The sequence below is a fragment of the Corythoichthys intestinalis genome, chromosome 1, assembly GCF_030265065.1.
Source record: "Corythoichthys intestinalis isolate RoL2023-P3 chromosome 1, ASM3026506v1, whole genome shotgun sequence".
In the NCBI taxonomy this organism is placed as follows: Eukaryota; Metazoa; Chordata; class Actinopteri; order Syngnathiformes; family Syngnathidae; genus Corythoichthys; species Corythoichthys intestinalis.
Window position 1 is genome coordinate 62461920 of NC_080395.1, and position 72089 is coordinate 62534008.

Below are 72089 nucleotides of genomic sequence, written 5' to 3' on the forward strand. Positions count from 1 at the left end.
TGGAATTAGTGACACAAATTTGCCGGATGATACTTAATGACATGAATACTTATACACAAGGATTTGAAAAGACGGGTGTCAGATAAATTTAAAAATGCAACACTTTATTTTTATAAATCTCTGAGAGGAACCCCAGATGTCCTATCCCTGGTAACCAAGTTTGACATGAGATGAGAAGCCATGCGAACCTTGGGGGCCTCCTGGTGCAGGTACTATTTAGGTAACACAGGTCTACGGAGTGGTTTTGCTGTGTTGTTTTCTTTACCTATTTTCAGGTCCGATAGTCACCCTGTGTGAACAATCTCTGATTGTTGATAAATTCAGAAAAAGGTTGTCCTTTCATCACACATTTGCTGTGTCAAATTGGATACTTGAGAAGGATGGACGGAAGATCCAGCACCAAGCTGCAGTTATTATTAAGTTATTACTATTATTATTATTAAGTACGATCTGCCGTGTTTGCGTCCCAGTAATAAGGCGGACACATTTCAGTACGTAACTTAAGTAGGCAGAGCAAACATTTAAACTCACACATAACAGTTGTCAAGAGATTTCTTTTCTGTTTAAATGTGCGGTAGTCCTATTTTTTTTACCGTTACGAGAATTAAATTGGGCAAAATGGAGTCTATCCAAACCTCTTTACTAAACCTGCAGCTAATAACCTATTAAAATGCTATGTGGTGTTTAGTCAATGCATTATTTTCCACCACTGCAGTTAAAAGTCATGCACTTTAGGGATGGGATTCAAAATTGCGATGTATAATTGTATAAACTTATAGAGAACTTGTAAACACTCAGAATTCATCTTGTTGGTCAGCAAAATAAAATGCCTCTTTACTGCCAATCTTGCTTTCATTACCACAGTGACAAAACATTAACAGGACAGGGAAAGTGTTCTTGTCAAGCTGGAACTTAATAATGCAGGCTAGGGCTTAGCCTTTTTTCATTTTTGTTTTTAAGAAGCTGGAGGATGAAAAAAATGGGAGAACGTTATGATGTCCCCCCAAATGACACTGGAAAGGAAAAGAATGTCGATAAGGCCTGTTATGTTTAAAAGAAAGACTGAAATCTTTGCAAATTCGGTGGGTAAGGCAAACAAACAAAAAAAAGATTTAGGTGAAATACAAAATGTGTTGCAAGGCTCCTCTGAATCCTTCCATTGTATCCTAACCACTAATTGTAACCCTAGAAAAGACACTTGCCCAAAATATGCATTGGAATGTTTTGAAAGACAAGTTATATTGGGTTTCTCAGCATTTATGAAATGTATTATTACAGTATATACTATGAGATGTAATACATGAATTAGAGTTTAAAATTACCCCCATAATCTAGTCTCGCAGTGAAGGTTCAATTTTAGTATAATATGAGTCTATTTTTCTGACGGAGGGCTGTGACTGACTTGTGGATCCTTCCTGACTCTTCATCGAAAAGTTAATCACAGGCTTCAGCAAGAAGCCTGCCAAGTGTCAGGGTCACACAAATACTAACATGTCTCCACAATTTGTGTGTGTTTTTTTACCGCTTACAATTGCTTACAAGGCGTTTTCTTTTCCTTGCGCTTTCGTTTCTTTTTCTTTGTTCAATGTAAATAATTGTATTGTTGAAAGACTCAAACAGGATGCCGTAAACACAGAACTCTCTCCCACTAGAGTCAATTTGGACCCAAGTGCGGTTTGTTGAGCAATCACTCAGTTATGCGTTTTATTGTTTTACCACTGGCACTCTGGCGCCTTTTTCTGCTTTCCATTGCTGCTGCTTCCATTTGATGCCACGAACATAGCTTGACTTGGCTTGTGGTTCATACAGTTGCATGCAATTAAGATTTACAAAAGCTAGAATTTGAAATTGGGTCCCTGCAGTTAATATAGTGCCTTTTTAATACAATTTGCATAGGGACAGTAGGGACATAACACTCCAGGTAGTCCCCGCGTTACGAACAAGTTCCGTTCGTACGCTGGCGATGTAACCCGAATTTCTGTGTAAATTGAAATTAACCCTTTAAGTAATCTGAAATACCCCCTAAACCTCAAAATAACTATCCAAAAACATTTAATATACGTGATATTACCCTCATTTTCGGACTATAAGGCGCACCTGAATATAAACCGCCACCCACCAAATTTGACAGAAAAGTGGCATTTGTTTATAGATAAGCCGCGCTCGACTATAAGTCGCAGCTGTCCTCACTGTTGTATGGGATATTTACACCAAAAGATATTAACTGATAAAACTTTGACAGCAGCATCATAAGACTGTCATAACAACAAATGAACCACCATGAAGCTTTGAACCAATTGGCTGCAAACCTTGGAGACAGTCAACCTCTGCTGCCACCTGCTGTCAACACTGTTGTCGTCCAACAGGCCTCCTAGCATGCATTGCAGCGATTTGGATGTAAATATGAATAAAAATGCATATTCTGTGGTAAATATTTATTCAGTTACCATTCCAGTTGTTTCATTAATTGCTAGTTATGGTATTTGGTAACACTTTATTCGGTAATGGCACCATAAGACTGTCATAAGACCATCATAATTATGACATGACACTGCCATGAGCATTAAATATGGCTTATAACAGATGTCATTTTCTGTCTGGCCGGCAAATTATCTCACTCTTGAATGGATGTAAAAGATCCAAGCCAGACATAGTTAGTTAGAGTTAATGACATAATTTCCCAATGGCAGTTAACGACATCTGTCATAAGCCTTCATTAATGCCCATCATAGTGTCATGTCATAATTATGACGGTCTTATAGCAGTCTTACGATGCCGCTGTCAAAAAAAGTGTTACTTATTAACCCAAATAAATCAACAAATATGCCGCACAGGACTACAAGCTGCAGGATTCAAAATGAGGGGAATAGCGGTTTATAATCCGAAAATTACGGTAATAAAAATAAATAAATAAATAAGATATTGTACTTACCAGCAATGCTGGTGGCTGGTGAAAAAGGTACACTGAGTATGCCAAGTGGAGAAACGAGAGTTCTTGTTTCACTGATGGTTACTGTAGTTTTACTTTTAAACAACCGACAAATTGTAGAACACTTTGGCCTGCTAGTGAACAAACAGGTGTGATTTATGAAGCGTATTTAGAGCTTGATTTCAGCAACGTAGATGACATCAAGCTTCATATGCTATACCATTGCTTGGTGCATCGTACAGTACTTCCATTTGTTCCCCCTCAAACGCGACTTGACTACTCAACTACTTGACTTGACTTGATCCCCCCACACACACACACATACACACACACATGTACTCACAGTCCCTACAGAAATGTAATCTCTCTTCTGCCCCCTTCGAAGATTAGGGATATTAGAAGTTTTTGGGGGCAGCAGCAGCAGCCACTGTAAGTAATGTAAAAATATGTCAAGGCTGTGGAGGTGGGGAGCACAACACTAATTTTACTAAAGAAAGTCCAACCTGCATGGGAGTTAACATAACATTATGCAGTGATTTTGCTAACCTGCAAAACTCGAGTAGGAAGCTACTTAGAGAGAAGTGTCCTCCTGTATGTGTTTTCTACGGTTAACATTAATTAAACTGTAAGAAATGTAGTGAACCGAGGTTTTCCTATTTCTCCCCAATTTTAATTTTAATTTTAGTTATGTGGTCTTAAAGCAGCCCAAAAGAGCTTTAATTTTTGTTGCGTTTGGCTGTGCTTGTGGACAAAAGCAGAAGTGTTTTACTAGAAGGAAGGCGCCATATTTTTTTTTCTAAATAAATTTTTGTTATTCACTGACTAAGAAGGTTTTTCAGTTATATTTTATTTATTTAGACAAACAATGTTGAGTGGTCTTAAGACAAATATTTTTTAAAAATTCCTGGATAGTTAAGAGATTATTAACAAGTTTGTATTTATTGTGTATGTTAATATAATGTAAATTATGTTAAAATTATGCCATTCAAACTTGCTAAGAAAATCCAGACATTTATTCTAGAAGTTTTCAAAATGTTTCTATAATAGTTTTTGAAAACAAAGGTTTGAATCGAACGGTGTATCTCCTGAACCAATACATATGAAAGTTGGTTTAAATCAGTACGGATTTAATTTGCATTGATTATTTAGCCTATCAATTAATTAGGTTCATATTCGTGAGAAATGTAGCCATGACCCCCGTTCACCCAATCTATTTGGTCTTACTAATGTCCCATTCCCGTAAAAAGTGTACATGTAGGGTATGCAGTTACAGTATATGGTCCCTACCAATGTTGAGACCAAACTTACGCCCTTGATCGATCCAATTTACCAGTGGGACATAAAAACAAAAAGTTACATTGATAAAACACTCAAGAGAGGAAAGGTGGCTCACCGAAAAACATACCAGTACTTGGTTAAATTTACAGTGGGCCTAGTTTACTGAAATCCCAAATAGCAAGTATCAAATTGCGTGTTCGCTTTAACAAATTACACTCGCTGTTGGTGGGCGTTCTGCGTGTGATCGACCACGATTGCAATCTTTTCAGATCCCAAATAGTGGGCTCTAATTGCGTGTTCTCACACACTAACAGATGGTGCACACCGCTGGCAACAAGTGTAATAGTGATAGTGATCACCATATCCAAAAGAGGGTTTCGGGCTTTTAGTAGCTTCAATGGTTTTGAGAAATGGAATGTGTGAGAGAGCAGTCCAAGTGTGAACTGAAGTCTAAAGTGATGGAATTGGAAGTGATACAGAAAGAGGCTATCAAATGCTTGGGGTACAGCAAGCAAAATTGCCAGCACCAGTTGTCACAGTCAGCTGAAATGATACAGAATACAGAATTGAAGTTTTGTCATTCCTCGATAATGGGTTCTCAGTTCTCATGCATTGAGTGTTTCGCTCATGGATTTCATGCCATATGGGAGGAAATTGGGAGTACCCAGAGAAAATCCACGCAGGCACGGGCTGCACATGTAGACTCTACACAGGAAGACCAGAGCCTGGGAGTGAACCCTTGATCTCAGAACTTCTGTATAAGGCACCGTGCGTCCTTGTCATTTGCCAATGGCCATGCTGTAATGTGCTAATATTTTCTCACTGTATTACTTTGACTTACTGTATCTCTTGTTCGAGCTCCGATTTTATACTCCACTGTCTCCACTTTGATGTCCATTTTCAAGCTGCTCTCAGATTTAGTACTTACCACAACACAACTCTTTGATTGTCGCTGCTTATAGCATATAGCACAAAATGCACATTGTTCTTCTTCTGGTTAAGGAACCACAAGCACTAATGATCATTTGAGATGACTAAAACAACAAAATAATTATTTTAGGACAGTCGTCCTCAAAACTTTTTTCGCCATGAATCGGGTTTCATGTGAAGACGTATTTTGACAGGCCTTGTTAACAAGATACTGTTTCTGGTCTCATCTTATGTTCCATAGCATGTTGAATGACGCTTATCTTGGTAGAGCAACCTCAGCATTACGGAACAATAATTTTACAGGATTCAGGCCCTGACTGTAAACAGAAGTAAACCATGTGCAATGTGCGCATTTCCTGGTTCTCTGACATCCGAAAAACATCAAATGTAAATGCATACATTTGTTGTGGTTTCTCTACTACTTTTTTTTTTTTTTTTTTTACTTGTCTTGCATTACCTGATCCTGTCATTAGCCGTCACATTATTTGATTTTTGATTTTTTTTGCCTAAACTTCCTACGCTCGTCACTGTGGCCGACTGACAGGCATCGTTTTCTAATATTTAGGCTCTATATAGGTATCGTTTCCCATATTTGCATGTTCGTGTGCCACTGGAGAACATGCTCTATGTTAATGTGCTATCTGTTGGTGGTAACTCTTCTGAAATGATCAATGAAAGCAAGGTCATAGACTTCATTACCTATTGATGTGACACTTTGTCATTCTTTGCGTCACGTCTTATCAGAGGGGGCCGAGCTTCATTTTGTATAGTCAGGCAAAGACAGCACACGCTCATGTCTAAGCTGGATTCAAGCTTGCGTCAAGTTTACGTCAGGCAGCCCCTAGACTCGTTCACTAACAGAGTAGCATTGTACTTCGACATATACGTAAAATAAACGCTAACTGCATGGTTTCTTTGCTTTTAACCAAAAGCGAGACTGTTTTATGTTCATATCTATGAAGAATTTTGGGATTTAAGCATTTATTCACTAGAATTTTTGCCAGAAAAGCTCTGTTTGCATCAGGTGGCCGCTAGCCTCACTCGCTAACAGTGTATCGTGTAAAATGATAATAAAGGGCTATTCTATTCTATAATAAGTTGTGATTGTATGTAGAATTTATTAATAATCTATTTACATTCACAATAGTTATAATTGATTCTGCATGTTTTCCTCCAGTACTAAGTTTCTGATGTTAAATTGAGGGATTTATCAGCTGATGAAAACTTGCTTAAATATTGCTATTGATCCTGAAGATAAAGGTGATTATCTCTGCATTTGGTGGTTTTTGTGAATCTAGTGTAAAATCTGAGACTTTTATAGCCATTTTAAGTTGTGTTATACTTATATAAAAAGGAATTCATCGGGATTTTATAAGGGAACGACTTTAAAAAATTTTATGCCACTGCTCATGGAGACTCGTATATGGCTAACGTAGGTGTCTGTTTTGGTTTTAGGTCGGTAGCAGCTTTAGTTTTGAAAATAATTGAATGTAAAGTTTTTGAAAATAGGCCCCCATTGAATCGGCCCTGTTTCCTGTGTCATGTCAATAGGTTACGAAGTCTATGGCGAGGCCTTCATAAAAGGGATGCATACCCACTCGAGAAGAAATTTCAAAATTCAATATTTTTAACCGATTCAATGAGCCACATATTAATGAGAATCTGACTGTCAGCAGAGGCAAGCAAAAACAGCCAACTACAATAGCTTAAAATGATATTCTGAGCATTTTCAATGCAAATTGTCCTGCAAACCTGATAAGGTGTTATAAAAAGTTACCGAAAAAAAAAAAAACGTCAAAAGTAAAACAAGGTCACCTTTAGTAATGTGGCTTACGATATTACCATGCGCCAATCCTTCTCGAAGAATATTTTCTTAAATCTTTTTTGCTTAACGATCCAGACTTCCATTTTGTCTGAGAAATGGTAGGCTGTTGTGGTATTTTTGCGTAGAAGCGCACTTTTTTCCCTGTAAAATCCAAGAGTATAAAATCTGCCAAAGGAGCTCAGCAGTGCCACCTGTCAAATGCTCCAGTACTTCCAGGACTCAAGCGTGCACTTCACCACAAGAAGTAAAGAAACATCAGTGGGGGTGCACTATCTGTTGAACCAGTGGTGCAGGCGCTTTTCCCTGCGTGTCCGTGTAGGAAGCAGGAAACATGCTAATTCAAGTTTTACAACCAAGAAATCAAGGAATTTATTCCAAAAAGAAAAATAATATTATGCTTAGAGCTCACAACTAAAAATTTTGCATTATTTTTATTTTTAGCCCTCACGCCCCGGATTTCATATGAGGTCGATGACAGGCATAAAACTGTCAGTGTAGAAAATGGATGGCTGAATCAGAATGGACAAGTGAGCCTTTCATGAATGCGACTGATTAATCACTCACTTAAGGAAGAGAAAACAATAATTTAACTTAATTTAATACAAATGCTTTATTGACACGTGTGTAAGGCAAAATTTGAAATGGTGAAATTATGAAAACTGAAACTACTGTATAACCACTGAGAAACTCTGTAATGCATGTATAAAGAATGAAAAGTGCATATCCTTGTTCCTTTTTCCTTAGTCCATATAAACATTACACTATACATAAATAGTAGCATTGTAAAATGACAAAGTATTTACAAGTGTAATATATTTTATAAAACATATAAACCTTATATTAAATCTTAGTAGATTACAATTGGGATCCAGGCTGTGTGCTATCTATGGGTGTTAAGAAGCACCTCCAGCCAGCACGGACAGGAAGTGATGAACTGTCTAGAATAGCAAGGGCCCCACCCTTTTGCAAAACTAATACGAACACTGTGGGGGTCCCAAGGCCCCTCCTGGCTTTCAGGCTTCACGCCATGCTCAGCCATCCAGTTGGAGCTCTTATAGTCAAACATTTTGAGAGAGAAGCCTGGCATCACCCTCTTCACGCTCAGCCCTCGAGCGCTAAGAAGGTCCAGAGTGGGTGAGTGGACAAACACTGGGTGCTGGCTGCGATTGTACACCCACACGCCGTCCGGCTCACGGCTCAAAACAATACCGTGGCCGATTTTACTGCGAATCAGTTGGACGCTGCCGTTGTTCCCCCCGCGGCTGCTGGGGTAGTCCGGAAGCAGGGATGCGCAGTGGCCGTCCGGGTTCTCACGGTGACGGTGGTTGGCGTTGGCATGGAGCTGGCTAAGGCAGAGGCCCGTGCCCTGAGGTAGGTCATAGAAGATGTTGAGTGAGGGTTCGTAGGCTGGGTAGAGGCGGCCGACGCGTGTGCGCTGTTCCCAATAGGCAACACTGCACCAGTGGGAGCGATGTCCGCCGGACGTTGAGGAGCCGATGGAACTACCGGTCTCTGGAGGTAAGAAAAGAAAAAGAAATATTTTTTTAAATTTAAAGTCCAAGATCAAAATTCTGAACAAGTGCATCCCAGTGCCAAGAAAGTTTAACAAAAAAAAAAAAAAAAGTGTAAAAAGTCGGTAAAATAGCCGTTGTCAGACAGTTTTAAAGGCCTGTAGGACTTTAGTAGTAGTACGCCAATCAAATGCGAATATTTCAAATTGTCATTTTATGTGTTTAAACAATATTTTCTCCATGATCACAGTTGTAAGAAATGTGTGATTGGAAAATCTAGGTTATTTAAAAAAACATCTTTCATCAAGATAAACGAGGCCCAGATTTCAACTGACTCCATTGGACATACGGGGAAAGGTTTTAGTCAGGTCTTTCTGCTAAGATCTGTCACTATTTTCAATATCCTTTTAATTTGTGATACAGGAAGTCTTTGGGTTACAATGTCCTCAACCTACGGCGTATGGACTTTACGATGCCCGTGCCTCGTAAAAGGGCTGTTTTCGTTTTGATTTGTTGGCATGCCAGTTGAAAATCTGAAAACCCTAACCCGCCATTCCATCTCACAGCAGTAATGGTAAGTACAGCATCTTATATTTTTATTTTAATGTTTTTTATTTTTTTATACATAGTATTTTGAGGTAAATTTAAACTTTAACGGTGAAATCCAACTTAGGCGGAAATTTGGGTTAAGTCGCTAGCGCGGAACGGAACTCTGTCGTAACTCGAAGACTCCCTGTATTATTGATGACTGGATATAGCTTCCCTTGTTTACATGAGAGGAAACATGCCTGACGCCTGTTTTGAGACACTTTGCTTTATGGCCTCCTCTATGCTTTTCTTTAAAGCTTTATCAGGAATGTAGTATGTATTATCTTGGTCTATGCACAGACATGATCTGCTATTACCGTCAAAGAATATATGTTTCAGAATTTGGAAAAAAACGAAAAGGGTAAAAATGATAGGAGGTTAGGCGCTGGAATCCGATGATCTATTTTGTCTTCCACTTTGGGTATTTTTGCATAAAATTTTGTAAAACTGTCACGTGACAGGGTGGGATTAGGTCACTTGAGTCTTCACTGAAGGCCCAGGATCCAAATGCAGATTACTTAAAACGAACTTGTTTTTTGTTCATTTAAAGTTTAGTCCTTGTCACACATTACAAACATCGTGCATAGTTGTATTTTTATGGCCTGAGAATGTTTTTCATACAAATATTTTTTTGTACTTATGACTGTCATGCTGCAATTGTACATGTTGACATGTTCCAAAGTATTTTAAATCACGTCGTTGCACAAGAAATGTACGTAACTCCACTGTAACAGTGATTCACTTATACTTCTATTGACATGACTTCTCCTAGTCAATTAGAAGGCTTAACTATGTATTATTTGTTATTTCAAACGATACCTTTTATTTGCTACTTTTGTGCGTATTGAAAGCCTAGCGTCAACAGTCCACTTCCTCCAGGGACATCCCGAACACCCCCCTTCTCACCAATTCTACACATCCTGCATTGGAGTGAAGGTGCAGGGCAGCAAAGACGAGAGGGGTTGGTCGCATTCAGCTCTGTGTCAACCTTGTGCAAGCCTGTGAACCTTTGACTCCCAAACCCCTCCGCCCTCCCCCCGAGCCCTCATGCTATCAGCTCACATTAACTCCCTCACAGAGTGATGCCATTATTTTTCTCCAGAGACTCTACTGACACAGAGGATTTAAAGACCCATGTGCCCACGGCCCCATTCCTGTCATATTCCACCGGTGCACCCCCTCTTCTAAAGGCTACTCTTTTTAAATTAACAAGCTGCGTTTGGGATCAAGCTAGGTGTGTTACATTTCTGCAGCGGCCATTTCAATTTGGACTGAGCAGGATGAGATCTCTGTAGGCTACAAGCACAAACTAAGTGATGAGATAGCCCCTCATGTATGTGCTCAAACAGGGGCTTAGTGCTTCCAAACGTAACTATTATCACGCACGCATACACACTCTCACGTACACACAAACACTTGTGCAGAAAATTGTACTTCTCATTTTGAGGCCCACGTGTATCATTAGTGAATTCCAGGCTGGCAACTCCTGCGGTCTGGAGTTTTTACAGCTCTCTAATCACATACACACAAACGCGCGCACGCACAAACACTCACCTGTAATAAGGTAATACAAACATGTCTGCGGAAACACAGCTAGACTTTATGAGCTCACCATTTTCTTCATTAAGTAGACATAAAACAAACTTACACCACAAGGAAGGCTGCAGCTTGTTCACAGTGCAAGTGTCTTAACAAATACTAGAAAGGAAGAGGGTAAGGAAGAAGTTTCCAAAACCAGAAGCTAAAATTCCTCATTAAAAGCAGATGTGGCTCTAGCCGTTAGCTCCTAAGACATTGCTTTGTTTAGAATGCCATAAGTTAGGTCGGGTCAAGTCCAGTTCTCTGACAAAGTACATTCTCTAAAAGTACATCATTGTGTACCTAAGGGTTACAATGGCTTGTCACTGTGCTGGTAGGCTCTATGATGCCTTCCATTGATTGAATGACACACGTACAGTGGTATGAAAAAGTATGTGAACCTTTTGGAATTTCTCACATTTCTGCATAAAATCACCATCAAATGTAATCTGATCCTTGTCAAAATCACACAGATGTAAAAACAGTGTCTGCTTTAACTAAAACCACCCAAACATTTATAGGTTTTCATGTTTTAATGAAGATAGCATGCAAAAGATGACAGAAGAGGGAAAAATAAGTAAGTGAACCCTCTGCCTATGGAGACTTAAAGAGCAATTGAAACCATTTTTTACCAAACAATTTAAGTCAGGTGTGTGCCCAATCACTGATCAGTGGTTTAAAGCTGCCTTGCCTACTATAAAACACAATTGGTAAGAAATGTCTTGATGAGAAGCATTGTCTGATGTGCATCATGGCTCGGTCAAAATAGCTGTCTGAAGACCTGCGATCAAGGATTGTTGATTTGTATAAAGCTGGGAAAGAATACAAAACCATCTCTAAAAGTCTGGATGTTTATTAATCGACAGTCAGGGAAGTTGTCTACAAATGGAGAGAGTTTGGCACTGTTGCTGCTCTCCCAAGAAGTGGCCATCCACCAAAGATCATGCCAAGAGTTTAGCACATAATACTCAAAGAGATAAAAAAGAACCCTAGAGTGTCTGCTAAAGGCTTACAGAAATCACTGGCACAGTCCAATATCTCTGTGCACACGTCAACTATAAGTAAAACTATGGCCAAGAGTGGTCTTCAAGGGAGGACTCGACGGAGGAAGCCACTGCTGTCTAAAAAAACATTGTTGCTCGTTTGCTCGTTTGCAAAAAGGCACTTGGACACTCCCCGGAAGTTTTGGCAAAATATTTTGTGGACTGATGAAACCAAAGTTGAATTGTTTGGGAGTAACACACAACGTCATGTGTGGAGTAAAAATGGAATAGCTCTCCAACATCAACACCTCATCCCCACCGTGAAGCATGGTGGAGGGAGCATCATTATTTGGGGCTGTTTTGCTGCCTCAGGGCCTGGACAAGTTGCAATCATTAATTGAAGAATGAATTCAAAAGTTTATCAGGGTGTTTTGCAGGAAAACCTGAGACTGTCAGACAGTTGAAGCTATAAAGAGAATGGATGCTGCAACAAGACAATGATCCAAATCACAGAAGTAAATCAACTTCAGAATGGTTTCAGAAGAACAAAATACACGTTCTGCAGTGGCCAAGTCAAAGTTCAGACTTGAACCCCATTGAGATGCTGTGGCATGACCTAAAGACAGTGATTCATACCAGACATCCAAGAAATCTCACTACAGCAGTTTTGTAGAGAAGAATGGGCCAAGATCAGTCCTGATGTCGATGTCGATGACTGATCTGGGGCTACAGGAAGGGGGAGGCCACAAAATATTAAATGTAATGGTTCACTTACTTATTTTTCCCCTACTGTCATTGTTTGCATACTATGCTTATTAAAATATGAAAACCTACAAATGTTTTGGTGGTTTTAGTTAAAGCAGACACTGCTTTTTCATCTGTGTCAATTTGACAAATATTAGACATTTGATGGTGATTTAATGCAGAAATATGAGTAATTCCAAAAGGTTCAGATACTTTTTCATGCCACTGAACCTGTACCGAGATGACATCAAGGTGCATCATTTTCATGTAAAATTAAAATTAAATACCTAAAAATTGTTATTTGAGAAAGTCAAGGACATGTGGATTCATGTGGGAGTTTGTCCCAGCAAAAACAAAAAAGAGAAGGAAGGAAAAAAGAGAGGATTAGCTCACTGTGGCGTCCAGCTAAGATGCATTACTCAAATTTTTAACACACATAGCCTATATGCAGACAGAAGAAATTTTGAAAAAGTGTTGGATAAGAGCCCGGAAGACTAATAGTCGGTGTAGTTTCCCAACTACTGGCCTGGCATGCGTGCTACATTTTTTTTTTTTCCCCAAGTTGATGTTTTCTCTAAAACAGTGGTTCTCAAAGTGTGGTACGAGTACCACCCGTGGTACCTGGGCTTTATTAACGGTTTTTAAACACCCTTTTTTAAATCCACAAGAGTGTATTATTCAGTTCAAATTTAATGCTTAGGAACTTTTTCTTCTCAAATATTGAGTAACAACTTCTAGCTGCGATACTATTTACCTTATTCCTTAAGGACATTAATTTTTTCTAAAATCAAGTGCATTGTTGATAGTCAAGCTGTGGCATATAAAAAAAAAACCTAAAACCTCTCCCTTGTTTTCTGAACATTTTTATCTCATTGACGGCCATGGACAAGGACAGATGTCCAATATACAGTGTTTCAAATTGGGAGGACTGAGGGGGCTGACAGCAATTTACTCTGCCAGACTCTCCCGCAATCTCTGAATTGGACGCCAAGCACCTTCAATGGCACCCAAAGAGTTAACGTTGGACCTGATGGTGGTAATTGCTGACTACCGTAATTTCCCGAATATAAGGCGCACCCGTGTATAATGCGCACCCCAAATTTACTTGTAAAATCTAGGGAAAATTATTGTACCCGTTTATAACGCGCACCCTAATTTTAGCAACAATAAATAGAAGACTACAAGAAAACAGAGCTCGTGTACAGATACAGAAATGTCATTTTACTGAATGGTGAAACACAGCACAACATCCGAGCGCGCTCATCGCTGTCGACACGACAGTGACAATAGGAACTATTGTTATTTGGGTTTGAGTTTCCCGAGGGACAGATATAGTTGACGGACACACACAGAAAGTCTGTGTTGTTACGTTTGTTATGGTCCGAGTTGCGGAGCTGCAATAAACGTTGACTCAAATGAGTTCAAGAAACTAAATTCTGTGCTTTATTAAGAGTGAAAAAAGCAGAATTTAACACAGACGAAATCATTCGGCTGATCAGACTGATTACTGAAAGAAAATGGTGACGTCACGTACCATAATGGTCGGCAACGGATCGCCGCATACGTTTCTTCAACACAACGTGGCCGTGTCGATAAAAAAAAAAAAATCGGTTTATATATATATATATATATATATATATATATATCTGTCTCCATCCATGTACCTGTTTATAATGCGCACCATGATTTTACAAGTTGATTTTGGGGGAAAAAAGTGCGCGTTACATTCGGAAATTACGGTATTTATTTTGGGAGGAAGGAGGGACTTTTTTCTTTGAAATCTCTAAGAGCAGTGTTGTTAATAACGGCGTTAGAATAAAATGGTGTTACTAACGGCGTTATTTTCTTCAGTAGTGAGTAATCTAATTAATTACTTTTCTCATCTTGGCAACGCCGTTACCGTTACTGAGGCGGGAAAGGCGTGCGTTACTATGCGTTGCGATGTTGGTTGACTGACGCGCTAAATGTCTGAAAAAGACGGAGACGAGAGAGCAGAGCAGGAGTGGGGAGGAGGCAAGGGAGTGTGACGCTGTTGCAAATGCGATGCTACTATGCTAGGTGGCTCCAATAATACCTGACTGTAGCAGATAGCCTACAAACTACGCCCACATGATGCTTCGGTAGATATCACATATATACAGAACTAGATGCAAATGACAGACAAGGCGGCATTAGCAACAATTATAATAAAGAACTAGATGCGTTAGTAAACAGCCGCCATCTAAAAGCAGTACAATTCTCAAGAAAGCTCTGTTGTAGAGAACCTTATTGGCACAACTTAAATCTATCTTTAAATGATGAAATAGTTTTAAAACTTACACATGTCGAATAGACGGAAGGGAACTAATGCAATAATGGGAGCAATTTTAACAACTTTAACGGTTGATTCACAACATTAAATGACTTCCACACATAGCAAAGGTTACTATCTAGTTATCGCAATATCCGCAGTACCCCTGTGTCTAGTTAAGTTTAGGGTAAAGAATTGGCCTAGGGCCAATTGTCCCAAAAACCCTTTAAACTTCACATTGTGTGACCTGTTTTTTTGTTTGTTTGTTTGTTTGTTTTGTTTTGTTTTTTGAGAAAAAAACATGAAAATTATCTTTGCCAAGTAACTAATTACTCTTACATTCAGGTAACTGAGTTACTAACGCAATTACTTTTTGGGAGAAGTAATTTGTAACTGTAATTAATTACTTTTTTAAAAGTAAGAATAACAACACTACCTAAAAGACTGATCAAGTTTTTGTCCTTCTCTTGTCTTATGACATGTAATTATGTCCACAAACCCTCACAAATGTGCCATTGTAGAATGGAGTCAAAACGAGGAATGTTTGGAAACAGAACACAGATGCGCAATTATGTTTCAAATAAACCAGCGTCTCCACTTATTTGGTGACGTCAAAAGGAAAACAAAAACAAGATCAATCGAGAGTATGCGGCGCAACATGTCATTCTGAATGTTTCTGGCAGGGCTCTTAGTGTCATCGCGCTCAGTTTGGCCACCATCCAAATCAAGGTATGATGAGCTCGTGTGAGTGTGCGGCAGAAGGGAGGAGCTTGCAGGAAACCAAGTTCTTCAATGGAATTTTTTAAGACGGGTCAAAATGAGAGGTTATCAGTATGTTTATGTTCGGGCCAAGGAAGTGTGCGTCTGTGAGATTATGCGTGCCTGTGCGTACTCATCTGGATGCAGGGCTGCTAGCAATTACAGCATACTGCAAGCGTTTAAAAGCCAGCCAACCTTTAACTCCACTATTTACCAATTACATAAGTAACCTTTGTTGTTTCATTTCAAAAGCACTGTCTCTTAGTGCCAATCTCACTGTAAAACCTAAGCCTCATTTTATATCACTCACTTGACCTGAAGCTTTTCACATATTACCTGTTACGTCTTGGGGTGTAAATCGCCGGTTTCATGGTAATACGATGCGATATTGATTCTTTAGACAAATAGACGATATTTGACAATACGTATTACAAAGCCTACCACGATTCATTTCAATGGCCTTTGGTCAATTTAATTTAACACCCAGTTACATCATTAAAAGAAAGAACAAATAAAGAGCAACTGACAATTTATTTGCTAAAACATTTGAAACATTTGAATGAAAACCATTCTTTTGAACAAAACTGCATATATAAAAGATGACGATTAAGGGGGCAAAAATTAATTGAGTAAATCGATTAAAATCAATCATAAATTAGTTGCCAACAAGTTTGATAATCAATTTTTAGCGGGAGCTATGAGCAGTCCCATTAAGGTCCTTGTTTGAGTGTAATGTGAGGTTGCGCGCGCGTCAGTGAATAGAGCAAGAGAGAGAGAGAGAGTTCACTGCTACACTCAAATTGGGTTGCTGAATCAATTAAATTACAAAGTGTCAAGACTTAAATTGTCTTTTGTGTTGTTAGATCCAGTGTGCTTCCGCCAGAGGTGAGTACATGAAGCCAATTGCATTGTTTGTATTCTTTGTTGATGAGACGTTACTACTTAGCACGGAGCGCTAAGCTAGTTAGCGATTATGCTAATCAGTGTCTTAAGTGTCCGTTTGTATTGTGTTTTGGAGAAGCATATTAGCACTTTAGTTATTGCTACATAGTAAAGTTGTCTTGTTTCTTTTTATAAAGAAACCATACACACAAACCCATTCATATAACAGCTTGAGCCTGAGTTATGCTACTGCTTTGCGCTGACGGTGAAGCGACTACGGCGTCAATGAGCATTCGATAGATCTGCGGCGTTGCTATGTAATTCACCGCTAAGCCACTACAGGGGTGTGTCGTTGTGTTTGTAGGGTTTGGGGTACTCTTGATGACTTCTAGTTTTCTTCCGGTTACACTGCTGTGCTAAAATGCTAACGGAGATAAAACGCTTGAATGTGGATCTTCAGCTCATCAATACTGAACAACAAATGTTGATCATACAAATGTTGCAGGCGAAACAGAACACTGTTTTGGACGCGGTCTGTCGGACAGTTGATGCCGTCACATTACGAATTCTAGCCTCGGGTGGAAGCCAGCAAGCTGTGGCGGCTAGCTTCAAACTGGCGTTGTGCACTGTGTCCAGCGTCTTGTCCGAGTTCTGCAAAGAATTGTGGACAGTCCTCCAGCCTGATTTTTTTGCCATGTCCTACAACCAGCCAGTGGGAAGCCATAGCAGATTTCTGGTGGCTATGGATTTTCCCAAACTGCGCTGTAAGCCTTGATGGTAAATACCTTGTCATAAAAGCACCGAGGCACTCTCAATCAGTGATGATGTATAAAGTGTGTGAACTGTCGAGTTGAAAATTAAACATCAAAACAACTGTTTTGACACCAAACCTGTGCTTTATTCTTCATATACTTGAAGTGTGACACGTAAATAAGTCACAGACCCACAGCAAAAATATGTACACAATAAATGATGAAGTGCAGCAACCAAAAATATGACATAAAGTGATAAATAGCTGGCAGTTTTTGGCCGACTAGGTCACCGCCCCGTGTGGCCATTCGATTCCGAACACACACATACTTGTCTCGGTGGTTCTTCAATTTTTTTATTCAATCGCTGGCTGACCTCCAGCCCCGTATTTTCAGCAATCTCCTCCCACGAATTGCTTGCCATTTGGCAATCTTCATAATGTCTTGACGAGACATGTTACAAGTTGTCGTACTTGCTCTTCGTTGATACTCTCGTCGGCTTGGTCCATTCTTGCGTGTAGCTAAATAATGTTTGACAATGGCGGTGATGTCGCGCTAAACCGGAAACAACAGTCTGAGCTGACCAATCACAGTCCATTTCCACCACGTCACACGCGTTGACGCGACGCGAAGTCAGAAGTCAAAAATTGTGAAGGAACAAGAGAGGCTACGGAGGCAGGTCGTAAATCGGGTCTTCCTTGATGGCACAGGTCTGCCGCGGATGCATAACTCAGGCTTTAGAGTTGCCACAAACTCCCATTCAAACTGTAAATTGTCATTCAGGAGAGTGAGCTATGAAATTGAATTTAGATTGTATTTATGAACAACTGTTTGATAAAGAAAATTGATTCATTACAGTCTGCCTCCACCTTATTAAATTTTGTTGTTTAGTTTGTTTAAAGAAAATAAATGAGTCATTGTCACATTTTATATCAGCACTGTGCCCACAAGAAAAAACATACCAATAAGCAGCACTTTTTTCATTTGCATGAATAAGGCTTTTGTCTGATTTATGTACTGAGAAATTCTTTTCATGTTTTATACTCAGAACCATTATTAAAAACTTTAACAAGTTTTCATGTCTTGAAAACAGTACAGTAGTAGACTGCATATGACTGGATATTATTTTTAAATAAAACAGTCATCTGTTTTGTCTTCACTGTTACTTACAACATGCCTGAAACAACTTCAAGTTCATTTGTGAAGGTGATTGAAAAAAGTGGCAGTCATCTGATTAATCATTTAATTAATCGTCCGATTAATCAATTATGAAAATAATCGTTTGTTGCAGCCCTAATAACGATGTTTTGCGGTTCTATAATTTTTAATTGAATCATTGCTGAACCAATCACCAATAAGCAATTATCTTTACACCCTATGTTCTACTTCACCATTTTCAGTAACAGTGTTTCACTGAACTGATTTATGTCAGGTCAAACAGTTAAAGGTCCAGACTGATATCTTCATCTGACATCCCAGAAACTATCAGTACATCTAAACTTCCCTTGTTTGGAAATATTTTAAAATCTATGTTTACAAAGCGCCAGTAGCAGTAAAGACACGCATTTTAACTCCTGTGATTGGAATAAATGCATTGATTCTATCTTGAGGAGGCACATGGAACATGGACATATCAGCAAACAAATACTGAAACGTTACAATGCAGTGCTCATTTACTTAAACATTTTGGGAAATTGGCAGATACAAAAAAAAATCACAGGGGCCTAATTTTACACTTGATGGACAGTCAGGCCCCTCTGAGAACCAACCTTATCTTGATCATTTCTATTTGATGTTTGCACCAGCACAGAACACGGCAAAAAGATCTAACTTTAGCACTTAAGCTAATGCTAACACCCCACATAAGATGTCCTGGCTAGTCCACCTTATTTACCAATGCAATTATGCTACTCCTTGGCGTCCATTGACGGTCATTAATATTTATTCCATGCTTACTAGGACTGTCATAACGGATTAGCTGTCTATGACCGTCAATGGTCACCGTCACTTAAATCCCTGCCAACCCAAATGCCGTCAATGACAGTGTCAAACTGATAGGTTTCAAGGTCAGTGCAATAGAGGGCAATGTTCTCAACCTGCAGGGGAGCAGGAATACAGTTGGGGCAGATTGGGGAAGCCAAAGGTTGAAAAAAAAGTGACGGAAAGAGGGAACTGGAAAATGAAAGCGAGCGAGAGAGAACCTGCCAAGCATAACCAGCGTCCATGGAAAAAATGAAGAGAGAAAGACTGTGAGAAAGAGCGGGAGTGAGGGAGACCATTGTCTTTCATCCAGTGCCAAGGATTAGATTCCCCTCCAGTTATTAGGCTCTTCCACTGTGCTGAAAGAAGTGGGTGGTTTTAGCCAGGGTTGGGGGCATTGCACAGGGGGAAAGAGACGAGAATTCAGCTACTGACTATTGTCTGCCCCCTCCAGTATGCTTGGTTTCAAATGCCTCGGTTTCCGCAAAAAGCAGTGATTAAAAGAAAATTCAAGCAAGAAGAGCAACTCTGCCTCCATTCCTGGCAATAAATGCTATTTTCTTTGTTTGGGACAACAATAATCAAGCAGTGACTTCAAAACTAGCACGCCACAAATCCAGCTGGCGTCTTGACTATCTCTGCCATCAGAGGGCTTTGTTATCGCCAGACATTGGATTCACAGTCAACCACATTGGGGCTGTTGCTCGCAAAAATGCACGCAACTCCCCTTCGGTTTTCCATCCATTGTGGGGTATTTTGATGTTGCAGTACAAAAGCCTAATGCTTCTTATTTAACAACAAAAAAATAACTCTGTTAACGTGAAGTTGCTCTTGAATTTGAGTAGGCCAGTAGAATTCCACCAATGTGCTTCTCAACAAGAATTCACTTTCTCTCTTTCAAAGGAAGCGCGAAAGTGACCCATTTCCTGCATTTCTGCAAGTTGGGCCAAGGAATTCTTCAGGTTTGACATACTTCATTCAACTTTGTTGACTGGACTTCCAAACATTAGATCATCTACCAAGAAGAATTGCCTTTGCCAAAGCTTAATACTGGATCACATTTCTGACCCATGGTAGTGTACTCATTGAAGTACTTTGAAAATGCCGGTGCTGTACTGTACATCACATGTCATAATACACTGCATTAGAGCTGTCCCGATTACTCGACGTAGTTGACGTCATCGATGGCGTAAATGCATCGACGAGCACAGCATCCGGTCGACTGTTAATAAAGGGTTAAACAATTATATGCGTGGAAAGTTGAGAATGACGGACGCTCGGGATTCAGGAGGGGAACACGGCACAAAGCCAAAAAAAGCGCACCAGAGTGACCAAAGCATGGACTTATTTCAGCGTAACAAAGGAGGGTACACTGTCATGTGCAGTCTCTTCAATGCCAAGCTTGCATACCACGGCAGCACGTGGGCCGTGAATGAACACCTGAAGCGCCGTCCCCAAGGTATAAATTTTGGAAGACGACAGGAGACAACAAGCTGGCGGATCGTAAGTCCATATAACAACACTTTTTATTGAAGTTTCCTTTATGTGGGTCGTACGAGAGAGTCGTAGGGGCTAATGTTGGGCTAATGTAGCTGAATAAACAGCTACGTACTTTACGTAGCTCGCTGCCGCCTCCGTTAAAATCAACAATATTAAAAGCAGTTTGTGTTTTAGAATTGGTTTCACAAATGAGGACATCCTTATTATTTTGCTTCATCTACATCAAATTATAATCAAAAGAAGAATTTATACTAATGCTTCGTCGTAGCTCCAAGCGAAGGTACATGTATGTAAAGTGCGTAACGGCTCACAGCTACATTGCCCCTATGCAAAAATGCAGCTCGTAGCAATATTACGACGGTAATTTCGTTTTTTTTTTTTTTTTTTTTTTAATGTATTTATTTGGCCCTAATACTCTGTCGTAGTTTCGTATCAATCTTCATGCATCTTTTTTTTTTTTTTTTCATGTACTTCACTGTAGTGATACGTGACATTTATTTATCTACTCTGCTGGTGCTTTTCTTTCTTTCTTTCTTTCTTTCTTTCTTTCTTTCTTTCTTTCTTTCTTTCTTTCTTTCTTTCTTTCTTTCTTTCTTTCTTTCTTTCTTTCTTTCTTTCTTTCTTTCTTTCTTTCTTTCTTTCTTTCTTTCTTCAATTCATATAGAGGCAGAAATCTAGTGATGAATAAATTAAGAGTGGCACTTTAACACGTTAATTATGATAGATTAATTATAAAAAGAAGAGAGAAAAAAAAATTTCAACGTAGTTGCTTTCCAAGCAACATAGAACCTTTGCACAATCCCTTTTTTATGTATTACATTTATTACCCTCCAGTTGGAATCAACTGCAACAAACACATATAATAAGAAAAACTACACATACTGAGAGTTAAAATACAAACTATTACTTGTTTTTTTCTGCGTAGTGCTAAAATACTGGAAAACAGAATACGCTATTTAAGCGCTATCAAAATTTAGCATCGCTTCGCCTTAAATAACGCTCAAATGAATAAATAGTTGTATTGACAAAAGTAATCACGTAGTTGGTGTTTTTGTGGATTTAAAAAAGGCATTCGATACAATTATCCATTATATATTACTTGGGAAAATGGAAAGGTACTGGTTTAGAGGCATTGTTCTGGAATGGTTAAAAAGTTACATGGGAAATCGCAAACATTACGTACAGATTGGTGATTACAGATCATCATTATCAGACATTACAGTTGGAGTACCACAGAGCTCTGTATTGGGTCCAAAACTCTTTACACTATTTATCAATGACCTATGTATGACATCTAAAAAAAATAAAATTTCTACTCTTTGCAGATGACACCGACATCCTATGCTCAGTAAAATTTTTAAAGAATCTGATGCATGAGGTAATGACTAAATTAACATATCTGAATCACTGGTTCACGCTAAACAAATTATCAATAAATATGGGAAAAAAAGTAAATATATTTTGTTTGGAAATAAAAAGACAAAAACTGAAGAAAAGATAATTATAGACAATAACGAAATTAAGCGAGTAACTGAGACTAAATTTTGAGGTGTAATACTGGATGAACAGTTGAATTGGAAGTCACAAATAAAGAACATAAAAACTAAACTGGCAAAAAGTGTTGGACTACTGAACAAAACGAAACGTATTTTAAATTATAAATCACGCCATATCTTGTTCTCTTCATTAGTAATGCCATACCTCAGCTACTGTGTGGAGGTTTGGGGCAATACATATCCCAGCAATTTACAGTCACTTGTGGTACTTCAAAAAAAGGCAATAAGAATAGTGCACAAGGCTAAATACCTTGAACATATAAATAGACTGTTTTTAGAATCCAAGCAATTAAAATTCCTGGATCTAGTCAAATTCAAAACAGCCATAATCATGTTATAGCACGGAAAAACGCATTACCTGGAAATATACAAGTTTTGTTTTCAAATAGACAAGGAGGGTATAATCTGAGAGGGGAGTTAAACTTCAAAAAGCAATATCACCGTACAACAAAAAAGAGCTTTTGTCCTTCGATTTTAAGAGTGGACTTGTGGGACAAACTTACTGAGGACCTAAAGAAAAGCGCTAATTTGAGCGTGTTTAAGAGAAAATACAAAGATCTTGTTTTATGTAATTATAGAAATGAATTACAGTATTTATGTTGAGAAAATGTGGAGTGATGCCAACCATTGTTCTTTAGGCATTATTGAACTGTTGTGAATTGTGTTTGTTTTGTCTGATTCATGCTGATGATTATGTCGCGGACAAAGGGGTAGGATTCATATAAGTTTTTTACTTCTTCCGACTCCTTTTCGAGTCTTATTTTTTGTTTGTATACTTGCATATCCATAATGTGATGCATGTTTTCGAAATAAATTCAATCAAACAATAAATAAATATTGACTGTTAAAAAAAAATAAAAATAAAATAATACATCAAGAGTTCTCAGCACTAGGAGTAACCTACAGCGGCTTCTCTGTGAAGTGCTGTTTTCTAGTGGTAATTGTGCGCACACACTCAGAGATGTCCCTATCCGATATTTGGATCGGATCGGACGCCGATATGGGCAAAAAAATGCGCATCGGTATCGGATCGGCCGACACAAAAAAATTCCGATCCAGACTTCCGATCCAGTTTTTTTTGGAAAATCCGGTCCGGGTTGTCCAGCGTACCGATATACATAATCCATTCCAGTTTTTGCTTCGGTTTCCCCAAAATCCGGTCCGCATTTTACGGCACTCCTTCAACATACTACATTACCATCTCCCAATTTACCGAGATACTTTATCGGTAAAAATGTCAGCTGTGTGGGATCATTTCACCTTAAAGGACAACAAAGACGAAGAAGCAGAATGCAACATATGCCACAATAAAGTCAAGCGTGGTGGTAAAGCTGTAAGAAGTTTTAATACAACCAACCTAATCAAGCATTTAGCGATATACCACCACAAACAATATTAGGAGTATGTTAAGAAAACCGAAGACAAAAAGAAAGGTCCTACGCAACTGGCACTGGCAGAAACTTTTGCTATGCGTGACAAACTGGCACTCGACAGTCCCAAAGCCCAGGGAATAACAAGAGTCATTGCCGAAGAATTTATTCTGGATGACGAGCCATTATCTCTCGTGAGTAAAGACGCACTATCCAACACTTTTACGCTGCATTCCAGAGAAGTGGAAAGTCGGATTTATCCCACTCGGATGGTACCAGTTCCGACCTCAAAGTATTCCAAGCAAATGTAAACAACAAAGATGGCTGATCGCGACGAGGTGTTTTTTATTTTGGCCATCCAAAGACATTTTGACCTCCAGCGAACCTGCCTTCCTATAAGCGATCAAATAGTAGAGGAAAAACGACGGCTGCGTTATTGCCCACACTGTAAAATGCCTTTTTTTTAAGTTACATCCTTTGCTGATCGTCAATATAAAAACATAGCACAACATTAATTCACTGTATGAGAAAAAAATACATGGCGTCTCAAATAAACTTGATTTACTTCATTATTGTGTTATCATTCAATACGTTTTCTTGAGCGCCATTTTGTCCAGTGACGTCAGATTGAAACAACTTGGAAGTCGGGGTAGTTATTTTTTCTCCGACTTCGCAACTTGGACCTCCCAGTTCGAGTGGCGTTCCAATGATATTTTCCTAGTCGGAGGCCGGAAAAGTCCGACATCAATTAATTAACTTTTTATCTAAAATACTCCTAAATCAGCAAAATCTTGACTTGAATCTATCTTCAAAACAGTTTTAAAACTTTCACATGTCAAAAGTAGACTGTTACGGATGGGGAGTAATTTTTCCTTTTGTTCAGGTATGTATGTTTTCCCTTTCACTTTATATTGGTTTATGTTGGTTTTCACCTGTGTTTTTCCTTTGCAGTAGTTTCCACCTGTGTGATCACAGAAGGCCTCCACAGCTGGAACCACTTCCTCATTAGTTCATCATCCAATCACCTGTTCGTCCTGCCACTATATAAGTTGAATTGTTTGCTTGGTTCAAGAGAGGCGGTGGCAGCTCTCACTTTGGTTGTATTGGTTTGTTGAAGCCTGTTATGTTTTGACTTTGATTCTGTTTGTGAAGTTTGCTTTCTGCCACTTGTTTATTAATGATCTCTTTTGTCTTTTTCTTTAGGTTGGCGCAGAGCACAGAGGTAGGGACTTTAGTTATACACCTGCAGGTCTACATCGTGTCTCCCACCTCACGTAGGTACCAACTCTCTGTATTAGTCCATTAGATAGAGCGGCAACACCACCCATGTATTTTGGGGCACAATAGGTGCCTGTCACTGTAGTGTTTTAGTTTGGGGGTTGTTTTGGGTTCTAGGTTTAGTTGGGGTTTTTGAACTGTTTATTTGGTGTTTGCTGCATAGTGCAGGGGGTTGGGTAAATGTTTGTGTGCTCTGTGTCCATTGTTTCTTTTCTGTTAAATAAACTTTTTATTTGCAATTTTGACTTGTCACTGCCTCCTCATTGCACACCTGCCGTCTTATGTTACGCCGCGGCCCCTGACCACCAGGGGTACTCGTAACATAGACAGATGGGAAATTATGGAATAACGGGAGCAATTTTAACAACTTTAACAGTTGATTCGCAAAATTAAATTGAATGTAGTTTACAGCTGCTGATACAGAATGGGGACTTGAGTATTTTATTTACCGTTTTAAAATGTTAACTTGATACTGAAATAGTCGTTTATTTAAACCTGAGAGGCTTTTTATACAATTTTTGTAACTAATGCACGAAACATTAAAAGCATCTAATAGCTTGGGAAGTTTGTGGGATTTTCCACTGACAGTTTATAATATTATTTGCACGTTTTACTGACTGACTATGCCATTTCTGTTTGTTATTTAGAATGTTTTGTGTTTGTCACTGAATAAACAGGTCAGTTTCTTGTTACCAACCATTGTGTGTTATTCAAACTCACCTAATTCAGCTGGCTAGTTGTTATCAAGAGTACTAAAACCCTTTTCAACATGAGTCTGACAACTAAGTAAGGAGGCTAAATAACTTTAAACTTTAATACATGCTCAGATAGGCCGGTATCGGTATCGGCCAGTATCGGTATCGGATCGGAAGTGCAAAAACCTGGATCGGGACATCCCTACACTCAATACTTTTTTTTTTTTTTAATTGATTAACTGCAACGTTATGTGAGTTTTTTTCAATTTTATTACATGTCTCTAAAAAAAAATCCCATAATTGTGATCCATGTTTATTTATTTATTTTTTTAATAAAATTCTTGCTTATTTTCTTTAACTACTACTTAGCAATACTGTTGTTCGAGGAAAAAGATACTGCAATGGCATTTTATGTTACGTAACAGTCTTTTCAAATTTGGTCAGGGATATGTTTTTTTTTTTTTTTTTTTTTTATTTGGTAAATAAATCCATAAAATGGATGTGTTTCGTGTTAACAATATCCGCGCCAGTGTTTATTTAAATCAGTCATTCACGATGATCAATTTATAATTGTAAAAGCTATATTTTTGGGACAAATAGTATTGTGCCATTAAAATGCAATAAATTAAGATTAATTAATTACAAAGTCGCTAATTAGATTATATTTTTTAATAGAGTCCCACTCCTAGAATTAAGAAATGTGTCTAATTGGTTGATTATTCTAATGGGAATACATTCAGGCAGAAAGAGAGGGGTGTGGGGGTGATAGTTGACATGCCCCCCCACCCCCACCTTTCACCACATTCCTGGACAGGCCCTCTTCCTCAACACTTCCTCCCCCGTTCAGCCAGTCACAGAGGTCACGTTGACAAGTGTCTCATTGATTCTCACGTGGGCCGACAATATGGCCTTCACCCCTCTCAACGTAATTACACACATTAGTGATGGAACACATCCACATTCCACTATGAGGAAAAATTCTGACTAATGGCTAATTAGGGGGAATTATTTGAAATTCCTGCAGTGTACATACAGAATATACTGTATGCACAGTAATGTTGTTATGTAGATGGACTGGGTGCTCAGCATGACCAGTGAAATAGCAAATTTGTCACCACTCTCTAAAAGCCTTGGGCCTGCACGAACTCTGAGTTGTCTCCAATTCAATGATATTCCCGACAAAACGAAAGCATATTGTCATCCGCTGGAAGCATAAATTTGAATTCACTCAAAGTTTTGTCTCTGGTGTGGCCTCCACGAAAATGGGATGATCATGTCATGGATATGTAAATTTTGCTGACACATAAAAAAGGTCGCCGCAGCTTGTGGAAAGAAAAAGTATGTTGGTATTCCAAGATAAAGCTATTTGGAGTCACTCCGCATTGCATCCACAGTCCCAGCAATTGGTGCACTGTCCTACATTTCATTGAGTCAGTGCCTTTCAACATCTGCAAAGAATCTTTAAGTTCAGCAGCGTGGCAGGATTCCATTAAAAGCCAAATTGCGAGTTGGCAGAAACTCTGAAGGAACAAAGGAAAGCCACAGCCAGTCCTGTAATTTAAACCTTATTTTAAATTGTGAAGGCCTGACAACATGGAATAAGGGATTGGAAATACGCTAAAGAAGGGGCAGGACCTGCAAAACTAAATGGAATTACGCGTCTGTTCAATAAACACCAAAGGCAAGACCAGACATCGAGTTTGTAAGTGGAACTCAGAGAAAGCCTGACAAGATGTAAGAGGACATTTTGTTTGTCAGGCAAAGAAAAACTATCAAATGTTAAAAATCTCACCTCACTTCTCCAAAATTCAAGTGGCCAAGGTGCACTTGTCCGAAATATAGTATGTTGCTAGTTTCACAACTCCCCCAAACCATGACAGCATGGGTACAAGTCTTTCCCATTTGCAATAGAGTCAGTTCATGTGTAAACGGCCCCATAACCTCGGCCTACTAGTACATTAATGAGCAAGTGGAAAGCAGATGCTGGTGCGGAGATAATAGTTTTGTTTTGTTTGTTTTTAGCTGAACTGAACTGGAAATACAGTACAGTACCGTAATTTTTGCACTATAAGTCGCAACTGACTATAAGCCACCATCCACCAAATTTGATACGAAAATGGAATTTGTTCCTAGATAAGCCGCTGCTGTCCTCACTGTATTTTGGGATATTTCCACCAAAAGATATTAACCGGTAACACTTTATTTCACAGCGGCATCATACGACTGTCATGAGACCAAATGAACCACCATGAAGCTTTGAACCATTTGGCTGCAAAGTTTCATTGCTTCAAGAAGCTTTATTTGGCCATCCCTGCTCCCTTGGGGGAGACAGTCAACCTCTTCTGCCACAAGAAAGCCCGCCCGTCTCATCAGACCATAGGACATGGTTCCAGTAATCCACGTGCTTTGGTGACATGTCTCCAGCAAACTGTTTGCGGGCTTTCTTGTGTACCGTCTTCAGAAGAGGCTTCCTCCTAGGGTGACAGCCATGCACACCAATTTGAAGTAGAGTGTGCCATATGGTTTGAGCACTAACCCCCCACCTCTTCAATCTCTGCAGCAATGCTGACAGCACTCCTGTAACGAGTCACATGACATTTTGGAGGGAAAATGACAAGCAGTACTCAACTTGGACATTTAGGGATGTACGTAGTTTCTAAGGGGTGTACTCACTTTTGTTGCCAGGGGTTTAGATATTAATGGCTATATTTTGAGTTATTTTGAGTGGAAAATAAATTCTATTATATAAGCTGCACACAGACTACTTTTCATTGTGTCAAAGTATCATTTTGTCACTGTTGTCCCATGAAACGCTATACTTAAATATCTGCAGAAATGTGATACACTGTATTGATATTGAGAAAATATTTTAAAACTAAATATACTGTACAGAAAGTAATTTAAGTAATTTTTTATTTCTGGTTTGTAGTGTGCCGCTGCTGCCCTCCGGCAGACGCTACAGGTCCCACAAAACAAGGACTAACAGGCTGAGGGACAGCTTCTTTCCAAGGGCCATTACTACCCTAAATAAGCACAAAATCTGAACTCCCCATGAACATTGGTGATTGTAACCTGCACATTACTCGGACCACTTTTCTATTTACGGTATAGAAATTTTTCATTCATATTTTATTCTTATTTTTTGCACGAATGACACTGCTAATTTCAGGACCGGATTACACTATTCCTGGGTTGCACATGCAGTATTTCAGTTCAAGAAGGCTATAATTTCTCACTTATTGCCCTAGTGTACTAGTACTTCTCAATAAATTAGCATATTGTGATAAAGTTCATTATTTTCTGTAATGTACTGAAATTAGACTTTCATATATTTGACCTTCATTACACACAACTGAAGAAGTTCAAGCCTTTTATTGTGTTAATATTGATGATTTTGGCATAAAAGTCAAGAAAAACCAAAAATCCCTTTCTCAAAAAAATTGCATATTTCATCCGACCAATACAAAAAAGTGTTTTTTTAATACAAAAAAAGTCAACCTTCAATTAATTATATTATCTATGCACTCATTACTTCGTCCGGAATCCGTTTGCAGAAATGACTGCTTCAATGCGGCGTGGCATGGAGGCAATCAGCATGTGGCACTGCTGAGGTGTTATGGAGGCCCAAGATGCTTCAATAGCGGCCTTATGCTCATCCAGAGTGTTGGGTCTGGGGTCTCGCAACTTCCTCTTCACAATGTCATGCCATGGTCAGTAAACCATTTACCAGTGGTTTTGGCACTGTGAGCAGGTGCTGAAAAATGAAATCTTCATCTCCATAAAGCTTTTCAGCAGATGGAAGCATGAAGTGCTCCAAAATCTCCTGATAGCTAGCTGCATTGACCCTGCTCTTGATAAAACACACGAGACCAACACCAGCAGCTGACATGGCACCCCAGACCATCACTGACTGTGGGTACTTGACACTGGACTACAGGCATTTTGGCATTTCCTTCTCCCCAGTCTTCCTCCAAACTCTGGCACCTTGATTTCCGAGTGACATGCAAAATTTGCTTTCATCTGAAAAAGTACTTTGGACCACTGAGCAACAGTCCAGTGTTGCTTCTCTGTAGCCCAGGTCAGGCGCTTCTGCCATTTCCAGCACACACCTGTGCACGGTGGCTCTGGATGTTTCTACTCCAGACTCAGTCCACTGTTTCTGCAGGTCCCCCAAGGTCTGGAATCGGCCCTTCTCCACAATCTTTCTCAGGGTGCGGTCCCCTCTTCTGATTGTGCAGCGTTTCCTGCCACACTTTTTCCTTCCCACAGACTTCCCACTAAGGTGCCTTGATACAGCACTCTGGGAATAGCCTATTCACTCAAAAATTTCTTTCTGTGTCTTAGCCTCTTGCTTGAGGGTGTCAATGATGGCCTTCTGGACAGTAGTCAGGTCGGCAGTCTTGCCCATGATTGCGGTTTTGAGTAATGAACCAGGCTTGGAGTTTTTAAAACCCTCAGGAATCTTTCGCAGGGGTTTTGAGTTAATACGTTGATTCAGATGATTAGGTTAGTAGCTTCTTTAGAGTACCTTTTCATGATGTGCTAATTTTTTGAGATGGGGATTTTTGTTTTTTCTTGACTTTTTTTTCCAAAATCATCAATATTAAAACAATAAAAGGCTTGAACTACTTCAGTTGTGTGTAATGAATGTAAAATATATGAAAGTCTAATGTTCATCAGCACATTACAGAAAATAATGAACTTTATCCCAATATGCGATTTTTTGAGAAGGGCTAGTATATATTTTCATATTTATTTTCAATACATACTTTTATACTGGAGTGCCAAGTCAAATTTCGTTGTTGACAATGTTTTGCTGACAATGACAATAAAGTTCTATTCTATTCTATTCTATTCTATTCTATTCTATTCTATTCTATTCTATTGACATCATTTCATTGCTGCCCCAGGTTAACCAGACATTTCATCGGAAAATCAGAAAAAGCTGTAAATTCCATACTACATTCTCCAAATCCAAACTACAAATAGCCTCCCAATGCGTGAATCAGTGTCCTAAGTGGTTTGTCATGAAAACAGGGCCGTGATGGAAAATATTTGAGGAAATGGCATATGGTTAATGGGCCAGCCCTTGATGTAGAATTCCGTAGACTAATGTGTCCCAGCCAGGCATAAGAGACTGAGCTGTACAATTGCCAGCAAACAAGCCACTAAGAGGACCTGTCCAGGCTTAGGCACACACATTCAAGCTGTCCACAGCACCATATGGATGTCTACGTTTGTACTATTTTTACATCTTGCCCTATTAATATCGCAGGAATTGATTCTTCCTGGATTCTGCTCTAGAACCGAATTTAATATTCACGTTCATTATCTGATATAGACTCGAAAACTACAGCTCCAAGGTTGACCAAAGCTTGTCAACAGTGTCGACTTCCATGGTACACTTGATCCCGCTAGCCCACATCAACAGCATTCTCTTAAAACTGTCCCCCAAAATTTCAAGAATGTCGGCTCCAGTCTGTGTGTCTTAACTATTAACTGTGATATGTTCAAACATGTATCAGATGTCACTCTCCAGTCAGTCAGACCCCACCGGCCCCATTTCCCGCCTCTTTTGCTAGACTCTACTCCCCCTCACCTTTCCAACATTCCTAGGCTGTGCCCCATCAGTCAAAGAGCCAATTCATGGGGTTAATGCGGCAGCGAGTGCAGACAGGGCTTAGAGACGCAATTGTTTGCACTATACCTTGCTCACCTTACAAAAAGAAACCACCAAATATGATGGTGATGGGGAAGCATACTTTTTCTATTATTTATCATAGAGCCACATCAGAACGGCTGGCTAACCTATTACAAGCTCCTGAACTATTATCCTCTCACTTTGTATTGGGTTGGGCTAGCACGTGTACCCCAATACTTAAACCATACACAGTCAGCCAGTGTTAAATCACAGTTTTATAAGAAAATATGTTCATCCCTGTAATGTAGGTGTGTTTTTTAATTTGGTGTCCATTTGTATATTTGTTATCTGAGAGCCGAGTTCAAGTGGCTTAAAGTGCTGTTGACACAAAAAAAGCATGTTTATTTCATATTCCACACTGTATTTTATGCTCCTAAATGAAATGGACCGTTTGGATGTGTGTGAAGGCAATCGATATATTTATTCAATTTTTTGAATCCCGCGCCATGAAAATGATTGACCTCCATCCAGGGTCTGGATTGAGGAAGAAGGCGAATGTGCCGTCAGCGGACTAATCTTCTTCACAATACAGCCATTACTATAGTATGCAGAAGCACTGCGGATTCAGCGGATTTTGCCGATTAATTCATTTATTTTTTGCGTCACGCCAGCCCAATGTGCTGCAGGCTTTTGTTGCTACACCAGGGAGAGGAGGCTGAGGCTTTTTGGATTTCCAAAAGATCCTTGTTCACCGCCGTGGGTAAACAAAGTCTGACAACCAAGGAACCATAGGATGGGATCATGGCAAACGTTTTAATAAGGAGGTGGCTTGCATTTTGTGGGTGACAATGCTCCCTGTCCATCGACAAGACCACTCGGCCGACGACCGGCTGCTTGTCGCACACCATGGTCGATGGCCGATAAAGGCGTGCCCGCATATAGAGCGCTATCCTCGACTTGGGCCCAGGAAGCGCTCCGCTCTCATCTCTTGATTGTGTCGAGACTTGCACCCCATTCGGTCCTCTTCACATGCCTGCCTAAAGAGCGCTATACTCGGCTTGGACAACCGCACGCTCTGACGTCGCCCGGTTTGTCCACCGAGAATGCGCCATTTTCGGCATTCATTCACCTTGGTGTCCCTGGCAATGAGGCCTGACTGCCTGCCAGAGCCACAGCAGGGGAACGATGAGCCGAAACTTGCTCTCCGCCGAGGGCTGGCCAATCGGTGAAGACAATCACCCCGCGGCCGTGTGTAACATGAGTCGGGATAGTTTCATGTGAATTTTCGTTTTCAAAAGGCGAGGAAGAGACTTGGAGGAGCCGCTTGGTTCGGGTTAGCATGGCGCCTAGCTCTCACGCCTCCTGTTTTGTTTACGCTTTTTCCGAAGCCGGGGCAGGGAAATGATAAAAGCTGGACTAACTCCTGTGGCATAAAATACCGTTTGGGAGGTTTAAGAAGTCGGCAGATTTGACCATTATGCAGTAATTTAGCCCTGTCGTACTAAATAAATGCATTTTTAATATTTCATATTCCATTTAGCAAAAGTCATTTGTCATTACCAAACCATTAATTTGGCAATTAAGGAAAAATACTTAAACATAAAAACAATGATGACATTTTGCTGCTCTCAGTAACATTTTCCTTGTTCTGAACCTTCCTCCCCAATTGGGCTGGATTCTAAATCAGATGAAATCGTTAATCTGCCGACATCATCACCCAGATGGCGGCGCTAGAGCGCTATAATTACAGGAGTAGCTAAAAGGTAGATTGAAAGACTCATTTCTCGTCATCTGCACTTTGCCAAATTGTTGTACAGTATATCGTCGAACCGTCTCAAAATATGATTCTAACTCAAATAATATTGCTATTTAAGATTTTTTTTATGGTGTCACAGGCACGCTAAGCTTGGGCCGGTCACTGTAATAGCTTGAAGTACTTCGTGTACCATATTGTAGTGACCCAAGGTATAATTTTGTTAGGCTCTCTTAAATTAAGACAAAGGAAGTAGTAACTAAGGTTGTCAAATGTAGCGAAAAGTATCAAACTATCAATACTGAAATGTTGTATCTGAATACGATATTTGATTGCAAAAGTATCAGTACTCAGCCCATCTGGTCACAGCTGCGCCTCCCCCCTCTCCTCATCATGGTGACTGTATAACTTTTCACACAAGAAAGCATCAGTGGGCTGGTAGAAGGTCACCAAAAATTTGTTGTCATAGTGGAGATTTGATTTTTCACTACTCTTGATAGTAATGGACGAAATTTTTGCATTTTCCTGCTAATCAAAAATACAATTTTAGTTTTATTTATTTATTTATTTATTTTTTTTATGAAATAGCGAAAATCCAGTTGAAATTTGTAGTATCACGACAACACTTGAAGCAACAAACTAGTAACCTATACCCTGCCCCACGCCTTAATGTAGGGGGCCGTCCCACACTCCGCTTCAGTCGGTCGCAGTTATTCTTGAACACATGCAGCGATCCAATGCCGGATTTAGGTTGAAAAAGTATGAAAGCTGTACCGCATACAAACAGGAAGGATTGTCTCAGGAGTGATTTATTCGAGGATTCAAGGTAATTATTATATTTTTGTACCATGCATGCAATTTTAAACATGAAACAAAAAAATCAATGGGAGAAATTTAACCACTACGGCATTGGCGTCATAATTCGCAATATTTACATAAATGCTAACTGCCCATTTTTTTTTTTTTTTTTTTTGCTTTTCACCAAAAATCGAGTCTGTTCTACATTCATATCTATAAAGAATTCAGGGATTTAAGCATTTATTCACAATAATTTTCAACTTAAGAAGCTCTTTGTGGTGATAAGGCGGCGCCACAGTGACTTAAAGACTAGCAGCATATTCGACATATTTACGTACAATAAATGCTAACTGCCCGGTTCTTCGCTCGTTTAACAAAGAATCGAGACTGATTTATGTCCATATCTATAAAGAATTCAAGGATTTAAGTATTTATTCACAAGAATTTTCAATTTAAAAAGCTATTTGTGGTGATAAGGCGGCGCCACAGTGGCTTAAAGACTAGCAGCATATTCAACATATTTACGTAAAATAAATGCTAACTGCCCGGTTATTTGCTTTTAACCAAAAATTGAGATTGTTTTACATCCATATCTATAAAAATGTAGGGATTTAAGCATTTATTCACAAGAATTTTCAACGTAAAAAGCTCTTTGTGGTAATAAGGCGGCGCCACAGTGCCTTAAAGCCCAGCAGCACATTCAACATATTTACGTCAAATAAATGCTAACTGCCCGTTTTTTTTTTTTTTTTTTTTGCTTTGAACCAAGAATAGAGACTGTTATACGTCCATATCTATAAAGAATTCAGGGATTTAAGCATTCATTGACAAGGATTTCAACGTAAAAAGCTTTTTGTCTGTGTTTCTTCTCGGTCAGCTTTGACGGAGATAGGCCCCCTATTAATCGGCACCGCGCCCAGTGTCCAGTCAATATACTATGAAGTCTATGCTACACTGTAAGTGCCTTGTTACTATTTGCCCTGACCTGTTTCACCTGTATGCATTAATAGTGTTTAAAGTGATGTTAATTACTGATTGAACCGTTTCAGTTTTCAAAGTTGGGTTCAGTGTAAGTTTCGGTAACCTTTTATGGATATTTTCCTCATAAAGTGCGTTGCTCATGCGATCTAAGTGCTCCTTGCGGAACCGAAGTCCTGGAGAGTTTCCGCATGGACGCCTTAAGTATTGGATACCAAGAGGGCTGTGTGGGAGCTACGTAGATTGCAGGCATGACAAATGGCATCATGACAAATGCAAGCAAGAAGCCTGAGCTAGACGACCTTCCTGTTTCACGACGGTCTCCTGTTTGAAAACACTTTTGGCATCCCTGTTAAAGTTACCAATGGACAAAAGCAAGTGGAAGAATCCAAAGTCGTGTGTCCGCATTTGTTCCGCGGACAATATGTTTGCTGCAGGAAGCACATCTAATACACTTAAAGTATCACCATCTGGCTATGTATCTACACGAAAGAAAATCAATTGATTTTGTCACTGCAATCAGATGTGTGGTTTCAATCTTGCTAGCCAAAAGTATTAAGTTTGAATAGTTATATTTTTCATGGGCAGGCCATTACTTTTAAGAGTTTAAAGTTTACAGTTTTGCTTTGTTTTTGTTAAGATTTTATAGTTGTTCTAATTTTACATTTTTTGTTCTTTTTTAAATATTTTAAAACCAAGAGTGCCATATATTTATATGTTTATTTATTTATACAAGTTCTATTGCTTACATTTTTTAAATAAAAAGCATTTTAAGGATTTTATTTTTTTTTAACCTTTTTGCACTTCAAGAAACTGAATCGAATTGAAATTACATTTTAGTGTTCCCTTACACCCTAACGATAATAATTACTGAAGTCAGCATCAATCTGCCACAAAAGTTGTCTTTCAGAATAAGAGAGTAATACAAAAATTGCACATTAAGTATGTAAATGTTGTTAACTAATAATTTTCTTGATTTGTACATGTACTTGATTTATCCTATGCTTAGGTTTACTTTCAAATCAGTATTTGATTATTTCTACTTTAGAAAACTCACATACAAACCTTACTTGAGAAAAGAAAGGAATTTCATCCTATATAATGCAAGAAATGCTTATTTGAGGGGAAAAAAGGGGTAGGGGAAGGGGAGAAAAAAAGCACACGAGTAAAAGTGAAATTAGGAAAACCTGTCATATTGCATCAATGCTTGTGCATGCGTTAGTGTATAACATAATATATACTATCATATAATAGAATCTACCACCGATAACAGGAGACATTAGTCAGTGAACTCATTGACAAGAAAATAATAACTACAGAACGCCCAAATTTGATGATGGAAAAAAATTACCAATAAGTCCTGAAACACACTCATATACACATGTTTGTCTGTAGTTTTATCCTGTATCTTCCAAGGGGACAGTCTTAAACTCTTAACATGAAAAAGGTTCATGTAGTTTAAACTCCTAAAAGAGTGACCAATCATTACCAAAATTCATGTGGACACATCTACTCATGCCAACTTTAGTATCTAGTTCTTACGGTATTAATAGAATTGTGGAATATTTTTATAACATCTAGGGCATTGTTATGATTAACAATTTTAATCTAGCCGCTGATTACAATTCAAATCATAATGCCGTGGCGGAGGTCTGCACACAACAGAATGCCATGAGCGACATAAATCACGTCTAGCTCCGAACTCAAGTAACTTCCCCCACATCCAAACATGACATTCTCAGCTGCTGTGCAGGAAAGGCAAGCAGGTAGTGGTGCTGTGAGATTCCTACAGATTGTGTATTGCTGTAAGTAGTTGAAATATTTTACACCAAGTGCCATGGATAATCACATTCATAATTACCCAAGAAAAATATACAGTTGTGTAAATGTATTGTACTTAAAATATATACTGCATACAATTGAACTGTATGTTTTAATTGCTTCATTTTCTTGGCATCCGTTGATATTTTCAATTCTTCTAATATGGAGTGTTCTATTGCATCTCTTAAATGTATTTTGTATTACCTGGATTCAATTCAGTGATTCTTTCATCTAACTCATCCCACGATCATGTGCATGTTTCCATCTAAAATACCAAAATTGCTGATTATCACTTTTAAAAATATTGAGCTTTTGTAAGTATTTTTGTTCCTGTAATATCTGAACAGTTATTTTGAAATTATTACTCTATAAAGTTACTTGTGTAGTAAGTTGTTTAACCAGGCTAAATTGTCTCAATAGAGATACAGTGGTATGAAAAAGTTTCTGAACCTTTTGGAATTTCTCACATTTCTGCATAAAATCACCATCAAATGTAATATGATCTTTGTCAAAAACACACAGATCTAAAAACAGTGTCTGCTTTAACTAAAACCACCCAAACATTTATAAGTTTTCATATTTTAATGAGGAAAGTAAGTTCATATCTTTTTCCATTCTTTGGAAATCAGCATTAGAAAATAGCTTAGTTTAAGCAACTTTTCAATTTTTGATGAAAAAACTGAGAAATTGAGCTTTTCGTGAAAGCATACATTTCAAACATAACTTTGACTTATTCACAGCTAATTTTGCTTTAATTTAATTGAACATCTGAATAATGTTTTCCTTTTACAAAATAAGATAAACAACAAGACAAATAGAGCTTTTGATCGCAAAGTAACAATTTATTTACACATAACTAAACTACTGAACTGTTGAACTATTTGCGCACATAACAACGGGGAAGGCTCTCAGCTGCTCCCGTGGCTAATCTGATGAGTACAGATCAAGATCGGTCTCACTTTTTTCATCATCTTCATCGTTGGTTTCAACCTCGGGCTAAGGAGTAACGCAACGTGAGTTCCGCAGAACGCGTGTGGAACCTGACGCTGTTGTGAACGTCACCGTCTGTCTCATCAAGATAGATTTAATCCTTCCTTGACGATGGTTTCGTTTTCTTTTCAAAACACTCCTCCAGTGTCGTTTGCTTTTTTTTCCTGATCATTCTCCACATTTTTCTCAAATTCTCACGCATCTTCACAAGATCCCTCCAACTTCCGTTTCCTGACTGTTCTTCTTCACTTCCTTTCTTGGCCCGGGGTGAGTTCTTACCAAATACGCTACTGACCTCCAGTGGCCAATTTTATTGCTTTAAAATGGGTTTTGAGCTTTGTGCATTATATTTTAGATAGATCGGAACCTATAGATGCCTATTGTAAAAAAAATAAATAAAACAATTTAAAAAAAACAAAAGACGTATAAATACGTTTTTGGGACACTGAAGCAATTAAAAATAGAACGTACTGTATTTATAAGTTTTGGGGAGCAAATGAGTTAACAAGTTAAATGATGATTGACGCATGCAGCTCTTAGAAGTGTCTGTGAAGTGTCTGTGGCAAGATCAAACCCAAGCATCTGTCAATCATCGTTAACTTTAATTAGCAACTCCAGTGCACTGCCTGACAGACAAAGAGCAAGGAGTGAGACTACGCCATCAGCTCGGGACAGCTCATCTATTTTTTTTTTTTTTAGATTAAAAAATAATCCATGATGGACTGAGGGCGCGAAGTTTGAAGTGCGAAGTAGCGAGGGATCACTGTATAAATAAATACTGTGCAAACACAAACATAAACTCTCCTTTTCTATGCAAATGCCTCACACGTTCAACACTTTCTAACCTTTTGCTTTCAATAAACTATATGCACATCAATCCATACAACAACATTACCTAATGTAGGACAAGGAAGGAGGCAGCAAACAGCTTCCATTGAACTCATGCGTGCATATGCGTGTGTACATATGCGTTTGTCCTGATAGAACCCCTATTTGAGCAGACTGAAACGATCTTATCACTGAGCCATTGCAGAAATTCTTCTCTGTCTCTCCCAGTTTCACACGCAAGCACATGGACACAAACATACACGAACACATGCACACAATAAAAATAAGAACTGAATGGTAAAAGTTTTTGGTGTTATATGAGGAATAAATCTACTCAAGTTTTCTTTATAAAGCAGTGCTGTGCGCTTAAAGGGAACATTAACTGATTGAATGATAAAATGAGGCCAGCGCAGAGGTATGTATGGACCACACCCTGGTACTGCGTTTTTAGTTCTAAACCTCAAGTAAATAGCTGGTTTAAAGAAGAAGTCAGAGCACATTTGTTGTGTAGAAACTAGAACGCATTGCATGCTATCAGTAAAAGACTTATAATCGATTCAATAGTGACAGAAAATGTTTGAAAAGCATATATCTTGATTGACGACAACCAGTAAGATGTTCACCATCTTGTGAATAGATTACCAGTGTGACCACTTACAAGTTTCTCATACAGTGTAAATAAAATCTGAAATGATATTCATATGCAGATCTCTCCAATTCTCGTGTGGACTGCATAAGGGTTCCAGCTCTGGCTCAACTAGGATTGCTGGTGTGGTGTGGTGTATGTGTCGGGGGGCAGGGAAGCTGAGACCACACACATGCGTGCTCTCACACAAACAAGACACGCATGTCTGTAAGGAAACAGAATTAGATCTGCTCATGTCGCCGGGAACACAATCAGTGGTGCCTCCTGTCACCGTTCGCCTTGATAACAATGACGGAATTGCCACCACAAAGTCAACACCCTCGCAATATGAGATGAAAATCAAACTTCTTTTTTGTGTGTTTTTTCAGCTCAATGATTCTTAATAGTTTAGCATTTTAATGCTAAAAATGGTGTGGAGTAAAAGTTTGATAATGAGTTTGAAATGTGCATGTTGACTTTGTAGACTTAGGAAACACAGCAAAACCAACCATTGATAATCGCCTCTCAATATCTCTCTCTCTCTCTCTTCCAAATGTTCAACCAACCTAAATTATCAATTTAGCTTTGGTTGCAATATAAGACCTCCTCAAACTCTTTGAGCGCTCATCTCGAGGGAGAGTTTAGCTATGGACTAAAGCATCCTACTAAAGAAGAACATATATTCAACGAGGTCAATCATAATGTGGCTCTTTAATCCATCAAGGATATTTCTGAGCATTCACAAAACTTTCCATTTCAGTGAACTCTCGATATTTAATCATTTTGAACACTAATGAGGAATTTAAAACTAAATTTTCCTTTTTGAAATATAAATTTTTGAAATATAAATGTGGTCCCGCTATCAAGCACAGCTAATAAAAAAATTCATTAGTTCTTGAAAAAAAATATTAATTTACATATGATAAATCTTGATATTATATATATATATATATATATATATATATATATATATATATATATATATATATATATATACCGTATTGGCCCGAATATAAGACGACGCTGATTATAAGACGACCCCCTCTTTTTCAAGACTCAAGTTTGAAAAAAGACTTTTTGAACACCAAATTATTTTTATACAGAAAATAATTACAGTACATCAGAAACAAATGATTATGACAATATATTTGAGAGAAAAAAGCATGTTATTTTGCCTCATTCAAATCTTAATATCTGAACATTTAAATATGTAAACTTAAGTGGAAATACATTTGTAAATGAATGACTTCTGGTTTTTGAAATATAAATAAACAAATCTATTGTGATAAAACAGCAAAATTGCAATAACTGCATTAACCATCAAAGTGAAGTCTCAATGTAATTGTAGTCTTGAAACAAATCTGAAGAAGGAAAAACACTGCAATAAAGTAATGCCAACTGGTTAAATTTGAGATGTCATGACAGAAAATCGCTTCAATGATATCTGGCGCTATCTAGCGTCGTGAATGGGTATAATGTCAAGACCGCTGAGATCATGACAGAACATCACTTTATTGATATCTGGCGCCATCTCGCGTCGTGAATGGGTATAACATCTAGACCGCGAATAGAAGACGACCCCGCTTTTTCAATCTGATTTCAATGCAAAAAACACCGTCTTATATTCGGGCCAATACGGTATATATATATATATATATATATATATATATATATATATATATATATATATATATATATATATATTGGAAAAAAAACTTGATATTTTATTGGCTGTGCTGTTAAATTTAGTGAAGCTGTACCATAAAACAATTTAAGAAGTGCTTAACAAAGATTTTAGGTATTATATATGTCAGTGGTATCAAACGTATGGGGTATGTACTGGTGGTCGAATCCAGCCCATAGGAGTAGTTCTACCAGTCAGGCACGTTTTAGTTCATTCGTACAGACAGGATTCAATTTTCTGTGAATCAGAGTAATAAAATTATTTATCAACCCTTTCAGGGACAGTGGTCATGGCAGTGGACAGCTATTCAAGTTGACACTTCAGACATTTAATCCCTATATAGAGAAAGTGCCTATTTTTGGTTATTATTATTATTGGGGGTGCACAATATCCATTTTTTGAAACCAATATCGATAACTTCCTGCTCCTCAAGGCCAATGCTGATACAATAACCAATAATATATATATATATAATTTTTAAATGTATATTCCTGTAGGTAAAAAAATACTACTGGTGGATTCAGCATAGATTTGCCTTTGACCAAACCAGAATTTTCATTATGACATGAACATTATTATAATGAACAAAACAAAGATAAGAATAGTTTTGACTTCAAATAAAGTGCCCATATTTTTTTTTTTAAATAAATATAATTTGAGTCAATCACAATCAATCAGTCAATGTATTTGACAATGTGTTCAGCGGAGCACTGAACTAAAACAAACATAAACCCAACGGTGCTTTGTCAGTAGATAAAACATTTGGTCCAACAGGAGAGGAGACTTTTGTGGTCTTGGTCCATGAAACAACTTTTCTAACCTGGCAATTATAGGACAGCCAGCCTATCAATAACTAGAAGGCCTCTCAAGTACTTGTAAACACAACTGTAAAATGCAAACATTTGCATTTGCATTATCATGGTAAGGTTTATGACTCAGTGATGGAAAAATACAGCCTCTAGAACAGTGACAAAACTTTGCATACTGGGAAATCAGAAGTGGAAACAAACACACACATCCCAATCCACTGACACCATGCCAAAAATATTACCTGTATATATTATCGGGCCTATTAATAATGTTACTTGATTTATTGGGATGACATCATAATTCCTATTATAAGACCGACAATTATCGTGCACCTCTAATTATTATTATTAATACAGTGGTACCTCTAGATACGAAGTTAATCCGTTCCAGGATCTTGATTGTAAGTTGAAATGGTCATATGTCGAGCAGGATTTTCCCAAAGGAATACATTATAATTCCATTAATTTGTTCCACAGCCTGAAAACCAACGCTAAATCCTTAATAAATACTGCTGTTACTAATGCAAATAGCAATTACAAACAGCAAAACAAAGAAATTAAATAAAAATCGGAATAATAATATATTAATAGTAATAATAATTCCTGTAATAATGTAATGAATCGGGTTTTAGTGTAGTGGATGTGTTTTGTGTACTGTACCTGGACGCACCGCGTGGCTGACGTCACAGTGAGATAGGGCCGTGCGGTAGAGATTTTTAATTTCACTTTTAATGTCCTTTTGTTTTTGGTGTATACTGCGGAGGACTGAAGGGATTGTGCTGCACAAGTTCTGAAATAAATGATTATAAACCTGACGAAGCTGGCGACTTCCTTGCCGATGTTACCACAATTATAACTGTCACCTTAATTTATAAAGACTGGCGAAGGGAGGTCGGAGGAGGACCGTTGAAATAGGAGACATTCTACGGCTATATTGTCGAGCCAGTTCACGGACGCTCACATTTCCAACTTAATTTCAATAGTAAGCCTCACCTTTTTCCGTTTGTCACCACCTGCACTAACATTGTTGGAACCTATGTTGATTTCTCACAAGAAAATCTGCCGTGCATCCATCTTGCGGGAAAACAAAGGAACTGCGGCACTGTCATAAATCGTCGTATTTTGAGCATGTCGTTGAACGTAGAAACAAATGGTGAGTCAAATTTTACGTCGGATGTTGAAAAGACTGTGTGTCGAAGCGATTGTATGTTGAGGTACCACTGTATTACACCTTTAACCCTTTATCGGGCAAGTCACTGTTTTTAGTCATTTAAAAAAAAAACTTTAAAAACTTAATGTTTACAATTATTATGTATTTTTTGAAATGATATAATAATAATAATTAATAAATAAGTTAAATAAAATGAAATAAAAAATAATAAGCGTATTAAGCCAAAAATATACTATGCACTAATACAGTACATTCCTGTTTGAGGTCAAATTGCTGTGAATATGGTCAGTGAAGCAAAATGAATTTGACACCCCTGGTACTGAAAATATCAATGTTATGACAACAGATTATATATTTGGGTCATTTGAGGTCCTGTAGGGTGGCCAGATTTCTATTTGGTACGAATACATTTGGGAAACCCATGCTTTACACTTAAATTTAGCAGATCCTATGTTAGTACTTGACGTGACACGACAGGACATATCGTGTCCAAGTCATCATAAAAGCAACGAGCTATGCCTGGGCGGTCTCTATGATTTGAGCTCTCACCGCCCAGCAACAGGCGGCCTCCAAGCTTTGTGGCTATGAGGCAAGTCAGTGATGAGTACATCCGCTGTACATCAGACACGTCTAGGACGCCGTGATGATGGCACGCATACTTTGTCAGTGCCCATTCATCTTTCAGCACCTTGGACAACTGAGTCCAGATAGGCGTGATCCAGCGGGTTTGTGGGCTGTTTTTTCTTACACTACACAGACCTCCTCAGCCGACCTCAGCACTTAAAACAAATAAAGCTCCAGTTTCATCATCTAGAGGGGGCTGTTTCCTGGCCAAGCACAACCCAAAGCTGCCCCTTTCCGTATATACGCACACAAATTCTACACCTAAGACAGATCACAACCGCCAAACTCCCCGCCCCCAAAATACAAGTCTCTTTCCACTGCTCAATTGCCGAAAGGAATGGAGGGATTTGAGGGAAGAAAGAGGGGGATGGGTGCTTGGAGAGGCAAAGGGGATTGGGTGTATGCGTGGGGATCTTATTGCAACTTCATCCCAGTGAAATATTTGGCTGTGGTGAACAGAGGAAAAGAGAGATGGGGAAAGGGGGAGTGGAAGGCTACTTTTGCAGCATCAGGCCAGTAAGAGACCCCAGATTTCTCAATGTCCCCCAAGCTTTGCTGACAATAGACACTTTATGACTTCGGGGTTATCTTGACGGGCTCCGAGAATAGGAAGGAAGACGCAACACTGAGACACCACCATAACTTATCGCTTATATACAATCGATGTGCTCAGGACATTGAATCGATCGCAACTGGACTTTACTGGTTGTTTAGGAACCTGTTTTGTCTCCACCAGCCGAGCAAGCGCCCTCATATCTTGTGCTAACTAAACCTTGTTGCATGAACTGATGAATAACAATTGTCACAGGCATGCAGATGTTGGCATGCAGTTTTACCGTGAATTCTTCTCAACCAATATTTCTCAAACTTTTTGCATCAATTACCACCTAAAAATGCATTACAGTCCAAGTACGTAGCAGTATTATGGCCGACAATAAAACACAGTAAGGTAAAAGGCAGCAATGGACTTTACCTGTGTTGTCGGTTGGTGTGATGAGTGGGGACGGAGTTTCAGTGTAAGACAGTGTAGAGTCTGTAAAATGTTGAAAAAAGGACAAGCGCATTTATATTATTAGAAACAATTCCACATCATGGATAGTTATACAATTATGGCAACATTTGATATACACTTTAATCCAAAGGTAATTGAGAAATGGACTAAATGTGTCAATGAAATACTAAATCTCAAGTCAAACAAATACATTACACTGTGCAAAATTTCAGTGCACTTAAAAGGAATGAAAGCGGGGGATGGGTGCTTGGACACTTGTGACACTTATCCAAAGAATGCTGTCAGGATACTAAAGTTTTCAACTCGATATCTATACCCAAAAAAATACTTGATGCTTGACACCATTTTTAATACTAGATAAATGAATTAAAACTAAATGTTTATTTTTATTAACAAGGAAAATGCAAAAATATCTTTCAGTTACCATTGATATCAAGAGTAGTGCAAGAAAAAAAAAAAAATGAATGTCACCAATTAGACCAATATTTAGGGTGAATACTGTGCAACACACTCAAATGTTAGCTGGTTATAAATAATATAAATAACATAACAGCTCTTTTTGGCTGAGCATTGATACTTTTGCAATCAAATATCTTATCCGGATACAACATTTCAGTATCGATACTTCAATACTTTTGACAAAGCAATTAAGTTGCTGTCCAATTTAAGGAAGAATGTTTTACTGTTACCACTTTTTTCAAGGATTTACTGAGAATATTAAACAATTAGATACGCATTTTCATTCATCATTGACATTATAATTGCGCCATACAAGGGCGTAGATTTGCGTAGAGACGGTAGGAACATAACACTACCAACTTTTCAGGATGCACAAATTGTCCCCACCAACTTTTAAGCAACCTTATTTGCATTATATAATGACCTAAATTATATAGGTAATTTAGAATGTCTTCCCATATGTTGTAAGGATAGAATTGACCGTACCATTATTAGGTGAATTCTTTTCATTATGTTCAGACTTACAGTAGGTCCACTTTTTCCCTTCAAATGCACATTTAATTGGCTGATGACTTGCATTTATTCAAAATATATCAATTTATTTTCTACATGATTTATTTAAAATATTTTTATTTGTAGCCTATGCACACATTTTTTCAGATAATCATACATTAATCATAATCGAAGGGAAAAGTTTTCATTTTTTGTTGAGTTTTGCTGTGCTTGTGGACAAAAGCAATAGTGTTTTACCTGAAGAATAGCTCATTTTCATTTATTTTTGTTATACGCTCAGCGTTTTTTTTTTTTTTTTCCAGTTATATTAATTTTTTAGACAAACAATGTTAAGTGGTCTTAAGACAAATGTTTATTTTTTGCATTCTTGGATAGGTAAGCGATTATTAACAAGTTTGTATTTATTGTCTATGCTAATATAATTTACGTTCAAATATTGCAATTTAAATTTGCTAATAAAATCCAGACATTTATTCTGGAAGTTTTCAAAATGTTTCTTTAGTATTTTTTTGAAAACAAAGGTTTGAATCAAACGGTATATCACTCGAACCAATAAACGTGAAAGTTAGTATAAATCAGTACAGATGAATTTTGCATTGATCATTTAGCCTATCAACTAATTATGTTCATATTTGTGAGAAATGTAGCCCTGACCCCCGTTCACCCAATCTGTTTGGTCTGATTGATGTCTTATGCTTAAAACAGCTTATGCTGTTGCATTATATCGTCCCTACCAATGCTGAGAGTCAACCTAGGCCCTTGGCGCCATATCATTCATGCTGAACTAAATAGAAGAGGTTTGCCAAATCTTGGCTGAAGCTAGAAATGTTTTTTAATCATTATTATTATTATTATTATTATTATTGAGACAGTTTGACTGAATGCTTTTTTACACTTGAATAATAAAACTGTTTGACCTGTATTTTTTTTAATCTGTTCATCCATCCAACTTCTAACCTGTTCCAAGTTAGTATCTGGTTAGTAGTTCTTATAAACACTCAATGGAAACTTGTGATTAAGCATCAGATTCATCTAAGCTCCTACTTCATTTTTCAACCTGTAATTTAACTTCTAAGCCATGATGTCAACCACACAAGAGAATGTGTCAGCATGCTCAAGCTGAAAGATGTCAACGCCTGTCATTTACTGCTTTGTCGTGTGTTTGCTGCCAAACTCACCCAGTGGCTTGTGTTCATCCGAATGGGACACCGAGTATGGGGGAGGAGGTGACTCTGGGAACATAGCACACACACATTTAGATTGTTAAAACACTTGCATGACCTTTTAGAATATATCAGCGTTTAATTCAGTCCAACATACACATTAGTGAAACAATGTGAGCAGTGCTGCATAGTACACAGCAGAACTAACTCTTGCATTTGCAGGCTCTGTTCTTCCAGTGCACAGCTGGCATGGAGTGTGCGGCCCCTTTAAGAGCACAGCCAGTAATTGCCGAGTGTTCTGTCAGATACCCAGCGAGTCAGTCTGGCGCCAGCTCTATGCAAACTGTATATTATCGGCACTCCTTCACCTAAATAACAAGAAGAGGACCTCCTTGTCAGAAGGAGCGAGAAAGGGGGGGAGATCACAACTGCTTTACAACTTGAGAACGGCCCTCAATCCGATCATGTTGCCAGCAAGTATGTTGTTGGAGTTGTTGCTCAAATTTAAACAGTCTGTGGCATTTATGTTTGCATGTCTGGAGGATTAAAGAAGATATAAAAAATGTTATTAAAGGGTTGGCACTGGTTGCTTGTTTGGTGTCACGTTTATACGTGGTGGTGCCTTCTGACCCTAAGGAAAGGGAAAAAAAAACAGACTCCCTCTGTTGAAAGTTTTAATATTTTTCTTAGATCGGTGGTGTCCAAACTAGGGCTTGCGGGCCAACAAATATATGTGTATATATATATGAATATACAGTGGGGAGAACAAGTATTTGATACACTGCCAATGGGTTTTCCCATTGACAAATAATAAATAAATAAATAATAATAAACTTACCTTTTTTTATGGCTAGGTTGAAACAAAAGTGGTTGCGCGACGTTTCTAAATGGGGGTTTCCAGGGTAAAACGGACAAATTATAAATAGTTCGGGGACTTAATGCGCCATGAATCTGCTATGGCAGCATATAGACATGCAACACAACAGTTCTTTTTGCTTAAAATACAGCAGTTTGTTTATAAAAGGGGTGCAAGAGCAGAAACCTGATTGTTCAGCCTTTTCTGTGTTTTCCGCCATATACAGTATATACCGTATATATATATATATATATATATATATATATATATATATATATATATATATATATATATATATATATATATATATTTAGAGTCCTAAAAAAATTTGCATATTGTGATAAAGTTCATTATTTTCTGTAATGTACTGCTAAACATTAGACATTGAATTTTAGATTCAGTACACACAACTGAAGTAGCTAAGCCTTTTATTGTTTTAATATTGATGATTTTGGCAAAAAAGTAAAGAAAAACCAAACATCCCTATCTCAAAACATTTGCATATCATGAGAGGGTACTCTAAAGAAGCTACAAACCTAATCATCTGAATCAACATATTAACTCAAAACAACTGCGAAAGATTCCTGAGGCTTTTAAAAACTCTTAGCCTGGTTCATTACTCAAAACCGCAATCATGGGCAAGACTGCCGACCTGACTGCTGTCCAGAAGGCCATCATTGACACCGTCAAGCAAGAGGCTAAGACACAGAAAGAAATTTCGGAGCAAATAGGCTGTTCCCAGAGTGCTGTATCAATGCACCTCAGTGGGAAGTCTTTGGGAAGGAAAAAGTGTGGCAGGAAACGCTGCACAACCAGAAGAGGTGACTGCAGCCTGAGAAAGATTGTGGAGATGGGCCGATTCCAGACCTTGGGGGACCTGCAGAAACAGTGGACTGAGTCTGGAGTAGAAACATTCAGAGCCACCGTGCACAGGCGTGTGCTGGAAATAGCAGAAGCGCCTGACCTGGGCTACAGAGAAGCAGCACTGGACTGTTGCTTAGTGGTCCAAAGTACGTTTTTCAGATGAAAGCAAATTTTGCATGTCATTCTGAAATCAAGGTGCCAGAGTTTGGAGGAAGACTGGAGAGGAGAAAATGCCAAAATGCCTGAAGTCCAGTGTCAAGTACCCACAGTCAGTGACAGTCTGGGGTGCCACGTCAGCTGCTGGTGTTGGTCTACTGTGTTTTATTAAGGCCAGGGCCAATGCAGCTAGCTATCAGGGGATTTTGGAGCACTTCATGCTTCCATCTGCTGAAAAGCTTTATGGAGATGAAGATTTCATTTTTCAGCACGACCTGGCACCTGCTCACAGTGCCAAAACCACTGCTAAATGGTTTACTGACCATGGCGTTACTGTTGCCTGGTATACCAGACTCACCGCTGTTCCAGCGATTGAGTCTGGCGACCGTCCGGCGGATCAAATTCCGAGGGCGGAGCAAGCCACAGCAAACAGACAGCGGAGTGGACCAATCAGCAACGGGCAGATGTGACGTTGTTAAAAGGACAAGTAATTAGCGTGAGTGGAGAATGGAGAAGTTTATTCAACATGGCTAGCGCAGGCCATGTTGACTGTTGTCAATGACTTGTTTCGATGTGTTTTTGGTCATTTAAAACTGGTTTTACCGCGGATTGGAACATAATTCTCGGCTCTCCCGTTCGCCATCTGTGTTGTTGTGGACACGACTTTCGGCGTGCAAGAGTGACGTTACTTGTTAAGAACACGTCACGCAAATAAACGAATCTGATTGGACGATTGATTTTGTACCTTGCTCGAGAGGCCATTAATGGGCTGGGTCCCAGACTATTTCTCACAGTGTTTGAAAAATACAGGGAGAATAGTCTGGCTGTGCCAGGCAAGCATTACTGTGCTCAATTGGCCTGCCAACTCTCCTGACCTGAACCCCATAGGGAATCTGTGGGATATTGTGAAGAGGAAGTTGAGAGACAGACACCAGACTCAACACTGTGGATGCACTTAATAAAGTGCATGTGACACGAAAAAGCATATTTATTTCATAATACACGCGGTATTTTATGCTCCTGAATGATATGGACCGCTTGGATGTGTGTGGAAGCGATCGCTATATTGATTTAGTTTTTTGAATCCCGCGCCATGAAAATGAGTGACTTCCGGCTTCGGTCTTGCATTGAGGAGGAGGGCGCTGTGACGTGTACGGTAGAAGACGTCTTCTTCACTATACAGCGTCCTGTTGTGTATGAGGACGAAGGATTCAGCTGATTTTGCGGATTAATACATTTATTTTTCGCATCACGTCGGCCAAACGGCTGCAGAAAAATCATTCTGTATGAGGGAGAGGCGTATGCGCCTTTTTGGAGTTTCAAAAGGTTCCCATTCACCTTGGATATTTACTGTGAGACCATTGGACTTAAGAGGAAGTGAGTAAACATCTTGTTTTGTATTATGTCAAATACGAATACAGCGATTACAAAGTAAATATTACAAACTTTCTTTAAATAAAGGACTACTTACGTTTGATCATTGATAGGCATGTAAAAAGCTGTCCTCATGCACATTAGCAGCACATTAGCTGCACAACAACTGCAACCACCCTCCTCCGGGGAACGAACTGTAAATTGCTCTCCGCCGGGCGGTTTGCCGATCCGTGAAGACAATCGACAACCCAGTCGTCATGTCAATCAATCCAGGCTAGTAATGTGTGATTTTCCGCTTCGAAGACTTTGAAACATCACTCGGTTCGGGTTAGCATGTCGGCTAGCTGTCACGCCTTTTGGTTTGTTTACATTCTCCGAAGCCGGGGAAGGGAAATGACATATGTCCGATTTAGGTGTCATAAAATATCGTTCGGGAGGTGCGACAGTAAAGGTGAAGTCGACAGTTTTGACCATAATGGAGTAATTTCGCCATGTCGTCCTGAAAAAATGCATTTTTATTATTTCATATTCCATTTAGCACAAGACTTTTATTTGTCATGACCATGCCATTTATTTAGCAATTGGGGAAAATACTTGGATAAAAAGAATATCCTGTAAAAATATTGAAGTAAAGAGACAGAAACAATGACATTTTGCAGCGTTCTTCGTCGCGTTTTCCTCGTTGTGACTAGTTCCCCCTCGACAGGCTGACTGGTCCTTCTCAAGCCATTTATATAGCTATTGGGGAAAAATACTTTGATTAAAAAAAATATCCTGTAAAAATATTGGAGTAGAGAGACTGAAACAATGACATTTTGCGGCTCTCTTTGTCGCGTTTTCCTCGTTCTGAATAATTCCCCCTCAATGGGCTGAATTGTAAAACCGATGAGCCCAGTCTACCGCTGACGTCATCCACCTGTTGGGGACGCTAAAGCCCTATAATGGTAGGCGTGGCTAACCGGCAGATTAAAAGACTAATTTCTCGTCATCTGTGCTTTGCTAAATTGTTGTATGCAGTCGAATCGTCCCAAAATATGATTCTAATTCACATAATAATGCCATTTAAGACTTTTTTTTCTCCTGTCGTATGCTCTTTAAGGCCGCTATCGAAGCATCCTGGGCCTCCATAACACCTCAGCAGTGCCACAGGCTGATTGCCTCCATGCCACGCCGCATTGAAGCAGTCATTTCTGCAAAAAGATTCCCGACCAAGTATTGATAATAATAATTAATATTAATTAATTAATAATAATTGATAATTAATTAATTAATTAATTAAATAATTAATTAATATAATACATAATTAATTGAAGGTTGACTTTTTTTGTATTAAAAAACACTTGTTTGTATTGGTTGCATGAAATATGCTAATTGTTTGAGATAGGGATTATTGGTTTTTCTTTACTTTTTTTTTTTGCCAAAATCATCAATATTAAAACAATAAAAGGCTTGAACTACTTCAGTTGTGTGTAATCAATCTAAAATATATGAAAGTCTAATGTTTATCAGCACATTACAGAAAATAATGAACTTTATCACAATATGCTATTTTTTTAGAAGGACTAGTATACATATATATATCACATATACATCTAGAAACATACATGCATATTAGTGCTGTACGATATGATCATATACCGTATTTTTCGGACTATATGTCGCACCTGAGTATAAGACGCACCAGCCATAAAATGCCCAACGAAGAGGAAAAAAACATACAGTATATAAGTCGCACTGGAGTGTAAGTCGCATTTTAGGGGGAAATTTACTTGATAAAATCCAACACATAGAACAGATATGTCATCTTGAAAGGCAATTAATAAAAAAAAAAATACAATACAGAACAACATGCTGAATAAGTGTACAGTAATGTTATATGATGCATTAACAACGAAATGCGAACGTGGCCAGAATGTTAATGTAACATAGCTATTATTAGTTATTCAGATAACTATAGCATAAATAACATGCTAACAAGTTTACCAAACCATCAGTGTCACTTCCAAACACCAAAATAGCATGTGAAATGATATAATAATGTGTTAGTAATTTCACACATGTCGCTCCTGAGTATAAGTCGCACACCCAGCCAAACAATGAAAAAAATTGCGACTTATAGTCCGAAAAATACAGTACTGTATATTGTCATGATTAACAAAAGAAAGGATTTCAAGTTGGCCTTTGCATCCTTTGATTTTTCTGAAAGCGACAAGCGGTGAAAAAAGGTTGGACACCCCTGTCTTAGATCATCGGCGTGTGGTCCGTATAGTATACTGTTTGTCCTCACTGTTTCGACAATTCAGGGCACCAAAAGAACTGTCATCCTTGCCAATGTTTTTTCACTTCTACTCCTATGCTAGAAGTACATTAATGCAAATGTACATTTGGTGTTTTTACAGAAGACAAAAGCGTATGATATATACGTATATGCTGAGTACTATAGGGCACGGCCCAGTAGTGCTATTACCGCACAACACAGTGAGGGATTGATATAGAATAAATGCTCAAATGGCTTCATGTCAAAGTCTTATGTGAAACCCCACTTCATACGTGATTGCTATTAACTGCTGGGCTGACATCAAATGTCACCAAATGGGTTCCAAGAAATGGACATACGCTCTCTAGGTTGTTCTATGAGGATGCGATGAACGGATGATGGATAGATGGACGGAAAGACGATCAGATGCTCACCTGGCCCGCACAAGCGGCTGTAGTGGTAAGGGTTGCAGCACACCTTCCCGCAGCCCCCCTGGTCAAAACTTTGGCAGTGGTGCAACACTTTGAGCGGGGCGGAGGGCGGCAGGTCGCCCCATCGGTATATTCGAGCCAGGAGGAACTGAGGCGAGACATGATGAGTCCCAAACCTTAGCTCAGTTGCTGGCACCATGACGCACTCGGTCAGCGCACCTCCTTTGGACTCCACAGCTTTCAGCAACGCATCTAGATTTTGCTCCGACAGTTTTTTGAGAAAAGGGTGAGCGATATTCCCGAGGTCACACTCGCAAGGGCCCCTGTTGTCTTTTGGTGTGGGCAAGCGTGGGCTCCGAGGTGTGAGAGCCCATTCCCCAAACAAACAACACGTCACCGTCCTGTCTGCCTCCTGTCCACGGCGATATCCAGTGCGGTCGTCGTCAGCCTGCTCCCCTTCTTCCCTCTCCCCAGCCTCACCTGCGGAGTTCCCCCCGGCGCGTGTCACCGTCCCCCTTTCCTTTCTGCGCAGCCCGGAGCCACACGGACATCCTCCCTCAGCTCGGCCGCTTCCATCGCTCTGGTTGAGCGCACGACTTCTCCAAAGTCGCCGTACGAGCCCGGAGCGTCTCTGCCGGAACATACGACAACCTAGAGAGTCTCGGATGCGTCGCGTCGGTCCCGTCCGCCTCTCGGAGGGTGCCACATGGGTTTTTTTAGACTCGGTGCCCGAGACGTGCGGGTGGTACACGGTGCCCCCAACATGCGCAGCCGGGGGTGGCCGCGGTCACTGGGCTCGCACGCTGCATTTAGGAGAGTGGCTGCTCAATTCGACATCACAGCTCCACCGCATTCAAGCGCACGTTGGACGTTCTGAGACAACTCAATCAAAGCTCAACGCATTCAACTCCGCATCCTGGGCGCAATCATCGAGCCATAGTATCGGGGGGATTACCAATTGACAGCATCTAAACAGCAACATGTGCAGGAGGACATCCGAGAGGCTGCCAGGACTTTGACTCCCGCTTTGGGAACCATCCATCCGTGTCAGAGAAAACTTCCACTCCGACGGAAAAATCCCCTAATAATCCCGCTAAGAAATCCAAATATAAAGTGTCGCACTGGAGCCCAACTTTTTTCAAGGAACAGCTACCGTTCTTTAAAACAATCTTAAAACAAAGTTGGAATCCCTCCTGTGCAAGCACGTCCTCCTTCTGCACAAACGCACTCAAAACACATGCAAACAGTGGAGACATGCAGAATCAAAGCACACAAAGGAACGACAGTCATGTTCCGGATTTTCAAAATAAAAGGACCAAGCGAGGGCAAGCTTCACGCTAAATTCAGAGTAGCGCCATTCAAAGCCAGTTATTTCATTCATTTAGATCAGGGGTCCTCAAATACAAATCTTGAAGGTCCACAACTGTTTTTTGTTTTGTTTTATTTTTTCATACAAGCATGGGTCCATTTATTAATGTCGGTCAAGTACAATGCAGGTCGAAGGTGGTAAAGGTGGTTTTCTTTTTGATCAAAGAAAAATACAGTGCACATTCTGATTAAATAAAAATAAATGAACAAAACATTTCTTGACTTAAAAATACATTAAAAAAAAAAAAAAAAAAACATGCAAGTACAATGTTTACACATGTATACACTAAATAATTGATAAGATCTGCCAATAAGGTGCAAACAATAACTATTGACAGTACATTTTATAACTGTAAAATACTGCTGGACAAAAAACAAAACATGCGCAAATAGTACAGTACATGTCCACATTTACAGAACATAAATGACAAGCTCTGTCATTAAGGTGCAAACCTAATAATTATTGACAGTAACTTTAACTGTAAAACATTGCTCAATGAGAGAAATGGCATTTGGGGGTAACAAAGCTGTTTACTCACATCATCAGCCAGTATTTCAGTGCGTCTTGTGGTTGATGAATTTGAGAGTGAGATTTATTTTATTTTTGTTGTCATTTCCTCCTTTTCTTTTCCTTCGAACATTGCTGCCATCACTTCAGTCATACACTCTTTTTTTATTTCTCCATCAGAGAACGGTTTCTTATGTTTGGCCAACACCCACGACACTCTGAGTGAGCACTCAGTTGCAATTTGTTGTGTTGTCATAGATTTGACAATAACCTTGCTTGACTCTTGATATGACTGCCTCAACTTGTTAATTTCTTTCCTTCTCAGTTGTGATTGAGGAGGAAACTTCTCTTCAAAAGAGCTCTGTAACATAATAGCCTTTCACATATTCACTTTTTATCAGAGCAACTGTCTTTTAGCATATTACGTTTGATTCTTGCAGTTAGTAAAATGGACGCATTTGTCAGTCCATTCCTAATTGAAACGGTGATTTTTGTTGTCCACTTTTCTTCTCTTGGTCAACTTTGAGCATGATATTTTGTTAGATTCGGTCTTCTACTGGTGGCATGTAAACAAACAAATTGCAAAGTGTCGGGTGCGACTCGGGTTTCACACTGCTGCGGTCTATCCACTCTAGCAGCATGCAGGCTCTCTCAGCCAATCAGCACATCCATCCATGCTCTCACAGCCAATCAGTGCATCCATGCATGCTCTCTCAGCCAATCAGCGCATCGTTGTCATAGAGATGACAACAGAATTGGGAACATGGAAGATATGTGACTGAAAATGAAACAGAATTTAGCGATAGAATAGTAGCGCATAGCGATAGAATGGTGACTCATACAAATAATATATGTTTTTAAAAAAAAAAAAAATTTTTTTTTTTTTTTTGAAGAGTGCCATCTGCTCTGGGTCTGCAGAGAGGTGTGCCGTGGTCCGGTTGTGGACCGCGGGCTGGTAATTGAGGACTCGGATTTAGAAAATGAAATATTTTTTTTACAATATTTACTATGTATTGTTCAAGTTTTCCTAGCAGGGAAAAAATAAGGGAAGCTAATTAGTTATTAATAATTCTCTTTCTCTCTCTCTCTCTCTCTCTCTCTCTCTCTCTCTCTCTCTCTCTCTCTCTCTCTCTCTCTTTTCTCTCTAGGTCGTCTATACTGTACGTGTGTATACAGAATCCCAGTTCCAACTAGAAACTGCAATTTCTGGAGAAATTACGATGGGGCTTTGCTGTGGTAGATGCAGATCTATCATGTCACTTACTGTTGATATGGGGACATTTCCCGGGCCACGTTCGGTTTTTGGTCAAAAATCACAACCACACGGGTTTTTCTGCCATTGAAAACGAACTGGAAAATTCGGACTTACATGGCCGTCAATGGCATGGACGTGCATGGCTGTCAACTGCATCAATTTACTTGGGTGCCAGTTGAATGTCAATGGGCTGTCACGGTAAATGGTCAAAAATCAGCAAGACCTATGTTTTCCTGCCGTTTAAAATGAATGGGAAATTTGGACGTACATGGCTGTCAGTGGCATCCAATTAGAAATGAATAGGCAAGTTTTTTGCTAATTTTGGGGGAGCCATAGGTTTTTGCCAAATTCTGTATACAACTTTTATATCGTTTACGTCCCTGGAATTTTTTATGTGTACCATTTTGTGATTTGGTAAAAAATTGTAGGACAAATAGCGTTTTGATTTTTTTTTTCTTTGCAAAAAAACTTTAATTCGAAAAAAATTACATCCGTCGCGCAAAAATTCCGGTCATTTCGATATTCGAACGGTGCCGATCGGTCAAATGGTTCGGTCTGTGCGGCGCGCCGAACAAACGCCATTCAAAAAAAAGGGAATTTTACTAAATTCCGGTGATTTCGATATTCGAACGCTGCCGATCGGTCAAACGGTTCGGTCTGTGCGGCGCGCCGAGCAAACACCATTAAAAAAAAAAGGAATTTTACTATATGGGCCCTTTGCCTTGCAAAGCCCCATCTAAGGAAGTTAGGTCATTGTGTTGAACATAAAAAACAGAATACAATAATTTGAAAATCATTCTCAACCGATATTTAGTTGAATACATTAGAAAGATAAGACATTTAATGTTCAACCTGTATGTATCAAACTTTGTTTTTGGCAAAAAATCATTAACTTAGAATTTTATGGCTGCAACACGCTTAAAATAAGCTGGAACAGGTGGCAAAAACGCAACATGACCTCAATGTATTTGTAATCAGAACATGGCATACTCACAGTCTATAAGTAACTAACAAATTATAACACAGGAGCAAAGTCATGATTCTAGTCAATATTTATATGGAAGAAAACTCGGCCAAAATAGGGGGAAAAATATGCTCTGTGACCACCAGTGAACATGCATTTATTTTGTGATAATGTAAATTTCAACATACCATTCCATTGTTCTGATGGCATGGCATGACCGAGGACCCAGTTTACATCCAGTATGACTTAATCTATGAGCTATCATTATAGAATAGAATAGAATAGAATAGAATAGAATAGAATAGAATAGAATAGAATAGAATAGAATAGAATAGAATACAGAGCTTTAATAGTCATTGACACAGACATGACAACAAAATTACGTTCGATGAGTGAGCATCGGGCCGCTGCAGATGAATCGTGGCGGCAACTTTCTCTCACTTCTTCAGAAATGACAGCGCAGTTGCAAGTTACAGTAAACACATATCATACAACGTAGCAGGATATGACACGACGCACAGGTCACGTGCAGGAATTTTTTATTCGACAATAAGGAACTTCCCAGCCAGGGCTGGTAGGGGGAAAGTGATAGTAAAGGTAATGGGAAAGGTATGGAGCAGGAGTAGGTATGTGTGTGCATCCGTGATTTTGCGTATGTGTATCAGTATTTGTGTGTGCACGCAGACAAAATAAGAGTCACAGAACTCTGCAACAAGTCTTGGGAGGAGAGATCAAGAGCTTGAGGTAAGGACCATCTGCGTGGCTCTCCCAGGAAGAAGGGAAGGGAGGATGGGGTTGAGGGTGTAAGGGAAAGGGAAAGGAAAAATTATAATCAATTATGCCAAATCAAAAATTTAACATGTCCAATACATTCGGTCGTCAGTCAAAATCCCCCTCATCAAGGCGAAGGCGAAACCTCAGTTCCCTCAAGTAATTGCCAACAGTCACGGTCGGTCTGCCTCAACCATTCTGTCATTTGGCGCCAGATGACGTCCACCTTTCTCCATCCTTCCTCGGACTGAACCGTGTTCTCACAAGATAAGTCACAATCCAAGCTTTAACCCGGTCCTCCAAAGCCTTGAATTACACCATTTGATCCGTAGACAATTTGTCAATTTCTTTGAAAGCTGCCGTCTTGGAAACTTTCCAGTACAGCAGGGCACCTCCAAAGCCAAGCAGAAGTAACCCAACGACCGTCACGCCAAACAGCCAAATATCCTCAATATCTTCCACGGATAGGACAGTGAGACAGGCGGGCTTCCAGCCCCTGACGAAGGCAGGAAGAAGGAATTCTATAGAATAGAATAGAATAGAATAGAATAGAATAGAATAGAATAGAATAGAATAGAATAGAATAGAATAGTGGTTCTTTACCTTGCTAAACATACCAAACCCCACGAGTGTCACAGGTGCATTCACTGAACCCTTCGGAATTTCATAATAAAGCAATTTTTTTTTTTTTTTACAAAATCAAAACCTAACAAGGTAACATCTGAATGAATTCCTGTTTAAATTTCTTCCAGATTTCAAATCCACCACAAATACTTTTGCCTTTTGCTGTAGATTTTCACATTGAGAAAATTAAATGAAACTCATTTCATTTCAAACTGCTCCTTTTTTGTTTTCATGTCAACATTCTCATTTTATTGCCACATCCTTGCAATACATACTATTTTAATTTCGCGAGATTGACACATTTTTTTTCTAAATTATCTACGCCAGGGGTCAGCACCCTATGGCTCGCGAGCCATATCTGGCTCTTTTGACGGCCGCATCTGGCCCGCAGACAAATCTTTAATCATTAAAAAAAAAAAAAAGAAAGAAAAAAGCCTCGTTATACTCCTTTGCGCGTTGCGCAAAACGGCAACGATCCCCGGCGACTAGAAAGCCGGTTCGCCGTTATTTTAGTGGGAAAGTGGCAAACATACATGTCGTTGCGTCTAGCTATCTATTTATCTGTCTATCAATCGCATTGGCAACGCAGATGAGGCAGACACTGATCGAGTGGGGTTGCCGTATTTTGCTGTCAAAAAGAGCTGCCGATGTGCACATGTGCGTAGTAATTTTCCCACGGCTTTAGTTTCATTATCCCCGCTAATTTTAGAAACCCTTTTGAGAAGATGGCAAAAAGAAAAAAAGACGAGGCGTATCGTACTTTTCAGCAGGAATGGACAGAGGAATTTGCCTTTGTGGAGAGAGCAGGTTCTGCGGTGTGTCTAATATGCAATGATAAAATTGCATCTATGAAAAGGTCAAATATAAAGTGGCACTTCGACAACCGCCATACTACATTTGCATCGAAATATCCGGCGGGGGACAACAGGAAGAAAGCATGTCAAGAGCTTCTTACAAGAGTGCAGGCTAGTCAGTAGCAACTCCGTGTTTGGACCAAACAAGGTGACTGGAATTCGGCTAGCTTTGCTGGCGCTTTAGCAATTGTGAGAAACGGGAAGCCATTCACAGATGGGGAGTACGCCAAAGCATTCATGCTTGATGTTGCCAATGAATTTTTTTGATGACTTTTCAGGTAAAGACAAGATTGTTAAACGGATAAAAGACATGCCCCTGTCAGCAAGAACTGTTCACGATCGTACCGTCATGATGTCAAATCAAATTGAGGCAACACAAGTGAAGGACATAAATTCGGCTCCATTTTTTCACTCGCTTTGGATGAGTCAACGGACGTAAGCAATTTATCACAGTTCAGCGTGATCGCAAGGTATGTTGTTGGTGACACACTACATGAGGAAAGTCTGGCAGTTTTGGCTATGCAATGAACAACAAGAGGGGAGGATTTCTTTAAGTCCTTCACTGAGTTCGCTAAAGAAAAAAATCTACCAATGGACAAACTTGTTTCGGTGTGCACTGATGGTGCTCTGTGTATGCTTGGAAAAAACAGGATTCATGTCCCTTCTTCGTGAACATGAAAAGAGACGTATCCTAAGTTTCTCAATGCCTGCATCACGCTTAACCTCATCCAATACCAACCAGACTACAAAGCCATCAGCAACACCATGCAGCACCAGAAGTCGCATTAATGGTAAGAAATATTCATCATTGATTAGCAACAGCATAACAATGTTATTAAAAAGAATTCAGAGACTTATTGTACTTTAAAAATGTTGAAATTACATAAAATGCACACATTACCAGTATTTTTAGTTTTAAACATATTGTATGGCTCTCACGGGATTACATTTTTTTAAAATGTGGTGTTTATGGCTCTCTCAGCCAGAAAGGTTCCCGACCCCTGATCTAAGCAGTTCATGCTGTCTGTAGGTCTGTTATACTTCCTCATACCAAGTGCCAGTCAACCTTCCACTGAGCAAACCGATTTCGCCTCCCATTAGATAGAGGGCTAGCAGTTGAAAGAAATTGAGTAAAGCCTGTAAAGTGAGGGAAAACCACTCCAAAACCTGGTCTAAAAACGTCACTTTTCCACAATTTAGTCAGCATGCAAAATAGGGCTCTGACTTTCTTAATCTTCACCGAACCCCTGAGACTTACCGAACCCCTGGGGTTTGCCCCTGGGGTTTAATCGAACACCAATTAAGAACCACTGGATTAGAATCTTTATTTGTAATCATGCAGTGCATAATGAAATTCTGTTATCAGCTCTTGGCCCATAAAGATATATATAAAAAAATACATACAATACAAATACACACAGTAAAACTAAAAATTCTATACACAAAAGCAACACATTAAGAATAAAATATCACACATCGTCATACTGAGTAATGTGTAGCAGTGCCATTAGAATAGAATAGAATAGAATAGAATAGAATAGAATAGAATAGAATAGAATAGAATAGAATAGAATAGAATAGAATAGAATAGAATAGACCATTAATGTCATTATACGGTGGTATAATGAAATTGTGGGGCATCTCCCTTTACAATGCAGGACAAGTAAAAAATCTCGAAAGTGGCTTGCAACAATAAAAGTATCAACACTAAATAGACATAAAATATGTATAAGGTAGTCCTATGTTCAGACAGTGAAAATATATGAAGTGAAGTAGCAGCAGTTGACAGTGAAGCCATTGAATATTGCAGATTAATATTGCACGTAAATAAGTATTGCACGTATAATATGTGTGAATAGAAGTTAAGTTGCAGAACTTGACAGTAAGGCATTAAATATTGGACTCAGTAAGTATTGCATATAGTATATTGCATGTAAATGAATATTGGACATGGGGTGATGTGGTGTTACATATGGCTGTTCAGGGTGGAGATGGCTTTAGCAAAGAAACTGTTCCTTAGTCTGTTTGTTCTTGCTTTTAAACACTTGCTTTTAAGGTGTCACATTGTAAAAGTGCAAGAAAAACGGAAGGCCATCATGGCTATTGCATATTTACACAATAGGTGCCTGTAGATAATGCTTTAATTTTGAAAGATCTTGGACTATCTCTCTCCCTCTCACTCTCTCTACCTCTCCTTATAGCTCTCCCTCTCTCTCTTTGGCCTCAGAGAGAAAGCTGTGGAGCCATTGGTTGAGTCCCGTCATCATGGGCCAGTCTAGACACTTTGGCGGCGTGGAGACACACTGATTGGTGGTGCAAACGGTTTCAAGTTTCTCAACTCTCAAAAAGTCTTAAGATCCTGCTTTGCTTCAATGGGAAATGGCAGGCACCAATTCACCAAAAACTGAAACGAGAAATGGCTACCAAAATATCTATAGCAATAAGGAGACAAACAATAAATCAATACATAAATAAATAAAAGACAGCATATACTCAAGCAGGTAATGAAATAACTAAAGTCTAATATGTACTGTATATTGCGTTAGATGCTTATGTATTTTTAGATAATGGATTATTCACACAGGTATTAATGGGAATTTTCCAACTTTAAAACCACTTCAAAATACTTAAGACTAATGCTAATTAAAATACAATGGTGTCTTAGGTCTAAATGTAAAAATAAAAGACGATGCAGAACTATTTATGATTTTAAGCCAAGGCACCATTATACATCGTTTGAAAATTAACAGCGCGACTTAATACCGGCAAAATTTTTTAAAAAATTGGGATTCACTCATGACTACATAAAAATATATTCAATATAAGTTGAATTAAAAATTGAAAAATTTACAGAAATCGGTGGTATAATTTCATTCCAACAGTAGAAGAATGCATTTGTTTGTTACCTTAGGATTGACTGTTGTCTTCATTAGCTGGTTTAACAGCAAAAAAAAAAAAAAAAAAGCTGTATCAAAATTTACAGTGCATGTAGCACTGTGTAAAAGTCATATTAATTTTAAATATTGCCACTATCAAATTTAGGTATATGACCAATGCCATGGATCATCAGTAGCATCATGTTAGTCGTCCCTCTCAATGTCACCATAACTGCTTGATTGATGTGACTTTAACTCTTTATTTATTTTTAGCTGTAGGAAACACTCTTAATATTACTGGTCAACAGCCCCATCGGGTCGTATAGTGGCATGCGGGGTAGCGTGAATGGCCTGTCGCCAGCAGACTTCAACTCCGCGTGAAGACGGTGGAGTCATGTTGCACTGACTGACAGACCGTATCATTGAAGGAGCAGGCCAGGGGAGTAGTGGGCTTCACTGGGCACCTGTCCAAAACGGGTTTCATTCTGTAACTCAATCATACGCTGGGGAAAAGAGTGGTAAAGACAGAATGCACTTCACTTTATACAGTATGTACTTTAAGTATATATGATGTGTATTTGGTCTATATTTGTCTTTATGAACTGAGGGACAACATTACTGTTAACACAAAACTTTTGGATGATGAACTAATAATGACATTTTTCAATTGTCAATTGTGTTCCTAATTCTAAACTAATAGAGGATGTTTTGCATCGCAGCAAAACATGACAAGCCGTAGTTGGCCACAATATTAACGTTTGACATAAAAGTGAGGATTTCAGTTCTCAACTATAGCTATCCAGTGATCCCTCCCTACTTTGCGCTTCAAACTTCATGCCCTCAGTCCATCGCTGACTTTTTTAAAATTAAAAAAATAAATAATACATGCAGTAGTATAGAGCTGTCCCGATCCGATCACGTAGTCTCTCACTCTCGCTCCTGCCACTTTTCTTGTTCAGCCAGTGCACTGGAGTTGCTTATCAGAGTAAATGATGATTGACAGACGTTAAGTTTTGTTCTTGCCAGAGACAGCCTGGAAGCCGAAACATCAAAGCACGGCATGTGTCAATCATCATTTCACTTGTTTAACAGTTGCTGTGGCAACTCATTGTGTGTAAGTGAGCAGCTTGAGCGGATTTGCGTGGACTCACAAAATAAAGCATTTAATAAAGCCCAGTGTTCTACTTTATTCTTGTTTAAAAATAATTAGGTGGGACAGTAACATGTTTAAAACACATCATAGTTATTACATTTGAAGTGCTTAAAAACCATTTATTAAAATATATATACATAACATTTTTAATTTATACAGTATTTTTTTTTATTATACATTGGGGAAAAAAGTGAAAAAAACATGTCTGATATATATCTCTTTCCAATACTAAATCTGAATAAATACATTGACTTTATGAAAATAATAATAATAATAAATAACATTTTTCTGTGGGGGGGGCACTACTTTTTTCACTTATCATGACGGGTTCTTGTCCCAATTAACCGTGAAAAACGAGGGATCACTGTATATTTTTGTTATTACTGTAATCTTAATTATTCTGATTTTTTTCTATATTTTTTCAGATACATAACTAAATTTATAAATTAATATTTTTTTTCTCAAAACGAATACAAACAAATAAAAATAATAATAAGAGTAATGCATTGCTGTGGCCCCTATAAACTTTAAAATTTTACTTTTAGAAAATTTTGAAGTACTGCATTGTACACGGGCTCCATTAAATGTTCAAACACGCTTTTTTTCATCCACTACAGTGCATTATTCAATTACAGTTCAGTTGTATTCAACTCAAATTACAAAAGATTCAAATATAATGCTTAGAAACTTTCCTTTCAAATATTAAGTAACCGTTCGTAGGTGCCATACTATTTAACTCAATCCTTATGGACATTACAATTTACTATTTTTCTAAAAATCTAAGTACAGTGTTGATAGTCAAGCGGTGTCTTATTTAAAAAATAAAATAAAATCCCTCCCATGTTTTCTGAACATTTTTAACTCATTGACTGCCCTTGACAGAGATTGACATCCACTTCATTTAAACTGTGTGGACTGACTGTGAATGCTCATGTGTTAGTGCTACTAACGGGGCAAGAAAACCAGGCCATTTTGATTGGCAGGAGCTTGCAGTAAATGATCGCTGCTAGCCCTCCAAGTTCAAATGGATTGAACGTTTAGCTCAGTGAATCGCAGTCAATGAGTTAAATGACTTCCCTATAAAGGGTCTAAAAATGTTATACAGTGGTATGAAAAAGTATCTGAACCTTTTGGAATTTCTAACATTTCTGCATAAAATCACAATCAAATGTGATCTGATCTTTGTCAAAATCACACAGATGAAAAACAGTATCATCTTTAACTAAAACCACCCAAACATTTATGTTTTCAAATTTTAATGAGGATAGTATGCAAACAATGACATAAGGGGAAAATAATAAGTAAGTGAAACGTCACATTTAATATTTTGTGGGCCCCCTTTGGCAGCAATAACTTCAACCAGACGTGCATCGATCAGGACTAATCTTGCCCCATTCCTCTCTTCAAAACTGCTGTAGTTCAGTCAGATTCCTGGGATGTCTGGCATGAATCGCTGTCTTTAGGTCATGCCACAGAATCTCAATGGGGTTGAAGTCTGGACTCTGACCTGGCCACTCCTGAACGTGTATTTTGTTCTTCGGAAACCATTCTGAAGTTGATTTTCTTCTGTGTTTTGGATCATTGTCTTTTGGCAGCATCCATCCTCTTTTTAGTTTCAACTGTCTGACAGTCAGCCTCGGGTTTTCCTGCAAAACATCCTGATAAACCTTTGAATTCATTCTTCCATTAATGATTGCAAGTTGTCCAGGCCATGAGGCAGCAAAAACAGCCCCAGATCATGATGCTCCCTCCAACATGCTTCACGGTGGAGATGAGGTGTTGATGTCGGTGAGCTGTTCCATGTTTCTTCCACACATGACGCTGTATGTTACTCCCAAACAATTCAACTTTGGTTTCATCAGTCCACAAAATTTTTTGCCTAAACTTCTGTGGAGAGTCCAAGTGCCTTTTTGCGAACGTGAAACGCGCAACAATGTTTTTTAGACAGCAGTGGCTTCCTCTGCAGATTCCTCCCATGAACACCATTCTTGGCCATAGTTTTACATATAGTTGATGTGTGCACAGACATATTGGACTGTGCCACTGATTTCTCTAAGTCTTTAGCAGACATTCTAGGTTTTTTTTTTTTTAACCTCTCTGAATATTCTGCGCTGAACCCTTGGTGTCATCTTTGGTGGACGCCCACTCCTTGGAGGGAAGCAACAGTGCCAAACTCTCTCCATTTGTAGACAACTTCTCTGACTGTCGATTGATGAACATCCAGACTTTTAGAGATGGTTTTGTATTCTTTCCCAGCTTTATACAAATTAATAATCCTTGATCGCAGGTCTTCAGACAGCTCTTTTGACAGAGCCATGATGCACATCAGACAATGTTTCTCATGAATATAATTCTTACCAGGTGAGTTTTATAGTGGGCAGGGCAGTTTTAAACCACTCATCAGTGATTGGGTACACACCTGACTTAAATTGTTTGGTGAAAATTGGTTTCAATTGCTCTTTAAGTCTCCTTAGGCAGAGGTTTCACTTACTTCTTTTCCCCCCTCCTGTCATTGTTTGAGTGCTATCCTCATTTAAATATAAAAATGTTTGAGGAGGGGGTAGTTAAAGCAGACACTGTTTTTACATCTGTGTGATTTTGACAAAAATCAGATTACCTTTGATGGTGATTTTATGCAGAAATGTCAGAAATTCCAAAAGGTTCAGATACTTTTTCATACCACTGTAGTTTTTCTGGTATATTCTGCCAATTCCCATAAAGCTGCCGTTGCTATTAACAATGCGTCTCCTCCGCGCATGTTGTGGCTGAGCTACATTTTTTATCTCAACTTTTCGTGAACCGACCCTTTAACAAAATCTTTGTCATTCCAGTCGTCCAACAAAAACATTGTTGCGTGAGTCGTAGTGATAAGGTGTGTGTGTGTTTTGGGTGTGGGAAGAGACGGGTGGGGTTTTTAGAAGCTAGTGGGAGAGTAGACAGCGTGTCCAGCAGCAAACCGCCTCCCAAAATAAACGCCGTCCTCGTGTCTCCATGTCTGTTCTAGGGCAGACCTGCAGGCTCCCCAGCGCCCCGGCAGCAGCAGCACAAGCAAGGAGTCTGGGGCCACAGGAACAGCATGTCATCACCTTCATCACTCGCCTAATGGCCCTCCTCAAGACTAGAGACATGGCAGACTGTTGCCCCACCAAGACGGCAGTTGACCTACACACACATGCATACATAAACATCCACACACAAATACTTGAAGCCTCTTATGGCCTGACTGGAAAGACTCCGAGGCCCTCTTAGGAAAACATGTAGATAATGCCTTGCTAGACCTCTGGACTCACGCCAATCTGCTCTCTACAAAAGTTTAGAACAATAGCCATTTGAAATATTAAGGTTTGCAAGTGAGCGTTACTTTCAAAAATAGCTATTTAATCATAACCAATGGTGAACAGTCAGGCCTAACAATGCAATCAGAAGCATTGACCTACATTTAGAATCTAAATTCAAATGTTTGTTCCATAAAATTGCATTAATCAATTAATTACTAATAGTGTTTCACTTATTTAATTTTCTCTTGACGGCTCTGCTTCCACTACTGTATGTAGATATTGCTTTTTGTTTTGTGTTTGCCTAATCAGATTCCAGCCTCCTTGTACCGTCCAGTCAATGTAATATGCCTGAGGCCCTTCAGGCTCAGTAGTGTTGGCCTATTTAAGGGGGCACTACACAAACAACAATAAAAAGGACAACAAAATCACAGAATTTCAAGTTTTGCACCCCATTGAATTATATAATAGCATGATTGGTACCACAAACATAGATACTCCGACAGTAAACAGTATAACTTTTCATCAAGGGCGTAGGTTCGATCTCAATATTGGTAAGGACGGTATAACAGCATAACTTGTATTTACACTTTTTGCTGGGGACGGGACATTAATAAGTCCAAACAGATTGGTTGAACGGGGGGTCAGGGCTAAATTTCTCTCGAATATAAACCTAATTAATTGATAGGCTAAATGATCAATGCAAAATAAATCTATATTGATCATGTGTACTGGTCAGGTGATACACCTTTCGATTCAAACCGTTGTGTTCAAAAACTACTAAAGAAACATTTTGAAAACTTCCAGAATAAATGTCTGGATTTTATTAGCAAATTTAAATTAATATTTCAACATATAATATATTAACATACTTACCATATATACTTTTTACCTTGACTATGATTTATGCATGATTATCTGGGAAAAAAATGTCTGCATCGGCCGCAAATAATATTTTTAAATTAATAATGTAGAAAATAAATAAATACATTGTAAATAAATGCAAGTCATCTGCCAATCAAACATGCATTTGGGGGCAAAAAAAATGGACCGGCATGTTCAGCAAGTGAAAAGAGTAAGTAAGTATTAAGTCTTAAGTGTAAGTCTTAACATAATGAAAATGATTAACTTCACAGTCTCAATTCTATCCTTACAGCATTTGGAAAGACAAAATTACATAAAATTACCTATATTACTGAACTCATTATTATATGCAAATAAAAAGGTTGCTTAAAAGTTGGTGGGGACAATTTGAGCATCCTGAAAAGTTGGTAGTGTTATGTCCCTAGTGTCCCTATGCAAACCTACGTCCTTGCTTTTCATTCATATGAGGTGATTAGATACAACTCAGAGAAACTAAATTTTTCTTGATTATATTGTTTGTAAATGTTATTTTTTCCATTGCCATTGAAAGCAGTAAGGTGGCATCATGATTCAGCTGTCAATTACTTGATAACTAAAGCCCATAAGTCCCAAAATAATCAAATTAGATTAATAAGCATGTCCTTCTTTATAATTGTGCCAAATCCGAGAAGAAAAACTTTAGCCAACTCAAGTTATAACAACATTTGCTAACAAAGGCTTATACGGTATAAACATATCGTGTGGAAATGTGGAAACATAACAGCACAGATGGCATAGGATCAATTCCCACACAGTATTGGTGTGATCGCGGGTGGGAATAGTTGTCTGTGTCTGCATGCCCTATACCCAACTGGCGGCCAATTTAGGGTGTATTCCGCTATTCGACCAAGGTCAACCAGGATAGGCTCCAGTACCCCGCAACCTTCAAAAGGATAAGCAGTGTTAAAAATGGATGGATGTAGTTAATGAGGACATGAAGGTAGTTGGTGTGAGAGCGGAGGATGCAGAGGACAGGGTTAGATGGAGACAACTGATTCGCTGTGGCGACCCCTGAAGGGAAAATGTCTATATGTGTCTGCGTGTGTGTGCGCGTGTGTGTGTGTGCGTACACATTTTATATAATACATTACCATTTTATTGCTGAGATCTCAAGCAACATGCTCATACATACAGTAATTTTGAGGGGTTTAATACATTATTCATGAAGAAAATTGACAAAATGTCATATTGGTATCATTTCAATGTTTGTTCTATATGGGAATTTTTCTTAAAAGAATTGGCTTTCATGTGTTTTTACAACAACTTCAAAAAATGAACATGTGTTCAGTATGTCAATGTCATGACTCAAAAACAACAACAACAAGAAAGATGATACATTAATTGATGATAATGTTGAAGTGGTCCTCCTGTTCAAAAATTCTTTCATTCAAAAAATAAACACGTTAGGCTAATAATAAATTCTCAACTGTTCATACCTATCAGTGTAAATGATTTCCTATATGTGCCCTGTAACTGAATGGCACCCAGTCAAAGATGTAGTGAGGCTCCATCTCACCAGTGACAATGCAAAATAGGTTTAAAATATGAATGGACAGAAACAACTTAATTGAACCAGCAAAAATCATATGCAATATTAAAGTGAGCCGAATATGTATGATATAAAACAAAAATACAGAAAGCTGAGTATTTGGTGAAGCATTTGTGGTATTTTTGCTGTCCCCATGTGGCCAAATAACTTACACTGTAATTGTTGTCTTTGCAAATTTTGGTTAAGTCAAAATAGATTTTTTTTTTAACCAGTCCTGTTCAGCTGCTTAGACACAGTGGGAATCTGAGTGCCCTTATGGTCAGAACAGTTTTCATGTATCACATGGGAGATTTATATACTATGTTTTATTTATCAGGCCAAAGCAGCGAACAGGAAAAGGTTTAGGGGGGATCAGAAGGGAAGAAGCAGACAGAAGAGAAGAAGAACAAACAACAACAAAAAATACTTTATTAAACCCCAATGTTACCTATGTACATAGTGATGCTATCGTTATCAAATTGTATTTACATGTGGACACCAGGTGGGTGGCCTGATAACCGAGGAGCAAGAGGAGGGAAGGTAAATTGAAACACAGTATTATGTGAATCATGTGTGGGTATGTTTACATCCTATTCTATGCCACCTGATCGCTAATCCTGGAAATGAAAATCTCACTACCTGATTGTGTCTAATTGAACCCTGTCATGCGTGAACCCACTTAAACATGTGGTAGTCCCGCAGAAGAGTGAAAATGCTGCGCAAGGGACGCGCTGCCTTTTCATTTTTCTTGAAAGTATCTCATTATCAGAAACATGGTATCTCAGTGCACAATGCCTGTATTTTAGCCCAGCGTATGTCATAAAACATACAAACAAAAGCCTTCTATTGTGCACCGTATGGATGGTGTCTTTTCCCTTGCAGGTCAAAAGGCAAAAGATGTCAAGTGGCCTTGAACCGAAGCTCTGTTGAGCACACGCCCATCCTCATCCCCTGGACTTGTGGCACCAGTGGAAGCTGTCATGTAGATTTACCTGCTCTTTCCCATTTTAGCTCAAATGCTCCACCAACCCTTTGAAACTGCACCCAGACACCCTTTCAATGAATTTCCATGTAGGTTTTTGTTGTTGTTGTTGTTTTTTTTTTTTTTTTTTTTTTTTTTTTTTTGCGAGGGTCTGACTCTCAAGCTTAACACTGGGACGAGGAGAGACATTAGCTGTACTGGTTTGCTCACAAATCACTCCTCTCTTCTCGCAATTAATGGAAAGCAATTTAGGACAAGACACATTCCTTTCCTGGAAATTAACCAAGGATATAGACTTCCATGACGGTATTTTTTTAACCGTGCAAGGTGGATGTGGATTATTCCATACCTGTTAAATTGTAGAAATTGCAAATAGGGAGATTTCTGTTTGCCAACCCCGATGACGCGCGCGCGCGCGACAATCGCTAAGACAAAATGCAACCATTTTTTTTCAAGTTCATTTTGGTCACAACACTTGTGTAAAAATTAACTACACTGTCAAAGAACCTCTTTTTGGTGGCATCAGAGATAGTCTTCAACTTGCTCCATGTATTATCTGGCATCATGTGATACTGCTATGTTGCCTGTGTCATGCCAGTTCTCCTTGTTCCTGTAATCAACATCTAGGATATCCTCAGTTTTCCTGATCACATCCATTTGCACAAATTTGGACATCAGCTTCCTCAGCAGCCTCTTCATCTCATCAACCATCACTCCAATTAGGGTTTCGTGAGACTAAATCAGCAAGATTAAAAACATTAATTACATCATTTAGAAAATTAATCATATTTGTTTTTAAAAGTATCTTTGTCATGGCAGTTTTTTAATTGAATTGTAACCTAGAATTGAAACTTTATATTTTTGGTTTCAGCACAGTAATAATGATATAATGTAATAAAGTGTATAGTATACACTTTAGCTTTAGCATAATAGCGAATCTAAATGATTAAACTTCAAGTAAGTAACGATACGCTTTCTCACTTAAATTCATATATTGTGGGGGTAGGACCGCAGTGGTTTAATATTCCATGATGTTTGATCCACGAAAACACAGAGTAAAGCAGTGACTTCTTCCTCTTCATCGTTCTCCCATCATTAGCTCTAATGCTATTAGCATTAGGCTAGTTAGCTATCGCTGGCAGGTAAGACTTACGGCAATTACGTTGACGAACGTCGTTTTTCACGAATACTGGAGGCCGACCAGGGTCAGCTCCATCTCTTCCTTCCAAAATAAAGACTTGAACCAGTCTAAAAGCCGGTTTATTAGTGCCAGCATCTTGGGAAGTCGGTGGTGCTTCGCCTCTTCCCTCCCTGTCAGATGTATGGGTTGGGCTTTTCTAGCTCTGAAGGGGAGGGAGGGCAGGGAAGTCGGAGACGGCCAGGCTATTCGTTGTTGGTCACTTTCCGAATCGGGCCGAATGGTATCGTTACAAAACGGTGACAAACAAAAACGTTAAAAAAAAAAAAAAATGACATTTTTGGAAAATCGGGAGATTTGGCTTTCTAATCGTGAGGCGTGAGCATTGGGGTCAAAATCGGGAGTCTCCCGACCAAATCGTGAAACTTAACAGGTCTGTAATATTCAATAAGTGACAACATGGTTGATAATGCAGTCATTCCACACTGTAACTGTTACTTCAATTTTCATATACTAAAGCACAGGTGTCAAACCTAAAGCCTGATCCGGCATACCATACCATTTTGAGTGGTCTGCCAAAGCATATCCTTTGCATCGATTCCATGTTTCTCACTAATACAGTATAGGAAAATTTCAAACTGTCATGACTTTTGAAAATTAGATGGTGCAAGCATTTTTGGTTAATATTCCTCCATTTAAAATAAATAGAATAGACGTTGACTTCTAATTTCAAAACCAGGAATCCAAACACCCAGTCGCGGACCGTAATCTAGGCCTTCAGTGACGTCCTCTTGGACCAACTTGAAAAAATAACCCACATAATCCCATCATTTATAACACCATGCCTGAAGAAAAAATTTACAGAAACATAATTGCATTAAAGAAAAAATCTTCAATATTTGCAATTTTTATCATATTATAGTTATTTATCATTACTGTGCTTTTATATTATTTTATACAATTATGAATACAGGTATAAAATACAATGATACAATAATCATGGGATCCACGGATAGAAGGCTTGTAATTCTAAAACAATAAACGTTATTATGATTTAAAATAATTTGATATTGAACCCCCTCTTGATGTTTTCGTTTTTATACAATTTGTAAAATTAGTTTAACAAATAGGTCGTCATTGTTGTTGACGTCGCAGGGCGGTGACGTCACATGGTTATCCAGCCGAGCCGGGCTTCCAGAGTATGACTCTAGTGACGTAAACATGTCATCTGTTCAACCCTTTCAATTTGAACTCGAGAGGAACATTAATGAGCATGACAGCGCTGTCAATATTTCACAAAACGAGCAGCAAAAGCAAAATGGACAGGAAAGATGGGATGAGATGAGACGAGAGCAGGAAAAAAAAAAGGTGTTCTGCCAAAATGTGCTAAACTGGCAATATGTTCTACAAGAGGCGAATTTGAAACCCAAAGTACTACCACGCGCTTTCAGCTTGTTTTGTTCAGATGCATACAAATAAGGGTGGTCTAAATATGCTATGTGAGTAATGTGGTCAACAAATCAACAATCTGCTTTAAAGCTACAACAAGAACACACAATGCTTAAAAGTATGAAAGGGAAATACATGCAAGAAGTATTCTGAGGCAATTAAAAGATAATAAAAGACTCAATTAAAACACAAATTGTGAGTACTCGCTG

The 72089-nt window shown here is 38.8% G+C and overlaps 1 protein-coding gene across 1 annotated transcript; it reads right to left on the reverse strand.

The window, feature by feature from the left end:
- Positions 1-7553: 7553 nt before the first annotated feature.
- LOC130922020 (mothers against decapentaplegic homolog 6-like) lies at positions 7554-53463 on the reverse strand. Its single transcript, XM_057846495.1, has 4 exons — positions 52236-53463; positions 46310-46363; positions 44121-44180; positions 7554-8474 (listed from the first exon to the last, which is right to left on the reverse strand). Exons 1-4 carry the CDS (start codon positions 52873-52875, stop codon positions 7843-7845), a joined length of 1386 nt encoding a protein of 461 aa, XP_057702478.1. The 5' UTR covers positions 52876-53463; the 3' UTR covers positions 7554-7842.
- Between the last annotated feature and the right edge of the window lie 18626 nt (positions 53464-72089).

Coding starts and splice junctions, on each gene's coding strand:
- LOC130922020 (XM_057846495.1), bottom strand. CDS start 52,875: ATGTTCCGGCAGAGACGCTCCGGGCTCGTACGGCGACTTTGGAGAAGT. Junction 44,181..46,309: donor GGATGAACACAAGCCACTGG/GTGAGTTTGGCA, acceptor AACATTTTACAG/ACTCTACACTGTCTTACACT. Junction 8,475..44,120: donor CACACCAACCGACAACACAG/GTAAAGTCCATT, acceptor TCTTACCTCCAG/AGACCGGTAGTTCCATCGGC.